Here is a 72,089-nt window from a genome sequence, read left to right as displayed (position 1 = left end):
CCAATTTAGCCATATCCATAAGACAATCTCCAATCATATCGATCACAACACCTTGACATGTCAAAGCCTTTGGGATACCATTGGGCAAGCATTGTCCTGATAGAATCATCAATCCGCCCGAGACAAGCTCTTCCGCCCTTGCCTCAAGAAAACCTCCTATGTCTTTTTTGAACTGGATCTTGTAAGCCTTAGTCACTTCATCAACTAAATTATTACACTGAATATAGCTCTTATTCAATGCCGGAGATTTCTTGTCACAAACATGTTTGGGAACTGTAGAAAGCCAGTGGAGTGTATAAGAAGTGTGACCGATATGGAGGCTATTTTTTGGTAATACTCTACCATGAAAGGAGCCTGGAACTCCGACGGATAAGTATTCTCGTCTGGAAAAGAGAGGTTGAGTTCTAAAAAGTGTGTTAAAATCATTGTTGGGTTGATCATTGAAGGATACTTGGAACTCGAGAGGAGCACCAATATGTGTTTCTTTTTTTAGATGTTTTTGTTTTACCGTATCTATGATATTTTGGACAACATCGAACGTGTTAGGTCCAATGGAACAACCAAAATCCGCAATTCTCAAGATATTTGCATCAGAATTACGGTTCAGGAGTTCAAGATCGAGTTTTTCTAAGATTGCTTCCCTTGTCCTTTCTTTAGCGCCATCTATCGCCACTTTCTGTATCACAAGTGATATATATTATCTTAGCAAATGTGATCTCATTAATGCTTTAAAAATCACATTATATATAGAAAAAGAAAGTTAGTATATCATTGTTACATACTTGATAAGAGGAATTGTGGAGGTAACTGTGAGGACCATCACCACCGTTCATTGGAAATGATTGAGGAAATGTTGGCATTTTTCTATGTTTTTCAACGACTTCCACAAATTTCATCTCTCCGTATGTTGGTCGTCTTAATTTAAATTAACACGTAAAAAAAAAGAAGATGTACATTATAAATACGCATGCTTATATACGAAAAAAAAAGAAAAAAAAAAGATATATATAAAGATTGAAAATTTAATATTCAAAGAAAACTCGAACTAAAAGTACAAATAAAGAAAATCACCTTATGGTAGTCCGATCACCTTGAAAACCCACAATGCTGGCCACTGGTGAAGCTATAGCAATAGCTGATGCATGACCCCAAAAAGCACTCAACATGGTTTCTTAGAGAGAAAAAAGTTTGTATTTTCTAACGAAGTGATTATTATTTTTAAGTTTTATGAATTGGAAGGAGAAGTTTATAAGGACCAGAGAGGAGTGTGGGGGATAAAAAATGGGGCCAAACTTAATAACCAACGTTAAATCTTGTAGTTTATTTTTTCTGGATTAAATAAAACATGGGTACACACGCATTCTATAACATGATCAGGCTTAATTAGTGTTATTTTTTGGCTGGAACAATATGTTTTTCATTTATTTTTCTCTGTAAATTTTGGAATTTTGCTATTATTTTTTCCAGAATCTGTTTGGGTTACATAATCTTAGAATAGTGGGCTAGTAGTAGTAATTTGGTTATCCTCGATATTGGTGTTAATATCGTCCGTAAAGATTTGGTAAATAGCTTAGCTGTGTATATTAGGAGAATACCCTAATTTTTGGTTATTTGAACCGGTTTTAAAAGTTTTTTGGTCCGCTTTTACAAGGTGTGTTACTTGGACTTTTCGCTATCAAAGTTTCTATTCGTTTTAGCAGTCGTTGGCGACTACGGTTAGCGAATGTTCGTTTGACAGTCGTTGATGACTATGAAGTCGTTTCTCACTTTTGTCACTTGATGATATAACAAAACACTTCTCCTTTTGACGACGCGAGGAACCAATTAATTTTTATAAAAGCCCCAACGTAACAAGCTATATATAAAGAATTTCTCAATCCATTGCTGATCATAGCTGAGACACATCGAGCTTGCTATTAACATTTTTTGGTTTATTTTCCTTCACACCCAATTAGGTTGATAGTTTTAATAAAAAATACTTTCCTGTTTCATACTCTTTTCACAATCCTTTTAGTTGGTTATTGTTTCATTACCATAATCCTTATTTGTGTGCGTGGAACTCTATCGATTCTTTGTAATCGTTAATTCTTTTTGGTAAACCGTAGTGTGGATTGTCTATTTCAAAAAGGTATTTTTTCAGTATTTTAATAAAACAAACCTAATATATTTTTGTAGACCCTTGGTGTCAACAAAAAAAAAAAAAAAAAATTTGTAGAAGATAGACCCGTTAAATTTTGTATGCATGAGCTTTCACATTATTAAACATGCAATCAAGGGTCCATACATAATTCTTCGGCCATACGTAAACTATAAATAGAGTACTAATTTTTTTTTTTTTTCGTCTAGAATTTTTCTTTTATATTATACGATTGTGAAATACAAGGGTGGAATACGATTTTGAAACACAAAGCCGGCGGAAAACAAAGATATCCCCGGAAACTACGCCCAAACGAGGGAGACTAAATAAAGTACTAATTAATATAGTTTTTATTAAATGTATATGTCATTTATTGAGTCTAGATTCATTGTGAACTGGTATAGTACAAACTAGTATGATTGATTTTTCTCTGGTTTCAGGCTTTGGTTTTGTATTGTCTTTCTTGGGTAAATATATGTTTGTCTCAATTAACCCTTTTTTTTTTGGTCTCAGTTAAACTTACACTTGTTTTTTTCTTCCAAATTATTATGGCGACAATTATTGCTCCACACTTTTTATTTTTCATTGGACGACGATTTATTGCTCCAGTTATGGACAAAACTTGTGACAATTTGATAATTGATCAATGGGGTCCAAATTTTTTTTTTTTTTATATAAATGTAAAATTATACTATTCATCATAAAAAGAGGGAAACTTTTCTGGTTTTAACGTGAAAAATAATTGTTGAGGATTGACAAAAATTCATGGATCTAAAGGATTAAGAAATCTGACTTAAGTAGTGATATTAGTTGAATTAACTGCTGCGTAGGCTATTGGTCGAGTCAAATAGAAACAAAGAATAAGATGAAATGGAGGAAATTATGTTTTTGTATTGAATTGTTTTGTTACAGAGACTCACATACGCATAGAAGATTTGGGTCTAACATCGAACCAATCATACGAGGTTCATCCAAATGGTTCAAGAAAGATTTTTTTTCGCATTTACCGTTTGTTATCTTATTACAAATATAATCAAACTATCAAATGACTCGGAAACAAACTATCTTATCTTATATTTCTTTCCCATGATCTGGGAGCGAACTCCTTGGCAAAGAGATTTTTGCTTCCGTATCTTCAGTTCAATTTTGCTGTGAACAAGAAAAATAAAATGAAAAGCCAACCAATCCACCATGATATGATGAAATCACGCAACATTTATGTCCCTACCACTAAACCTATCATGCCATATATTATTTAATAATTGTAGTCAGTGCCGGCTCTCCCTATGTGCGGAGAGTGCTCATGCACATGGTCCAAAATTTTTTAATAAAAAATTATTTGTGTGCGTGGAACTCTATCGATTCTTTGTAATCGTTAATTCTTTTTGGTAAACCGTAGTGTGGATTGTCTATTTCAAAAAGGTATTTTTTCAGTATTTTAATAAAACAAACCTAATATATTTTTGTAGACCCTTGGTCTCAAAAATAATAATAATAATAATATAGACGATAGACCCGTTAAATTTTGTATGCATGAGCTTTCACATTATTAAACATGCAATCAAGGGTCCATATATAATTCTTCGGCCATATGTAAACTATAAATAGAGTACTAATTAATATAGTTTTTATTCAATGGATGGTTGAATTTATAATCCTGACACTAGTATTTAATTTATCAAACATATAAAAGTTTTATAACAAAAGAAATAAAATTATGCACACTATGTTAATACAGTATATGTCATTTATTGAGTCTAGATTCATTGTGAACTAGTATGATTGATTTTTCTCGTTTTAGGCTTTGGTTTTGTATTGTCTTTATTGGGTAAAGATATGTTTGTCTCAATTAACCCTTTTTTTGTTTGGTCTCAGTTAACCTTACACTTGTTTTTTTCTTCCAAATTATTATGGCGACAATTATTGCTCCACACTTTTTATTTTTCATTGGACGACAATTTATTGCTCCAGTTATGGACAAAACTTGTGACAATTTGATAATTTATCAATGGGGTCCAAATTTTTTTTTTTTTATAAATGTAAAATTATACTATTCATCATAAAAAGAGGGAAACTTTTTTGGTTTTAACGTTAAAAATAGTTGTCGAGGATTGTAGTATATGTATGTGATGAAATCACAAAAAAAGCCAACCAATCCACCATGATATGATGAAATCACGCAACATTTATGTCCCTACCACTAAACCTATCATGCCATATATTATTTAATAATTGTAGTAACAATCAATCAATCAACCGTACCAAATGAATAAAGAGATTATTGTTTATTTTGCCATTTTTCATAGAAATCTTTTGAAATTGTCATTTTTACTAAAATCTTATGGATATACTATTTTCTAACACTTAAAAATATATGTATTTCAGATTTTTTTGGTAAAAATATGTAGTTTATACAAAATACTAAACTCTAAGAACAACCACAACCGACTAAACCCAAACATAACGAATAAAACGCATGTTAAATCATATTTCCGTAGCCTGAAAATGAGCAAAATCCATAAACTATTCAAAATGGCAAAATCCACAAATGCCATCCAAAAAAATGGCAAATCCATAATTGATTCATGAATAAATTCTCAACAGTTGTATTTTTTGGGTTTTCTACCAAAAAAAATCTTTCATATGACTAAAACTTTTTGTAAGTTTTACCGTTAACTTATAAAAATATACGTCAATTCACGAATTCAAATTTAACTCGCAATATAGCATGCGGTTATTTCTATCAAGCCTGTTAGGTTATGATAAATTTTACATCAACGAAGACTATGTGACAAGAAGTCTAAATCTATTCTTCGGATATAAAAGGCAAGCTCTAGCTAGTGTATATGATTGTAAGACCTTTTCAAAAATATATAAGCATTAGAATGCATGTTAAATTTGTTTCTGTAGGTTTGACCTATTTTTTTTTTCAAGTTGAAGATAAGCTGGTAATAGTCATTTGGAAGGTTTTTTGTAGAAGTTCTTCGAATATGATATCTCATTCTCACCAAGCCAAAAAGTTAAACCTTCTACTTTTATGACTTTTGGCGTTACGCTAATGTAAGAATCACGTGTTGTGGTCCAACCATTCTATAATTTAGCCAACTATTTTCAAGCATCTTTGTCCCCGCAGACAGTAGCGGACCCAGCCAAAAGTTTTACCCAGTGCAAAAAAATATACTTGTGGGGAATTGAACCCTCAACCTCATGGTTATAGGGTATATCTTATAACCACTGAACCAATTGCATCAATATATCTAATGCAAAATCACAACAATTTATATATTACCCGGTGCAACTGCACCCCTTTCCACCAATGTGGGTCCGCCCCTGCCCGCAGATCAATTATAGCTGATTCCTAACTCATGGTAAAAAAATGTATTTACGCATGTAGCTAAAGATATCACTACCAAAAACATGGGATTTAACGTCTGTTATAAGTCTAACGTCGGTTAATGACTGACTTGAATTCTGTCGCCCTTTCGAGCATTTAGGGAAGCTTCCAAATCTTCTCCCAAAGCGATCATCAGAGCTGCAATGAAGATTCAATGATACATATGTTTTAGATTGTATTTTACACAGTGATATTTGTATGTTCTTTTACTGTCAAATATTTTTTATAGTAGAACTAGATCTTTTGATGGACAAGACTATTCAATTTCTCTCCACTTCTAACTCCGAAGCAGCCCCGGCTCAATATATTTGAGAGCCTTAGGACAAAAAAAATTTTTTTGGCCTATTATTATATACAAAGAGAAAATTTACTTAATTTTAAAAAATTTTGCGGAGTTTTTATAGTAAAAATTGTTATTTTAAAAATTTTGGGCCTTTTTATACATTTTCTTATAAATAATTAGGCCTCTTAAAATATAATTCTCATATTAATAATATTTTTAAAAAATATTTGGGCCTTTTTTATATATAAAATTTTTTTATAAAAAAAAAAGCTCCGGGCCGTCGCACCTCCGCCCTACCCATCTGAGCCGGGGCTGCTCCGAAGTATATGCAAGATTCGAGATTAAACACTCGACTCTCCCCTGTCATTTTTCTGGCTTATTTTGTGTAAAATGGTTCATTTGTTAGGTAAATTGTTCTAACATTATGTTGATTTACTTTAACAAAAAAAACATTATGTTGATTTTCCTTACCTCCCGTAAAATTGTTCATGTATTAGGTAAAAAAATCTTTCTTTGCGTTTATTTTTTGTATGTTTCAGAAAGATCTGCTTTTTCTTACAATGATTGCTTCGAACTTTTTACGTTTTTGGACGTCAATCATTGCTCCAAAATTTGTGACAATTTTATACTATCTCCTTTTCTTTTTTGATAATAAGAAATAACATAATTTATGTGGTTTTTCTTGTCCTATATTAGAACATCATATTGTATATGGCCTACATCATATATATATATATATATATATATATATATATATATATATATATATATATATATATATATATATGTGAAAATTGGCCATCTCTCTATTCTTCCACCAAATCAGCATATGAAAAGATGATAATTGCATTTAGTTTCACTTAGAAAAAAAATCTTAACGATTCCAATTTGTAACTACTTTTGAAGAAAAAGAATGAGTAGGAATGTTGTGTTCCTCTTTGTTTCTCAATTTTTTTTACCATTTGTAAATAATTTTCGTTTCATTTTCAGACATGTGGGTTCTATAATTTTCCTCTTCATTCATCAAAAACAAAAAAGAATGATAGAACAAAATTGTTAAAAGGAACAAAGAAGCACAAAATTATAAAATTTGTTATTAATTATTAAATAATTTTAAAATATCTTTTATGATATTATTTACATTTCCATATTGAAATATTTTCGGTATTTTTATTATATATTTTTATATATAACACTTTTATCAAAAAATTTAATTTAAATGAATGATACGAATTTATTTAAAATAAGTATTTATACTTAAATAAATAAATAAATGCTTTCAAGTAAAGTTTTTATTAATAAATATTAAATTTATACTATATTTTATTTTAAATTTATATAAAACATTAATTGTAAATGAAATTTATAAACTAAATAAAATAAATAACTTTTTCAATTATTATTATTTTAAATATTTATTCAAATTTTTGGCTACCATTTATCGTTCAATTTTCGTGTTCCCTTTGGCTCTCGTTTTAGTCATTTTTTTTCTTTTTGTTCATTTTCATTCATTTTCTTTCATATTCTTATTGTTCTTTTTGTTGTCACTAATCGGAGTTAACATCAATAAATCCATTTCTCCTGCAATCTAAGGGTTTCACAATTATGGCTTCAAATTTTAATTTAGCTTTACCTCTTCCTCTTCTCGTCCGTTAAACGTTCACTTACTAAAAAATCCATTATTGATTCCCCTGTGTCAAATCAACAAGAGCATAGCAATGTCATAGAAAAAAACTGGCTCGAGGACAAGACAAAATACTTTGAACAATTGAAGCTTGAGGTGAAGTGTAAGAAAGTGCAAAAATAAAAAAATTCAAAACTAACACGCACGATCTTTAATTCTACTTTTTGTTTTCTATGATTTTCTATGATTTATTTTATTTGGGAAGAAACGAACTAAAAAATGAATATGTTTTTAGCAAAAGTTCGAGCTAAGAAAAATGAAAATGTTGAATCGAACAAACCCAAGAAGTCTACTTCTTTCTTTCTTTTCCCCAAAAAACAAGATCGACACAACAATTGGACGAACTACATAAAGTTTGAAATCATTATTTGTGGTAAACCTATAAGTATATTAACACAATTCGATTGAAAGATAAAAAAAATCAATTAATATAGGAAAAATATTATTTAAATCATCAGTTGTCTATTTTTGTTGATTTAAAGCATGAATTCTGCATATAGTGATTGAAATGCTCAATTTTATGTTGACTTTTCATTTAATCTCGAATTTTCGTTGATAAAAAGCCAATTGAGGCACAAAAGATAAAATCGAATGAAGAAATCTTGAGAAACTAAGATTAAATCGGGATTTGAGAAGAAATCGAGAGGATTAGAGAAGAAATTGAGAAATTTTTAATTTTGAAGTTCTAATTTTGATAACAATTTTCTTCTTTCGATTCCGATTTTGTAGCTCAATTGTCTTTGTCAACGAGAATATCGTGATTAAATTGAAAGTCAACATAAATTGAGCATTTTAATCACCAAGTACATAGTTCATGCTTTAAATCAACTAAAATGAATAACTGATGATTTAAATGATATTTTTTCCAATTAATATATATCAACTAGCTCAATAAATTATCACATAATCCCGTGTATCGCGCGGGTATTCATGTAGTCTTATATTATAAAGTAAGATTATCACTAAACACAAGTTACCACAAGCTGACATATGACGTCTCTCCTTGTGATTTCTTATGGACCCAAATTTATTGTATTCATGAACAAATAAAATAAATTTTGATTAAATCTAAAAAAGATTAGAAATAAATTAAAATATAGGAAATTAAAAAAAATTTGATTAAAATAATTAGAAAAATATAGGAAACAACAACATTAAAATGACACATTTATTTTCCTGATTTTCTGAAAACAACAACATTTGACACATATTTTTTCTAGATTTTCAGATAAACTAATTAAAATTATATAAGATATTTTTTTTAAGTGACATGCGGCATATTTTCCTATGATTATTTTCTCTTTCTTTATTTTACTAACATTATCATTACTAACTGTAGTATCATTTTAATAAATTATTTTTAAATTAATTTACCAAAATTAATTTATTGTCAATTGTTTACTTTAGAATAAGGATAATAGATGATGATAGGGAAAATACAACAACATACAATCATGTATATCAAAGTAGGGTTTTTTACACAGTCGGGAAACCTTAGGAAAAGCAAGCGCTAAACCTAGATTGAAACACAAGTTCACAAGCGATGAACTTGAAAGATAAAACTCTGGAATCCACCAGAAACTCTAGAATCCACTAGAAAAGAGAAAGCTTTATGCTTCTTAAGAAAGTAATTATGAGATTGTTTCTTACAAAAACCTAGGATCTCTTTATATAGATAAATCCCAATTAGAGGAAAAGAAATAAGCTTGAAATAAGGAAATAAAGAAAAGTAAAACCCTATGAAAAAGAAGGAAAACCAATAGAAATTGCCAAAATATTAAATAGGTAATAAATCTAAATTAATTAGAATCCTAACGATTAAGCTCCTGCATCAGACTCCTCCACTTCCAAAGAACTCGACCTCGAGTTATATTATGGATAAAGAATTTCATCTACCTTATCCCGCATAGGAGGGAAGTCATGTAGATATCCATCTGAACTGAGCTCCTTAAAATCAATTAGAATCTCATGCACTTCCTCTAAGATTGTTTTCTTCTCTTTAACAACATTTATCAATCCAATACTGTTATGAAAAACTCATATGGATTTCTCTTGCTATGAATCATAACTAAGACGCTTGAAATCTTTCTCCCTAGATTCTTTTCTTTGTAGTGCTCTCCATGAGCATCTACAATCAACTCTTTGAAGTTCTTTTGGATCACTAGAGCCCCTTCTAGAATTATTGTCTCTTTCAATTCAGAAGTTTCACAGAATAATGGAATATTAGTCTTCATCTGATAGTCATGATTGCTTTGTTGATTATCTCTATCAACTATCTCGTCTTTCTTGAATTCTTCATCAGCATCCATGCGTGAATCATGATTATTGTGTAGATTTCTTTGTCCACTCTCTTCCTCCATGTATTCTTCTTCATCAGAGATCAATTTCTCTTCAATCACAACACGATGGTTTCCTCCTTGTGGAACCTGAATTGATTCCTCTCTTGCTTTTTGTTGAATATTGATCCTATTGATTAACGTCGTTAATTGATCTCCAATATCAGTTCCACTTCGTGAAGCCCTAATTAGTTTTTCTCCTCTGCCTCTTTGTTGATTTGCGTTGTTGTTGGTCTTGTTAACCTGATTTGTCAATTCCTTTATCTCCTTGATTAAAGCAGTCAGGGACGTGGTAATAGCCGACGTAAAACCCTGAAAATCTGCTTTGGTCACCGGTTGATCTCCCATGGCTGATCAAGTTTCGAAAAAGAGACAGGAGAAAGCCTGCTCTGATACCACCTGACGCAGTCGGAAAACCTTAGGAAAAGCAAGCGCTAAACCTAGATTGAAACACAAGTTCACAAGCGATGAACTTGAAAGATAAAACTCTGGAATCCACTAGAAAAGAGAAAGCTTTATGCTTCTTAAGAAAGTAATTATGAGATTATTTCTTACAAAAATCTAGGATCTCTTTATATAGATAAATCCCAATTAGAGGAAAAGAAATAAGCTTGAAATAAGGAAATAAAGAAAAGTAAAACCCTATGAAAAATAAGGAAAACCAATAGAAATTGCCAAAATATTAAATAGGAAATAAATCTAAATTAATTAGAATCCTAACGATTAAGCTCCTGCATCAGTTTTGCTCTTCTCCTATTACACGACTTGACATGTTTTTTGAAAAACAATATTTATAAATACTTCATTTTAACTACTCAACAAAAAAAAACCATATTGAATTGATTTTTATTTAATTTTAAGAATAGAAACATAAGATTATTATGCTTCTTTTCTTAATAAAAAAATTATGTTTCTAATTTGGTATGTTTAGTTGAGTAGTAACATACGACTGTAGTAATCAAAGAAAAACTGAAAGAAAAAACAGTACTATCAGTAAGTGTGCTATCACATCTCTGTTCTATCATCTCTTTTCTAACATTTATTTCCATGTTAAGTAAAATATCAAACCAAAAGTAGTAAGCTAATAATTATTTGGGGCTGATTTTTCAATTGGATGGTAATTACAACTTGAATAATGAAGTAGATTATTCAACTTGAATATTGGAATGATATTTTTCTTTTGGCTTATAATTCTAATTGTTGTTTTTTTTTTTTCGTGGCTGCGATAAAAACAAAAAAAAATTCGGAAATGGAGGAAAAGCCGGAGAGAAGGAGAAGGGTAGTGTTGGTTCCAGTTGCAACTTGCGAGAGCCCTATATTTAAAGGGTTTTTCCATTACAGTTGCTCAGACAAAGTTCAATTACTTAAACCCTTCAAAAGACTTAGCTAATTTTCACTTCATCACCATCCCAGAGAGCTTACCAGCCTCGGATTTGAAGAATCTAGGGCCAGTTTGGTTTCTTATTAAACTCAACAAAGAGTGTGAGATTAGCTTCAAGAAGTGTTTGGGTCAGTTGTTGTTGCAACAACAAGAAGAGATCGCATGTGTCATCTACGACGAGTTCATGTACTTTGCTGAAGTTGCAGCCAAAGAGTTTAACCTTCCCAAAGTTATTTTCAGTACCGAAAATGCAACGGCTTTTGCTTCTCGCTCTGCCATGTGCAAACTCTATGCAAAAGATGGCTTGGCTCCTCTCAAAGGTATCTGTGTATTCTTTTTAAAAAGTGTTTGTTTTGGTTTCTTCTTAAGTGTGAAATTTTCTTACCAATGTTATTAAACTTTGTTTTTGTTAATATAAATGCAAATGCCAAAAATATAACATTAGAGGAAATTCTTTCTTTGTGACTATCGTTGTATATGTTGATGATAGGAATATTATCAGGATACATGAACTAGCTTTATAAGTTATAACTATATTATTTAATATTGAGAAAAAAATGGTTTCATTTCTAAACTTGAAATTTTAACATGTTGATGGAAGGCCAACGCATAAATTAATTTAAACGTTTGAAACAATTGTCGCCATAATTTTGCTTTGGCAGAAGGATGTGGAAGTGAGGAGGAGCTAGTGCCAGAGTTGCATCCCTTAAGGTACAAAGACCTACCAACTTCAGCATTTGCACCAGTAGAAGCCTCAGTGGAAGTGTTTAAAAATTCATGTGAGAAAGGGACAGCTTCCTCTATGATAATCAACACAGTTCGGTGTCTAGAGATTTCATCTTTGGAGAGGCTTCAACAAGAACTCAAAATTCCAATATATCCTGTAGGACCTCTTCACATGGTTTCTTCAGCTCCTCCTACGAGTCTACTAGAAGAGAATCAGAGTTGCATAGATTGGCTGACCAAACAAAAGCCAAGCTCAGTGATATACATAAGCTTGGGAAGCTTTACTTTGATGGAAACTAAAGAAGTGTTGGAAATGGCTTTTGGGTTGGTTAGTAGTAACCAATACTTCTTGTGGGCGATCCGACCTGGCTCCATAGTTGGTTCTGAATTATCTAATGAGGAATTATTTAGTACTATTGAAATACCGGATCGAGGCTACATTGTGAAATGGGCTCCGCAGAAACAAGTGCTTGCACATCCTGCGATTCGAGCGTTTTGGAGTCATTGTGGATGGAACTCGACCCTAGAGAGTATGGGGGAAGGGATTCCGATGATTTGTAGGCCTTTTACTACTGATCAAAAGGTAAATGCGAGGTACGTGGAGTGTGTCTGGAGAGTTGGGGTTCACGTGGAGGGTGAGCTAGAGAGAGGAATGGTGGAGAGAGCTGTGAGACGGTTAATGGTGGATCAAGAAGGAGAAGAGATGAAGATAAGAGCCCTCAGTTTGAAAGAGAAACTGAGAGCCTCTGTTTTGCCTGGAGGTTCTTCACATAATTCACTAAATGACTTCATCAAGACATTGTGAACTTAATTTAGTATCTACTCATTTCAGTACTCTACGTATCTACGCTTTGCTTTTGCAAATTAATGGGGTAAGAATCATGGTGAATAATGTATATGTTCTGGACAAAAGAAAAGCTTTGAGCATTGTTTCAAGAGATTCATATTAATAAAAATAAAATAGTTGAATTTGTTATAAGACAAGATATATACTTCATAATAAAATTTGTCGAAAAAAAAGTTTGTAAAAGGTTATTAAAATTCTTTTGCTAAAGAAACACTTCAACAAAGAAATGAGTTTCTAAAATATGAACCATTCGTTTGTTTAAACTAGTACATATTTACGATGAGTTCTCAAATTTTCATTAAAAAGAGTGCTATATTTATTTTTAAGAAAAATGGTACCCAAACTTCCTCTTGGTTCGCGTGCTTAGGGGTCGATATTTTAGATATTCTAGCCCTCACTATGTCAAACCATCCAATATCCCTTCCTATGGTTGGTGCAGCATGCTAGCGGCGGCTAGACCACTCTTTTTATCTAAGCTGAAAAAAAACATTGGATCATGTGTCGAAGGCTTGGAAGATAGACAAACTCCATGATCTTATCTCACCAAAAGACATGCCCCACATCCTCGGGTTATATCCGAGTTTTTCATTTTCGAAAAATTCTTTTATTTCTTCCCACACCAAATCTGGAAATTATATTGTCCGGTCGGAATATTTGGCTGCGCAAACAAGCCGACGAAGAGATTGTGACCTCTTTTTCAAGGACCTAATGTTACAGCACTTCAAGCACAATCATGAAAAATCTAACCTCAAGAAAAACTTAAACATTTCTTCTGACAATCTGCCACGGGCTGTCTAGCAACGTGCAAACGACTAGATGATCGTCATCTAGATACTGATCGGCTGCGTCCCAGGTGTGGGATGTACGAGGAGACTATCAACCATGTCTTATTCGAGTGTCCTCATGCTTTTCAGGTATGGTCTTTATCTTAAATTACGTGTGTTCAGAATGTATTTCCAATTCTCCTTCTCTGTTTGGGAATCTAGTTCATCTATTTCGGAGAGTGAAGGAATTAGAAGTCAGTGAAAAGAAGATCCAGATTTTTTCTTAGACCAAGTGGTTTATCTGGACGACCCGTAATATTAAGGTCTTTGAGAACATGGATACTCACCCTACAAACACGTTACAACATGCAGCGATGGAAGCAGAATCTTTTCGTTTAGTGAGAGCCCGCGAGACAATCCTAGACCCCCTTTCGTTACGTAAACCTGCTGCTCCAACCCCTTCTACAATAGACTATATAGTCTGCCAGGTTGATATGGCTCTTTGGTATATACTTTCACTCTTTGTTGTATTGGTTGGAATGTTGTCTCGAATCGTCACTTATTTCACCTTGGTTTGAAGATCTTTCGCCGTTGTTTATCCCCCTTCATGCTGAGTTTGAGTCTCTTCTTTGGGCAATGAGATCACTTATTTCACTATATTTGTTTGATGTTGCTTTTGTGTTAGATTGCAATGAGTTAACTCAGTTACTAGACATTCTCGATGAGTGGCCAGCCTTTACGTCAGAAGTAGAAGATTTTAGCGCTTTGGAACTTTCTGTTACCTCTTTTACTTTGTCTTTTATTTCACAATATAACAACACCCATGTTGACTGCCTTGCGAAAAAGGCACGATCATATAGTTCTTTACTCATGTAAGCCCCTTTACACCAGAAGGGTTTTCCCTTGAAAGAAATCGCCCGTTTATAACTTGAATGGATGAATTTATTTGCTATAAAAAAAAATAGGTCCTAAGTTATTAATTTTGCAATAACTATAATCTTTGTTTCATATATGATATTTTCGATTGAGAAGTGACTGTCAAAAATTTTATATAAGAATGAATACTCTTTCTGTTTCAAAATATAGTATGTTTAAGTTAAAAGTACATATTTTTTTTAAAAAAAAAACAAAACTATCATTTAATTTTTAACTTAAAAAATTTCAACTAGTAATATAAAAGACTGGAGAATACAAATGGTCATAAAACATCAAATGTATTTAAAAGTTGCATAAAAATTTGTAAAACATCTTATATTTTGAAACAATAAAAAATCTCTAAAACATCCTATATTTTAAAACAAAGGGAGTATTTCTTTTCTTCTTCTTTCTTCTTTGTATTCATTTATTTTTCAATGTTGCGTGCAATTGCATTACTTATCAATGTATGACACACGTTTTAAATCTAAATAAAATTATCATTTTAATAGTATTTGTGAATATTTTGGAAATCAATGGTAATTCATGCGAAGACTATGTTTGCAGCTCTCAAAAACAACTATGGATACTCAAACTCATGTGGCATGGACTACTGAATATCAATGTAAAGGAGTCACGTGGTAAATTGGTGATGACAATTTTTTGTTGTATCTTGAGTCATATTTCCTTCTTGTGGGTTAAAAATCTTAGATCGAGTTTTGGTTTAGTTTTAATTTTAGTCCCGGCTTATGATGCTGAGATTGACGGAACACTTTAGCAACTAACGACACAGATTTACCATTTGATAGTCAAATTTGATGGGGTTATATATATATTTGTCAAGTTTCAACTTTGATGGACTTTTGGAAGTAATTGCAAGTTTGCGTGGGATTGTATCCCATTAGTCCAAAATAACACTGATGAGTGTTACTGAGCCTTTCCAAATTAAAATTCCAACTACGACATTTCAAAGTAATATCGAGTTCGAGTCACTCTGTCACCACAGTGGTATTGAGCCTCTCCAAATTAAAATATCTCCATACGGTTAGGGGCAAGCGGTGTATACTAACTCGTAAGTCCAAGGCGGAAGTAGAGTTTTTTCTGAATATGAGGCCACTTTGCAGTGGGAACTATCACTATAAAAAATTTACTCTAACAGTTTTCGTTTACCAAAAAATAAAATAAAAAAAACCATACTTATGTTTCTCTTTCTCCACCGGTTGATTCACACCCTGAAAGTGTTCATGAGGAACACTCGTTGTTACTTCAGTTAATTATTGAAGACAACATTTATATTCCATTAGCGGTTGCTGATGTAGCAATTTAGAAACTGTTAGATTAACTCAAAACAAGAAAAAAACCTAAGATTTCACCAAATGTAAAAAGAAGTAGCATTGTTCAGTCCGCTTTTCTAAAATCGAATTGGGGAGAACATAAACTCTAAATCTCAAAACTTGGAAACACCATAGTTGGGTTTTGGTTTACTGAAGAACAAATCATGTTAATAATATATTATTGCTCTGTTTTAGGAAGTTTCTATAATTACCTAACCCTAGAGTCTCTCCCCTTCCTCTTGTATAAATTCTGCATTGTAAAGTTTTTTGAGAAATATAGAAATCATATTCTCTACAAATCCAGAGCCGGCGCTATAATTTTTGGGGCTACAAGCCCACATATTTTTTTTGGGCATGTAAAAATTTTTTTTTGAAAAAAAAAACAACAAACGAGTTAAAAGGAAGGAAGTATCAGTCGAACCCGTGATGCTAGGTATTAAATGGGATTAAATCTCTCAGCTATTACCACCTAAACTAATAAAGTTTTCGTAAATTGGAGCCGAGTTACAACTATATATTCTCTAGCCACAAGCAGATGCTTCACATGCTTGTGGCTAGGACAACTGTACAAATCACACTATAATTTTTTACAATTGGTATAGTTGAACAATGTCGATACTTAGTGTCACTTTCAAAATATGTCTGCCACATCGAGTAATAATGCTTTGCTTGTTGTTTGATCTCATTAAATATCTCAACTATATCATTGTTGTTTCTTTCAATTTTCTTTATTCTTTTTTTTTTGTTTGAATGAAATGTTAAATTAATTTCAAAAACAACTTTGAAACTGAACCAATCAAGATCTTGATTGGAATTAGAATTGGAGTGCCTTAGTATTATTTTTTTTGCTAACCATGTAATTTTCTTTATTCTTATTTTGCTATAATTTATATCATTATTCCTTTCATTTTTGTTTATTCTTAAGCTGCTAATATATATATATATATATATATATATATATATATAATCATTCTCATTATTTGAATCAAAATTAGATGAACTCAAACTGCAATTACATATTGTGAATCGTCTTTGTTTGTGTGTTTATCAAAGAAAAGAGAAATATACGGTTGGATGATTGGATCTTGTTTGGGAAAAGATTTATTGTTATCCCGATTATATAACATAAACGACAAGTGAAAAGAAGGATATTACTCTCTTGGTTACAAACTAATTTGGGTAATCTACTCTCTCCATTCTTTTAGAAGTAATGTTTTAAGCTTCTAATGTTGTTCTTATATAGATGATGTTTTCAATTTTAATACAAAATTAATTAAAAATAAACAAAAAATTAAATAATTTTTTAATCTATGTGCATTCTCCTAAAACATTACTTATAGAATTTAGGGAGTAATAGATTCCCAAAAACGAAAAAAAAAAAATAGATTCTCACATTAGCTATTTAAAATGAATCTATTAAAATCACGACAATTTGTGTGACCATGGGAAACTTAAAATAACGGTAATGGACAGGACAACACGTGTTTATAAGGATAATGAATGTAGACATAAATAACAATAATATTCATTCAATTATTTTACCAAAAAATAAAGAAGATCTATTGAATTATTGAAAGGGACAGAAAGACACGTGAAATGGACCATTTCCACACTTTTCGGAAACTTTAAGTACATTAATTAATAGTATAGTGGTACCACAAAATTATTGATCACGTGAAATAGACCATATCCAGACTCTTCTTAATTAAACTTTAAATATATCTATACTATTATTTTAGTAGTCACTTTTGAGTCGGATGAGTAAAATTGTTCTTATATATATACTTTGGATACCCAACCCGTTTACAAATTTTGGTCATAAAAATTTGTTAGATCGGATTATATTTAATCCAACTCATACATCGCATATTTCATATTTAATAATTTAGATATTTAGAAAATTTGATTTGATTGAGATTCTTGGTAATTAAACTTTTAAGTACATTAATAATTAATAGTATAGTGGCACCACAAAATTATTGATCACGTGAAATGGACCATTTCCATACTCTTCGTAAACTTTAAGTATATTAATAGTACAGTGGCACCACAATATTAGTCAATACTGTATTTCGCTTTTTCTTCTTAAAAATATATATTCAAGATAATAATATTTCACATTCGAAATAACAAATGATTTTGACTAATATATATATAGAAGATAGATAAACTATTCTACTTATAGCCAATTAGTTTTGAATTGAAAATCAATAGTTTAATATGATATCAGAACCCGATCCATACATGTCCAATCTAATCCACCATCAGTCCAACTTAATAATTGATCCGCCGATCCATGTTCGAGCATACCAAAAATAATGGCTAGAGCCATCATTTTGAGGGGACGTATTAAGGAATAATATCTCAAATTGGAAAAGACAAATGATATTGACTAGTGAATAAAAAAGATATATGGACCACTCCACTCCTTGCCAATTGGTTTTGAGTTGAAAGCCCATATTCTAATATGGTATCAGAGTCCAATTCATACATGTCCAATTCAATCTACCATCGATCCAACCCAATTGTTAGTCTGCCGATCCATGCCCGAATATACCGAGATCAATGGCTAGAGCCATCATCTCAAGATGGCGTATTAGAGATAATAATACTCCACATTGGAAAAGACAAAAGATCTTGACTAATATATAAGATTTATGGGCCACTCAACTCATTGCCAATTGGTTGTAAGTTGGAAGCCCATATTCTAATAAAAAATTTCCGACAAATACATCATGTAACGCTAAAACTTTTATGTCGCTTTGATTATCACTATTTTTCATTTTTCGATGTGATTATAATGGGTATTATTTTTTAATCAATTACGAAAAATAGACTTTTCTATGGTGCCATTTGTTGATTTTGTCATTTTTAACAATTTGTTGATTTGTAATTTATCTCTCATGCAAGAAGACGATTTTAACCTTCTTTTTGTTGCAAAGTAAAAAAAATGGAATTAATATTTAAATAAAAAAATTTGTTCACCACCATCATCATTCTTCACGATCCCATCTCAATCGATCTAATCCATTCAAATGGACACGCTACGGAACAATCATCTCTAATTCACAGATTCAGAGCATGCCTAACCCCACTCTATTTTTTTTCTTCTCTAAACTCTATTATAGACCACGATTCTCTCAAACCCTAATCTATATTCCACTTTAAAATAGAGTTAAAGAGAGGATTGCTCTATATTTAGATCAGCTCTAATTTTCTTTACAGTAACTCTATTTTAAAATAGGATATAGAGTAGTGATACATTGGAGAGAAAACATTCTCTATTTTAGAGTTATTCTATTTTAGCGTAAAACATAGAGATTTACATTGGAGATGGTCTCATGTCTTGTGAGTGACTTCGACAATGTGATTCACACTTCTCATGAGCTTCTGCTTCTCCTACTTTGTTAGTTTAACCTCCTTTTTTTCTAAATTCACAGAATTTTTCTTCGTTTTCTGTTATTATGGACAAAAAAACTTGATTTCGTTTTGAAATGAAATGCTTGCATTAGCTTGACTTCGACCATGTTCTTATGGGCATTTGTCGTTGAATCTTACTTTTCTGTCTTGGTCGATGAATACAGCTCTTATTTTACATTCGTTTCTAGAAATTGATTGATCGTTAGAAGACTTCTTGCATAATGGCCCCATTTTTTCCGGAAATAACCGAGTTAGATGACTTCTTTTATAAGCACACACAACATGTTCGATGAAAATTCCAAGGAGAAGAGTAGGGAACTACATTCACTAACCCTCTTTTTCACTTCTTCTTTTTTAGTTTGTTTCTATATATTTTGTGATGTTATGTTTTGTTTCCACGGCTTACATTACTCAGTGTTATTATAATTCTTGGTTTGGGTTCCCCTCAATAGCGGTGATTAGGGTTTAGTATTCCCTCTTTTAGGCCATGTTTATATGTTGGTTGGTGTGTTATAGTTGGTGTGTGTTTAATCATCTTTGGTTTGAGTTTTCGGGTAACGGTTATTAGGGTTTAGTAGTATTCCTTCTTCTTGTCCGTGTTTATGTGTTTGTTGTTGTGTTATAGCCTGTTGGTTTAAGCTTGAGAAGCAAACCGACAATTACTTGAACCGCAAGGCAACGGTTTAATGAAGTGATAAGATTAGATCTTTTAGGAGTTATCTATAAGATTCAATGTAATCCTAGTCGAGCTATGATTAGGGTTTGAGACTTTACTATATAAGCATATATCGGGTTGTGATATATCTTGTGAGAATTGAGAGAGATTAAGGAAAACTTTAGTTTGAGTTAGTTCTAAAGTTAATAAAGAAAAGTGTTTTCTTAACTCCTTGTTCATACTATTCAATTCTAGATTTGGTATCAGAGAATTTTAGCTTTGTTTCTCGAATTTAAGCAAGAACGAAGATCATACGAGACATGAGTGAATTGGCTACGACGGGGAACAAGCCGAAGGAAGGAGGGTCATCATCCATAAAATGTCCAATGCTAAATAGTTCTAACTATACTGTTTGGACTATGAGGATGAAGGCTGCTCTCCGAGTGCATAAGGCGTGGGAGACAATCGATCCTGGTTCTACTGATATAGATAAAAACGATATGGCCCGTGCTCTATTGTTCCAATCTATACCAAAGTCCATGATTTTACAAGTTGGAGAACACGAAACCGCAAAAGGTGTCTGGGATGCCATCAAAGCTAGAAACCTTGGTGCTGACCAAGTGAAAGAAGCAAGGTTACAGACGCTTATGAATGAGTTTGATAGGTTGAAGATGAAGGAAAGTGACACCATCGACGACTTTGCGGGGAGAATCTCTGAAATTTCTACAAAAGCAGCATCCTTAGGAGAAAATATTGAAGAGACAAAGGTTGTTAAGAAGTTTCTCAAGAGCTTACCTAGGAAGAAATACATCCATATAATCGCAGCCCTAGAGCAAGTCCTTGATCTCAAAACAACAACCTTTGAAGATATTGTAGGAAGACTTAAAACATACGAAGACAGAGTATATGATGAAGAAGAAGATTCACAGGAAGACCAAGGCAAACTCATGTATGTTAGCTCGGAGTCACAAGATGGAGGTAGAGGAAGAGGCCGCGGTCGTTTTGGAAGAGGCCGAGGAAGATTTGGATATCAACAAAGAGAGTATGTTCAAAGAGACAAGTCCAAAGTGACTTGTTACCGATGTGACAAAACAAGGAACTATACCTCTAATTGTCCGGATAGACTTTTAAAGTTGATCAAGCTTCAAGAAACACAAGAGAAAGAGGAAGATGATACTCAAGATGCAGAATCCCTTATGATGCACGAGGTAGTGTACTTGAATGAGAACAACGTGATGCCAAAAGTGTTTGAAACATGTTCTGAGAAAACTTGGTATCTCGACAATGGGGCGAGCAATCACATGATGGGACAGCGAGCTTGGTTCTACAAGATGAATGAGATGGTCACGGGAAGAGTAAGGTTTGGAGACGATTCGTGCATTGACATAAAGGGAAAGGGCTCAATTCTCTTCTTGACAAAAACTGGTGAAAGAAAGATCCTAGAAGATGTGTACTATATACCAGATCTCAAAAGTAATATCATAAGTCTAGGACAAGCCACTGAGTCAGGATGTGACGTTAGACTGAAAGAAGATTACCTCACTCTACATGACCGAGATGGAAATTTGTTAGTGAGAGCTACACGATCAAGAAACCGCTTGTACAAGGTAATCTTAGAGGTTGAAGAAAAAAACTGCTTGCAGCTTATAACATCAAGCGACTCAAACAAATGGCACGCCTGACTTGGACATATTAATCTTGAGACACTTAAAACAATGGTTGCAAAAGAGATGGTTAAAGGAATATCGGCTGCTCCCAAAGAAAAAGAAACATGCTCATCTTGCTTACTTGGAAAACAAACAAGGAAAACGTTTCCAAAAGCAACTTTGTATCGGGCATCACATATTCTTGAGTTGGTGCATGGTGACCTTTGTGGTCCTATATCACCCTCTACGGCTGCTAAGAAAATATATGTTTTTGTGTTGATAGATGATCATTCTCGCTACATGTGGTCCATTTTGTTAAAGGAGAAAGGAGAGGCATTTGAGAAATTCAAGAACTTCAAGAAGAAAGTTGAGCAAGAGAGTGGTGCAAAAATCAAAACACTTAGAACAGACAGAGGAGGAGAATTTTTGTCTCATGATTTTCAAGAGTTTTGTGAAAGGGAAGGCATCAATAGGCACTTAACCACACCATACAGCCCTCAACAGAATGGAGTGGTTGAAAGAAGAAATAGGACTTTGCTTGAGATGACTAGGAGCATTTTGAAACATATGAACTTACCTAATTATCTGTGGGGAGAAGCTGTCAGACATTCAACCTATTTAATAAACAGAGTGGGAACTAGAGCCTTAGCTTACCAAACTCCATATGAAGCATTCAAGAAAAAGAAGCCAAACTTAGAGCATGTGAGAGTATTTGGATGTGTTAGCTATGCAAAAGTTGATGGACCGCATTTAAGAAAACTTGATGATAGATCAAGAGTGTTGGTACACCTTGGGACAGAGCCCGGTTCAAAGGCGTACAGACTTCTTGATCCAACCACTCGTAAAATCACAGTAAGCAGAGATGTCGTCTTCGATGAACCCAGAGTTGGAAGTGGAAAGACTCCGAGAAATCCAGTCAAGAAACAGGAACCTTTACTCTCAATTTTGGAGAGTTTGGTAATCATGGAATTGATAATAATGGAGTTAATCAAGAGACAGAGGAAAACAGAGATGTTGAGAATGGATCCGATAGAGAAGATGAAGAAGGTACTGATGAATCCGAGACTGATAATGTTGAAACAGAGCAGCCACAACCTCCACCGTTGTTAAGAAGATCAGGGAGACAGGTTACAAAGCCAACCTATTTAAGTGATTATGTGTTACTTGCCGAAATAGAAGGAGAACAGCTCCTACTTATGATAAATGAAGAACCATGGGATTTCAAAGAGGCAAATAAATCACAAGAATGGAAAAATGCATGTGAAGAGGAGATCATGTCTATAACAAAGAACAAAAGGTGGAGTCTTGTTGATCTCCGTGTTGGAAGTAAACCCATTGTTCTTAAATGGGTTTTTAAGCTAAAACGAAACTCAGACGGGAGCATAAATAAACACAAGGCAAGATTAGTGGCAAAAGGATACGTGCAAAAACATGGAGTAGATTTCGATGAAGTTTTTGCCCCTGTAGCTCGAATTGAATCAATCCGTCTTATCATTGCTTTAGCAGCCTCAAACGGATTGGAAATACACCACTTAGACGTAAAAACCGCGTTTCTTCACGGAGAACTGAAAGAAGATGTTTATGTTACTCAACCAGAGGGTTTTGTAACCAAAGGAAGAGAGGAAAAGGTTTATAAACTACACAAAGCTCTTTATGGATTGTGGCAAGCACCTCGGGCTTGGAACACTAAACTCAACTGAATATTGAGGGATTTAAATTTTGAAAAATGTTCCAAAGAGCCGTCGCTTTACTGAAAACAAGAAAAGGAGACTCTTCTTATTGTAGCAGTATATGTTGATGACTTGTTAGTCACGGGATCCAGCTTAGATTTGATAAATACTTTCAAAAGGGAGATGTCGGGAAAGTTTGAAATGAGTGATTTGGGGAAGCTTACCTACTATCTTGGTATTGAGGTCTTCCAAGGAGAAGGTGAAATCGTGTTGAAACAAGAAAGATATGCAAGAAAAATTCTGGAAGAAGCTGGGTTGAGTGAATGTAATGCAGTTCAAACACCAATGATAGCAGGTTTAGAGCTTTCTAAAGCATAAGGAGAGAAGCAGGTCAATGAACAAGATTACAGAAGAAACATCGGGTGCTTTAGGTATCTACTACATACACGGCCTGACCTCTCATTTAGTGTTGGAATTTTAAGCAGATACTTACAAGAGCCAAGAGAGTCACACGGGACGGCTTTGAGACAAGTTCTGAGATACATTCGAGGAACTCTTGAACACGGTCTCTGCTTTAAGCAAGGAACAGAGTTGGGACTAATTGGTTACAGTGATAGCAGTCATAGTGTGGATATCGACGATGGAAAGAGTACCGCAGGTCATGTGTTTACCTTAATGAATCTCCGATCACATGGTTCTCTCAAAAACAACAAGTTGTGGCACTATCCTCTTGTGAAGCTGAGTTCATGGCGGCAACGGAGGCAGCTAAGCAAGCGATTTGGCTCCAAGAATTGTTTGCCGAGATCATTGGTACAATGTGTAAAAAAGTAACCATACGAGCTGATAATAAGTCAGCAATTACACTTACCAAGAACACAATGTTTCACGGAAGAAGTAAACACATTCACTGGAAGTACCATTTTATACGAGAGTGCGTTGAAAATGGGCAAATTGAAGTTGAGCATGTCCCGGGTGAAGAACAGAAGGTGGACATACTGACAAAGGCTTTGGGGAGAAACAAGTTTAAGGAGATGAGAGATCTCATTGGTGTTCAAGACATGAAGAAGCTTGAGCTCAAGCTTAAGGGGGAGATTGTTGGTTTAAGGTTGAAAAGCAAACCGACAATTGAACCGCAAGGCAACGGTTTAATGAAGTGATAAGATTAGATCTTTTAGGAGTTATCTATAAGATTCAATGTAATCCTAGTCGAGCTATGATTAGGGTTTGAGACTTTACTATATAAGAATATATCGGGTTGTGATATAGCTTGTGAGAATTGAGAGAGATTAAGGAAAACTTTAGTTTGAGTTAGTTCTAAAGTTAATAAAGAAAAGTGTTTTCTTAACTCCTTGTTCATACTATTCAATTCTAGATAGCCGTTGTGTTCTTGTAACCTGCTCCCATTGGTTGATGTTTTCCGGTGGTGTTTATAGGCAGGGTTTGAATGTGACACATTAGCTCCTGCTGAAGAAAGGGAACGTGACAATGCACATGCTTTAGAAAAGGAACGTGAGTTGCTTTATCCCGATGCTTGCGGTGGTGGATGTGAGGGATGGATGTACATAATTTTGTGGATATGTGAAGGATAAAATTATATTTTTTTTGAACCAAAAGTGGTAAATCCAGAAACTCATATAGAAAATGGTAGATCCACAACATTTGAGCTAACAAATGGGATTTTGGATAATAATCCTTTTCTTTTTTTATTCTTTTTTAAAAGAAACAATACTTTGTTCTTCATTATTTTCTCTTATAAGTTGATACCAAAAAACTTTTATAGCTATTGAAAATATATTTATTTATTTTATGCATTTCAATTTTATATAAAAAAATTTTGGTGAGCTTTCAATTTTATATAAATGAAGAGACTATTTATTTACTTAAAAACTTATTTTAACTAGCTCAAGAGGTTCTTATAAAGAAATCAGCTTATTATACGAAAACATTCAATTATAAAAATTATATATACAAGAATAATAATATGTATTTAAAAATCTTATATCATTTTGTTTATCATTACTTTTCCTCAATAAATGATTTGATTATAATGTGTCTTTTTCCTCCAACCTTCCCCAAAAGGCCATGGTCGATTTTAAAGTAAGGTGTAATTTTGGATTGAAAATTATAGTTTTGTGTAATTCTTTAAAGATATTTAAACTATGTGGTTGGACGTAGAATCCAACTTTTGGGTGGGACTGGAAATTGATCACTCATATTTTTTTCCCCAAATTGGCAAATTGGTAATAATATGAAATTTGTTATAAACCATATGGATGGACTCCATAACCGGCCCATGGTCCATTAGGGTTTTATCTTATTCTATGTATCCTGCTATTATCATTGTATATATATCTCTTATTCTATTAATGAGAGGACACAGTTCACAACACGTTATCAGCACGATAGCCTTTCACCCTAAAAATTAAAAATTCCGAAACCCTAAATCCCTCTCACAAAAACCAAAACCAAAACCCTAGCCGTCTCTGCAAACAAAATTCTAAACTCTATCGAGATAAGTTTTCTGTTCATATTTGTTTCTGCACGAATTTTGCACGGATTATCTGTTATCAATCCTGTCTGTATTTCTGCACGAACTTTGCACAGATGATCTGTTATCTATTCTGTCTGTAGTTTTGCACGAATTTTGCACGGATTATATGTTATCAATTTTGTCTGTATTTCTGCACGAATTTTGCACAGATTATCTGTTGTTAATTCTGTCTGTAGTTTTGCACGAATTTTGCACGGATTATATGTTATCAATTTTATCTGTATTTCTGCACGAATTTTGCATAGATTATCTGTTGTCAATTATGTATGTAGATTTGCACAAATTTTGCATGGATTATTTATTATCAATCCTGTCTATATTTTGTACGATTTATGCACGGATTATATGTTATTGATTCTGAACTGTTTTATGCAGTATATTACAGAAACCCTATTTTTTTTTCTTTTTACTAATGTAATAGCCATGTTTCCATGAGCAAAATTTTGAGTTTCTCAGGAATCAGGATTATATATATTGAGATTTTGTAGGAGGTCCCAACCAGCTAAGAGACTTAACTGTTTCCAATCTCCGTATTAGATCTCGGGTCTCTCTTTCTTATCCAATTAAGATAAGTGCTATTTATTATGCTTTATATACATAATCCAATTAAAGTTTGATAAGATAAAATTTGCATGAAAATTGGCACATGTGATTTGATTTATGATTGGAGAATTAATTGAGAAGTTAGTGAATGGAAAGATGTTTAATAGCATGATAGATTGAATGTTGTAATATAAACCCTAGGTTAAACCGAAAGTAAACCGAAACCCTAAATCCTAGGTTAAACCGGTTTAATAAATCCTAAGTCACGGTTTAAGATCAAGTTTCCCATATAAGGAAAGTTTCCAGAAATAGAAAGTTTCCATAAATATAAAATCTCCATAAATAGAAAGTTTCCATATAAGGAAAGTTTCCAGAAATAGAAAGTTTCGTAAAATAGCAAGTTTCCCAAAATAAAAGGTTCCCTAAAGTAGCAAGTTTCCCAAAATGGAAAGTTACCAAAATAGGAAACCCCTTCATAAGGAAATATTCCAAAACCCTAAAGTACACGTTTGTTTAGGATTTCTTTCTATATGAGAAATAGAAAGTTTCCATAAATGGAAAGTTCCATATAAGGAAAGATTCCATAAATAGAAAGTTCCATACATAAAACCGATACCCTAGAAAAAACCCTAGTACTATAAATCGCGGATGCTAAAACCCTAAAACTTAACCGCGAAATCATAATATCCTAATCTAGTATGATCCGATTGTTTGGTTGTTTTTTTGTTGCATACTAGATCAATCTTCTAGGGTTGATTTCATCCATATATATATAACATGATTGTGTAGAAAACACTTGCTGAAGACAAGCATGGCTCGGTCTTAAATACCGCATGACTTGGTCTAACCGATTACATGAGTTCTCATTTAACTCTATATGTTATAGATGTCAGAAATCAACTATTATGAATACACGGCACTCAATGCCTCTCGTGACAATTATTTACAATGGGCTTTGGACACTGAGATTATTCTAAAGGAAAAAGGGGCTTGGTGAATCTATTGTGGAAGGAAACAATGTCACCAGAAGAGAAAGATAAAAGGCGATTACTAACATTCGCCATCACCTCAATGAGAGTCTCAAAATCAGTACCTCACTATTAAGAATCCTCTGGACCTCAGGACAGAGTTGAAAAAAAAAAAAACGGTGCTATTACCCAAAAGCCCGATTCGATCGAAAGAATCTCATATTCCAAGAATTCAAATCCATGAATGAGTATAACTCAGCACTATTTAAAATAGTGTCAATACTGAGATTCCGTGGTGAGGAAATTACTGAGAATGACTTGCTAAAGAAAGCATTCTCGACCTTTCACACAAACAATATATTGCCTCAGCAACAATATCGTGAAAAAAAAAAAAAAAAAAGGTTTTTACCACATATGCAAGTCTAAACTCTTGTTTTGCTACTTGCCGAGCAAAACAATGAGTTATGAATAATGAAATGAGACCTCCTGGTCCTACCCCATTATCAGAAGCCCATTGGGCTGAAGAGCCTAAAGAGACTAAAGAGTCTAACCACGTCCAAAGAGATAAGTATCATGGCAATTATAATTTATATGATCAAGGAAACCATTCATATGGTTAAGGCTGAAGAGCCTAAAGAGACTAAAGAGTCTAACCACGTCCAAAGAGATAAGTATCATGGCAATTATAATTTATATGATCAAGGAAACCATTCATATGGTTAAGGCCGCCGACCCGACTTTGGTCGTAATCGAGTTAGAGGCCGTGGTATACCCAAACCACAACACTCAAATAAACTTGTTTGCCATTGATGAGGAATGGGGAAACCATTGGACTAAGACGTGCATGACTCCTAAGCATCTCATTGATCTCTATAAAGAGAGTTTGAAAAGAATCTAGAAGCTCATTTCATCACAATGGTGAAGAAGATTTTGACCATGAGATAGATGACTATGAGACTTCGGAATGCCAACGAAATATCCAAAGACATGGTTGATTAGCCAAATTGCGGTTATAGCTAAATTTAGTGAAGGCTAAGGGCAGGCCCATGGCAGGCCCATATTCCCAAGGGCACGCATCCTCAGATGCTTCATATTCACCCAGCTCAAAGGGGCCTTGTTGAGTTTCAAAGAAAAGTGTTTGAATGGTTTCACATTGAAACTAAGGGTGAAGGGAACAAAGGATTCCCATATATTACTAAGAGCACCCAAGACCATGAGAAGGTCTTAGAGACTATACCCGCGTCATAGATCCATACTATGCCAAGGTCAATATGATAAAGGCTAATAAAGTAAACAAATAAGGGTTTACTGAGAAATTCACTAATGGCATGACCGGCTTGGCCAGCTCGGTTCGAATATGATGCGTAAATTAATTCAAAGTTCTAAAGGGCACACCCTTAAAGAAAACCGAGTTTTCCCTAAGCACCACACGTGCATAGCCTGTTCACAAGGGAAGCTTATCACTCGACCTTCACCAGTCAAAGTGTCTAAAGAGACCTTACATTTTCTAGAACAACTTCAAGGAGACATATGTGGTCCGATCCATCCACCTTGTGGAACATTTCGGTACTTCATGGTTTTAATCGATGCATCGACCCGCTGGTCGCATGTTTGCCTATTGTCTTCTAGGAACCAAGCGTTTGTTAGGTTATTGGCCCAAATGATCAGATTGCGAGCCCATTTTCCAGATTTTCCTCTTAAGACCATACGTTTAGATAATGCTGGTGAATTCACTTCCCAAGCATTTAATGACTATTGTATGGCCATGGGGGTAAGTGTGGAACATCATGTGGCACATGTCCATACACAGAACGGATTAGCTGAATCCCTCATTAAACGAAATCAACTAATTGCTCGACCATTACTCATGAGGTCGCAGCTTCCGGTCTCAGCTTGGGGACATGCAGTTTTACACGCTGTTGAATTAATACGCATTCGGCCATTTAGTGAACATAGATATTCCCCATCCCAATTGCTAACGGGTCATGAGCCAGACGTTTCCCATCTAAAGACATTTCGGTGTGTCACCTATTTACCCATAGCACCACCACAGAGAGCAAATGATGGGACCTCAAAAGGGGATGGGAATATACGTTAAAAATGATTCTCCCACCATCATTAAGTATCTCGAGCCAAAGGCCACATACAAGGATTGTCATCTCAATGAATCCGTTTTCCCAACACTGGGTGGAGAGACTAACAAGCTGGTCAAAGAACTTACATGGAATCAAACATCCTTCACATGGCAAGATCCTCAGACTCCATCAGAGATCCAAAAGACTATATATCTGCAAAAGCTAGCTAAAACAGTTGCCAAGATTCCTATAATGACCCAAAGAGAGTAACAAAATCGTACATACCAGCTTGTAATGCACCAGTACGTATTGATGTTCACAAGGAAAACAATCAAGTTGCTATAACACGTAAGAAACGTGGTAGACCTAAAAGGTTCCAAAGACAAGAACCCTCGGAAATCAAAAAAAGGAGCAAGGGAAACCGAGAAGGTTCAAGAAACCATAGACATGGCCAGCTAATAGACATAACCCCAAGGTACCAATCAATGAGGTTTGGGACGCCAAACCTCAAGGTCCTGAAGGTGTAAAGAGATCTCTATAAACTATATCATGTCTAGAATACAATGGAACCGAAAAAATGTCGACATAAATGATAATATATTTGCGCACAACGTAGCAACTGAAATGAATGAGGATCAGGAGCCCACGTCTATACTAGAGTGCACTCAAAGACCTGATTGATTAAAATGGTACAAGACCATAAAACGTGGAGCTAAGAATCATTAAGAAGAAGAATGTGTTTGGTCCAATACAAAGGACACCATTCAATGTAAAGCCAGTGGGACAAATGAGTCTTTGTGATTGTGTGAAATAAACATAGTGAAAGCGTAATATATCAGACACGGCTTGTCGCACAAGGATTCACACAAAGACCAGAAATAGAGGAGATATTCTCCCCTGTGGTGGATGCTAAGACATTTAAATCTTTGCTAAGTCTGGCTATATAAAAGAGAAAGATTTGCGGCTAATGGATGTAATGCCTGCATATTTATATAAGTCCACTGGATAATATATGAGATTACCAGAGGGTATTGAGCTCAAAGATAAGAAAGATTCTCGAGAACAGCACTGCATAAGGCTGGACAAATCCTTATATGGACTGAAACAAAGCGGACATATGTGGTATAACCGGTTAAGTGAATATCTCATCAGAGAAGGCTATAAAAACGATCCGATCAGTCCATGTATTTTTATCAAGAAGTTTGCAAACAAAGGATTTGTAATCATAGCAGTGTATATGAATGATTTAAACCTCTGGATAATCGCCCAAACAGTTGAGTATATCTAAAGAAAGAATCTCAAATGAAAGACCTAGGCAATAATTAAGTTCTGTTTGGGATTACAACCTGAGTACGTGAATAATAGAATCCTTGTGCATCAAATAGCATACACTGAAAGAGTACTCAAGGAAATTTAATAAGGACCAGGCCCGCCCATTGACCAGGCCCAATGGTGGTGAGAAGCCTCAAATTGGATAGTGATCCATTCAGTCCGGAAATACCATACCTCAGTGCCATAGGAGTTCTAATGAATTTGGCTAGACACACTAGACCAAACATTTGTTTTGCCGTGAGTCTCCTGTCTAAATTTAGTTCATGATCAACCCAAAGGCACTGGAAAGGTTTAAAGGAAGGTTTGGTTAAATTTTAAAGTTTATTCTTCCTGCGTTGTTTACTTGGGTTTATTCTATACTGATCTAACCAAAGAAGATCCAGTTTGCTTTGGTTTAGTTTGATTTGCTGATGCAGGTTATTCATAAGATCAGATTATGGCATGGTCAATGAATAGGAACTACGTGTGGCTTGATCCCTTCCAAGGGTACGTAGGCAGCCTTCCTTAAGGCGCAGCTACTACTACTACTACTACTACTAATACTACTACTACTACTACTACTACTACATCAAAGACCATCATATTTAAAGACAACGCAGCCTGTATTGCTCAACTCAAGGACGGCTACACTAAGAGAGACCAGACGAAGCACATTTTGCCAAAGCTCTTATTCACTCATGAATTATAGAAGGACGGTCAGGTCAAAGTTCAACAGATCCGGTCAAGTGAGAATTCAGCCGACCTATTCACCAAATCATTGCCGACTTCAACGTTCCGGAAGCTCATTCATCAGATCGGGATGCGCGGACTTAAGGATCTACAGTGATGCTCAAATCAGGGGGAGTAATGCGTGTTGTACTCTTTTTCCTTCACCATGGTTTTGTCCCACTGGGTTTTCGTGGTAAGGTTTTAATGAGGCAACATTCCCCAGCGCATTATAGAGATCCCGGTTTAGTATCGGGCACGGTTATGTCTTCCAAGGGGGAGTGTTATAAACCATATGGATGGACTCCATAACCGGCCCATGGCCCATTAGGGTTTTACCTTATTCTATGTATCCTGCTATTATCATTGTATATATATCCCTTATTCTATTAATGAGAGGACACAGTTCACAACAAAATTTCATTATGTCGTAGAATTGTGTCGTATCATTTACACGATTTGGGTATTTCTTAATGCGATCAATATTGGGCTTGGGTCTTGATCCATTGTAATATTTACTTTTTTTTATCACGTGATTTAATTTGTATGGTTTTTTGTTTTTTGGTGGGATTTAATTTGTATGGTTTTGTGGCTACTGCTTACAGACTTTTATTACTAAAAATAATTTATGTCTATTAAAAAAAAAAGGTAAACAAATATGAACAAACTAGAGCTTGTTCAATTTCATCATCTTGCATTTACTTCCAGACAATTCATCTAAATATTGTTCGTTTTCATTTTGGATATTCATTTGGATAGAGCATTTTAATGAATTTTTGTTGATTTGCAAAATTTTTATAAATATTTATTTATTTCCATAAGATAAGTTTCATAAGAAAATGTCAAAAAAACTTATACTTTGATATAACCATACATTCATATAATCATATTATTAATCTTTATTTTAGCTATATTAATTTAATTATTGCTCTAATATATATTTACAATTAAATAATTTTAAAATATTATTTTAACATATAAAAACTAATTTTTATGGTTTTACGGAAAAACATGATTTGGAAAATATATAATTTTAGCGGAAAATTCAATTTTGTGGTTTTGGTGAGAAAACATGATTTTGCAGTGTTGACAGGAAAACATGATTTGGCAGAAAAAATTCGTTCAACAATTCTACGATTTTAAAGTTTTGGTGGGAAAGCTCAATTCCAAAATTTTCAATCAAATATTGTGCACTTTTTAATGGAAAAAAACGCAATTCCGTATTTCATGATTTTCACGGAAAATGATAATGCGTGATTTCACAATTTTTAGAGATTTTTTTAAGTGCAAATATGTGATTTTTAGAATATAAAATGAGAAATATATATGAATGTTTTGTTATCTAGGTTTGGTCTGGTGAATGGAAAATGCTATTATGACCAATCTTAAATACACATCATGACCAAAATTTTTGTTGAAACGAATCCGAAGAAAACACCATTCTCTTAATCCAAAACAAACACCATTCAATAGTACATAATGTCTTGATCATAAATCTAAAATGAAAAAACCATTATCTTAATCATAAATCTAAAACTAGAACCAAAACCAAGACATTCAACAAACACAACAAAAACAGTGATGTGATCAATGGTTCATCCGATTAGTTTATTGAATCCAATCATGATCATACACCCTATCACTACGACAATCATCATCTTCTTAGTGCTTTTTTTGGCTTTAGACAAAGCATCTTTCACCTTTCAAATATCTCCTTCTCTATCTTCAGTTGGACCTTCTCACAAACCATCTTCTCAAACTCCAAACTCTTTGTTTTATGCTCTTTCAGCTCTTGCTCAAGTTCACCATTCTTTTCTTTCAATGTCTCTATCTCATTGAACAAGGCTTCATCAACCCATTTGAACGTGTGTTCATCGTTCCTAAGCTATAAATTAACAGTCATTGATCGATATAAAAAAAGATGCAATTCAAAATAGTTGAAACAGAGGCATGAAATTACCTTATGTTTTGCAGCAAAACCATAACGATAGTATCTCCGACAAGGATTGGGATCGGATTTCAGAATTAGTGCCACAATATCTTCCCTGCACCAACATCTCTTTTGTACCGCAACGACTCTGCCTCTTCCACAAGGACCGTAGATCCCGTCGAACTCATTGATATATTGCTCCTCTTGCAACTCGAATTCTAGGTTTCAAATCGAAATATGGGAATTTAGGATTCTTGAGTTGGGTATTTCGAAATTTGGAGATTTAGAATTTTGGGGTTTAAACACATATTGGGTCGAGTTTTAATAAGGAATCGGGTTTCTACTGGTTAAGTTACGACCAATATATAGTTTGGTCTCATATATATGCACCAAACCGACGAAACCCAGACTCGGGGACATTTAGGTATTGAACTTTCAATTCGGGGGAAATAGGAGTAGAACTTCCATTTCAAGGATATTAGGACCGGGGTTAAATTTTGGGCTCTATCTGTTATGATGTGATATTTCTCATTAGGAAATGGACCATTTTTCCATAAAACTGCTTTATGTCTCTATAAGGAAAAAATGAACCGACACACCCTAATTAAGGGCTTTATTGGTTCTCTCGCAACAACCATCAAACTTAGCGTTTGCGGACACTTGTGGTTGATTCCTTTTTATACCACTCTTAACCGTTTTAAATCGTTACATTTGAAAATCTCTTTTCCGCAACAAGTGATGGCGGTTGCAAGCGGTAGGTGGCTTAAAAAATCACGTGAAGAACAAATAAATGAAGCCCTACATATATTCTTGTTAGTGTTTAAACACTTATCTTTGAATGTGAATCATTTTTTAGGTTTTTCAAAATTTATTTATATTTAAATAATTATTTAGTACTATTTAATGGTTTTCATTGTTAATCATATTCAATTTTAAATATCTTATCATAATAATATAATTTTTTTTTGTTTTCATATATATCTTTTTTTATATTTATTTTATATTTATTTTGGTAATTTTTTGCTTAACTATTGTCGCATTTGTTGGTCAACTAGTCATAAAACTCTCGCAAACACAACCGTTAAACCAGTCGTTCAAAATGCTTAATAACGTTTAGAACCGCAACCATCTGCTTCTGAAAAATTACTCTACCCGCAACAATATTTACTTACATTCGCACTTTGTTTTGTTGATGATATAATATTGATGGAAATTTTTTTTTTTTTTTTTGAGAATTAACATTAATATATATATATATATATAAACTTTTGCGGGAATGAACTTTCAAAATACAAAACTTTTGGGTGGTCTTGAGCAGTCCCGAGAGGTTTGAAACGATTTTTTAATCAAGACTGAAGTTTGGCTAGAGACTTTTGTTGCTAAAAGAATCAAGAAACATCACTTAGCTATATAATGTATGGTCAATCATTTTAATTAAACATCAAAATCATACATTAAGTTTTTTGATTATTTTTTTCTATAATTAGTATCAAGTATCTGAGAACAGATATTGCCCATTTTTATTATGTTTTTAGATAAGGTTTTATGCAATATTGGTGTTTAATTTTTTTTTAGTTATAGTATTTGGAGTTTTTATAGGTTTCTGAACAAACATTTATGAATATTTAGCTATAACTCTTTATTTTAAAAATGAAAGGAAAAACAAACATAAAATGGAGAAATTGAATCGGACTGAAATAGGTGAAACGAGATCGTTTTGGTGGCTGAGAGTTCTGGCCATCGACAGAAGTAGTAGAGCTATTGGAGAAACATGAGGATGAAGATCTCGAAGGAAGATGAAGATTCCAACAGGACTGGGAGAACAATTTTTTTCTTTTCTCTTTTTTTTTTTTACTTATTTTTAGTTAAATATTTTGCAATTTTATTAATTTTGAATTTTATCTCAAATAAATCATCTTAAATATTTTTTGAATCGGTCAAACCGAAAAACGTCGTTTATTAGATAGGAACATTACTAGAATGAATGGTTATGGTGTTGCGCACATGTTTTATGTTATAATTGGTGATATCACCGTAAATTAGCAATTGTTCGTGTAGTTTAAGACATTAAATTAGTCTGCATGTGTGACTATGCCGTGATCTATACTTCATGAAACTAGTTACCATTTTCCCTATTATGAACTTTGTTTGTTTTGTGTTGAATCTGATGAGTCTCGAGTTCACCTATATATTGCATGTGCTTACACATACACAATATGGGTAGATGGTATAAGCAACTTATTCGAGACTCGTGTTGATTAGTTGTGAATGATTCATTATTCTCTTCCACCTCACCACTCACAATTTTTATACCATTACCTTTTATTTCCTTCCAAACAACAATGTATCATGTTTGGAAGGAGCGCAATAGGAGGCAGATTTCACTACCTTCTCGTCATCTAATCCATACGATTTATAAGTTCCCTTTAATATCAAGGTTCGCTGAAACTTGGACCTATCCTCCAAGTTTCGTGGTCATGGTGCTAATTTGACTTCATAATGTTTTCTTAATTATCTTTCAAATTTCATTTATGCTTTATTCTTTTCCCAATGGCAAAAAAATGTTTAATTTGAACGGCAATCTGGCAATTTGATACCATAAGTTGTGGTGTTCAGATCAAAACCAAAACATGCTCTTATATTAAATGATAAGAGTAAAGAAAAATCAGATAAGAATTTTTAGGCAAATGCAATCTGCCTTTTTGTTTTATTTTTAAATAGAGAAAATGGAACAATTGTCCCTACAAACTTGGAAACAAATTGATAAACAAGGAACAAAGCTCCACGATGATTATTTGCAAAATACCAAATTAAAAAAGAAAATTTAGTCTTGATATCGTAGGTTCGATTTCTTTCACTTACTGTCTCATCAACGGTCGGTTACTTCCTAGTCAACGAAACAAAGAATTGAACCGTTGGTATGTTGCGCAAAGTATCGTAACGTTGGGCTAGATTATATGTATACTTGTCGAACAAACGATCCATGACGGTGTCTCCAAAATGAGCAGCAAGCATTGGTTCAGTGATGGATCTTATGATGTTGGTCCTCTTTTTAATGACTTCAAATCGATCGAGATCATCATCCTTCACTTCAGTAAGGCCAGTTTTGTATGAAAAGAGAAGTCCAAATATTGTCTTAAAATTGTTGATCTCGAAAGAGCCCTCGTTTTCGATAACTTTCCTAACTTCGCTTTCATCAGGATTGTAGAATGGCAAGTTGAAAGATTCCATTTCTGATTCCTTCACAACCCCCTGCACTCAAAACATTCCTCCCAAACCTTATTATAACAAATTTAATGAATAAAAACGTATTATAACTATGATTAGTTAGGTCTACATCAAACAAGTATAAAATAGGAAACAAAGATGAGCTTATTATAGTGAGTACCTCAGAGACTAAATCGACGAGGGAATCAGATATAACAGACCAATTTTGGAAGCAATCTTTGGATAAAGGGTCAACTGCTTTTCTACCCACCAAAGTGAGAGCCATACGCCCATTAGGCATTGTCTCTTCTGCACGCATTCTTAGAAACAAAGAGAAATCGTCCTTGAACTGATTTAGATAACTCTTGTACACACTTGGAGGACAAGGACTTCTAAGATAAATGTTCTTCTTGTTTTCCACAATCCCATCAGGAACCTTAGAAAGCCAGTGGAGACAAAGAGATGAATGAAAAAAATGAAGAGACTTGCTAGGGAAGAGTCTTGAGTAGAATGAGCCTGGGACTCCTGAGATGAAGCACTTTTCTTTAACATTCATCTTCAGCTTCTTATGGAAGGCAGGGATTAATTTGAAAGTAGTGTTGAAGTCGTTGTCTGGAAGATCGTTCAGACAACAAACGATCTCTGGTGGGTTTTTACTCTTTTGTTGATATGTTGCTATGATCGTGTTGACAATTTCGGACATGACCACTAATGTGTTTTCCCCCGATGAACATCCCAAATCGGCCACTTTGATGCAACTAGGAAAATCCATTTTCACTATCATTTCTTTTACGTTTTCTACCACCACCGGTTTTGCATTAGAAGCAACACTTTTCTAAGAATTAAAAAACTTAAGTTTAGTTATATACTACTATTAAAAACCTTAAACCAACAAAGGAAATAAGCAACCAAAAAAGCATGTATATCAAAATTGTTGTTCAAATTTTCTTAAAAATGATAGAGAATTGCTTACCTGCCCCTCGGAATTATTTGCATAACTGTGCTCTCCATCTCCACCCTTCATGCTAAGAACACCCATTAGAGAATCCCTAATTAGTGAGACCTAGAGGAAGACATCTGATATATGGAAATCTTGTGTGTTTTTTTGGCAAGATGAAGAATGGTTAGATTTGGATTGGTCTGGAATCATTTATAATGTTTCAAATTTAAATTTGTCCATATTTAATGTGTGTGTTTTTCCATATTTGTTTTTGTATCCTTTGTTTTTTTTGGTCGGAAGAGGGGTTTTTTAAAAAAGAATAAAAAATTTACATCAAAACATGTCGTAGGAACGCAGTCCCATTCACATCATCAACCAAAACCGGATTGATAACATCCAAACATGAATCAAATAAATACAAACCTACACCTAACGTGAACGCATATAAATAATGAATATTTTTGTATCTTGTCGAAAATGAAAAAAGTTTATTTGTCCCCATCAACTAATGAATTTTCACTATAACAAAATAAATTTGAAAAAATATAAATAATTTACTTTAACATATAAAAAAATTAAAACATAAGTAATAGGAAATGTTTTGAAGCATTTTCCCCTAGAATATTTTCACAGCATATATAACAGTTAGTAAAACCATAATATCGATAATAAAACAAATTTATCTTCAATCGATTAGAGAGGTGTTGTTAGGTGTGGTCATAGTTTTACCGGACCCGATTTCGAATTTCTCAAAAGATATTTTTCCATGTTCGTGGGATCGGAGTTCAGTAGTTCCGAACTGTTCACAAAATCTGTATTATTCACAATCAGTCACTGGAACAATAAATGAATTGAAAGAAAACTACCATACAATAATAATGATGCTAGGACTTACCACAAAATATCTTTTAAAACACCAGTCAGAAATGTATGTGGATATGAATTTGGAGAGACACTAATGTTTCTTTTATTTAGACCGTTGGAGTGGTTGAGATATGGGACATACGTAGTAACTCGGTCATTAGAGATTTTTTTTACAAAAAAAAAAAATAAGCATTTTATGACATATCTGCCACCAATTAAGTTGTTAAGACAGAATAAGTTTTTTTTTTTTTTTTTTTGCTAAAGAGAAAACAAGGTAAGACACTTAGTTATAGGGAAAAATGTCGTTTAATTGCTGAACTTTAAAAAAATAGCCGTTTAATACGTGAACTTCTCATGTGGCCAGTTTAAACACGAACTTAACGTTGACCGACCATTTTAACTAAATGTCTTCGTTGACTACGCCAAAACGACACACCGTTAACAGTCACTAACTGAGCCGATAACGGCTGTTCGCACCCGTTAACAGGTCTCCGTTAGTCCCGAAAACGATGTCGTTTTAGCCAGAAGCAAAGTTCCTAAATCCCCAAAATCGATTTTGAAATCCCTAATTTCTCAAAATCCCCAAATTAAGAACCCTAATCCCAGAAATCCGAAATCTTCAAATTGTCTTCCCTAATGGTATTAGTTAGGAAGAATGGCGTCATAGTGCGTGTTGGATCTCCTATACGAGGCGAAGCAGAGTGTGTTGTGGGTGCTGGAGTTGAAGCTCGAGGTGAATCGGAGATGGTTGTCGGAGACGGAGTTAAAGCTCCACCGGCGGAAGACATTTCAGAGACAGGTGGTGGAAACAAAGCTCGTGGTCGAGGCAGGCGTTGAAAACGAAGAAAACTCAGGGTCTTAGAGGACGATGAAGATCCTGAAAAGGAACCAGTCCCGTCCCTGACATTGAAGATGATTGTGCGGTGTATGGTGATGAAGACTGCGATGCTGTTGATGACGCAGTAGGCGGTGATGTTAGTGAAGGTAATGATGATAATGCTGGAGTTGAAGCTCCAAACGAATCAGATATGGTTGTCGGAGACTGCGATGTAGCAGGTGGTGAAAGTAATGATGATAATGGTGGTGTTGATGCAACAAGTGGTGGAGATAGCGATGATGATGCAGCAGCTGTTGAAGAAGATGTTAACTTCAACATTGCAAAAGATTTCCCAGAGGCTGTTAGAGGAGATGAAGCTGGTAGTGACTCGGATAGTGGAGATGATATATGGGACAAAGACAAGATTCCAGATCCTTTGTCATCTGATGACGAAGATGAAGACAGAGTTAGAGAAGAGGAAGCTGGTAGAGGTGCTGATGATCCAGAGGTTTTGCTAGAATTAGAGAAAACTTACAACTCTCCTGAAGACTTCAAGCTTGCACTTTTGATGTACTCTTTAAAGACAAGGTATGACATTAAGCTCTTTAGGTCTGAAGCTATGGTTCTTGCTGCGAAGTGTTGTTATGTAGATGATGAAGGTGTTGCATGTCCATGGAGAGTTTATTGTGCATATGAGAAGAGGAAGCATAAGATGCAAATAAAAAGATATATCAATGAGCATGTATGTGTAAGGTCAGGATATTCGAAGATGTTGAAGAGGTCCTCCATTGCTTTGTTGTTTGAGGAAATGCTGAGAGTGAATCCAAAGCTTACCAAGTTTGAGATGGCTGCTGAGATTATGAGGGAATACAAGTTGGAAGTGACTCTAGACCAGTGTGCTAAGGCCAAGACTAAAGTGCTGAAAGCTAGACATGCAAGCCATGATGCTCATTTTGCAAGAATTTGGGATTATCAAGCAGAGGTGTTAAAGCAGAATCCAGGGACAGAGTTTGAGATAGATACTATTGCAGGGGCAGCCATTGGTCAGAAGCAAAGGTTTTATCGTCTTTACATTTGTTTTCAAGCTCAAAAAGAATCATGGAAAATGACTTGTATACCTGTGATAGGAATAGATGGAGCATTTCTAAAATGGGATATAAAAGGTCACCTTCTAGCTGCAGTTGGCAGAGATGGTGATAATAGGATAGTTCCTATTGCTTGGGCAATTGTGGAGATAGAAAACGATGATAACTGGGACTTCTTTTTGAGAAAACTAGCTGGAAGTTTGGGGCTGTGTCAAATGCAAAATCTAGCAGTCATTTCAGATAAACAATCGGTGAGTTTTTATCCAAGTTTGTATTATGTTCTGTGATTTCTTTATGTTCTTTTATTTAAGGTTTGTAAGCTATGTCTTATTGCAGGGTCTTGTCAAAGTTATCCACTCCATACTTCCACAAGCTGAGCATCGTCAATGTTCAAAATACATCATGGATAATTGGAAGAGAGACAGCCATGATATAGAGCTTCATCGTCTATTTTGGAAGATAACACGCAGCTACACTGTAGAGGAGTTCAATAATCACCAGGAGGAGCTTAAGTTGTACAATCGCCAGGCTTATGAATCTCTGCAACGTACTAGTCCTGTGACATGGTCCAGAGCATTCTTCAGAATAGGTACCTGTTGCAATGACAACCTAAATAATCTAAGTGAGTCTTTCAATAGGACTATTAGACAGGCCAGGAGGAAGCCAATTCTGGATTTGCTAGAGGACATCAGGAGGCAATGTATGGTCAGAACTGCAAAGAGGTTTCTTATTGCTGACAAGTTGAAGACAAGGTTCACAAAGAGAGCTCATGAAGAGATTGAGAAGATAATAGCTGGGGTTGGTAATTGCGAGAGATATATGGCCAGCGAAAATTTGCATGAGATATATGTGAATGGTGTTGGCTACTTTGTTGATATGGAGTTGAAAACTTGTGGTTGCAGGAAATGGGAGATGGTTGGGATCCCTTGTGTTCATGCGGCTTGTGTGATAATAGGTAGAAAAGAAAAAGTTGAAGACTATGTAAGTGATTATTACACTAAGGTAAGATGGCGAGAAACTTATAGGAAGGGTATAAGGCCTGTCCAGGGAATGCCATTGTGGCCTAGAACAAATAGGCTAGCTGTCTTGCCACCACCATGGAGAAAAGGCAACTCAGGGAGGCCAAGTAACTATGCTAGGAGGAAAGGAAGAAATGAAACTGCCTCTGTCTCTTCTAAAAGTAAGAACAAGATGTCCCGGAAAAAGAGAATCATGACATGCTCTAACTGCCTGCAAGAAGGACACAACAAGCAGGGTTGCAAAAATGCAACTGTCTTGAATAATCAACCAAAGAGACCAAGAGGTCATCCCAGGAAAAATCAGGTTAGTGACTCTTATGCTTTTTTTGTGTTTGACAGCTCACTTAAATCATGTCTTCTAATCTCATACATTTGACTTAGGAACCACATTTGCTTGGATCACAATCTTATCAAGGATCACAATCTTATCAAGGATCACAACCTCTACAAGGATCACAAGATCAGCAAGTACACGGATCAAAGGTTCATCTTGGATCAGAAGGACAAAGGGTAACAGGTCATGGAGCACAAGGATCTATGGCATCAAGTGGAGCATCACAAAGAGAACAACCTGATAGAAGACATGGATCTGCACAAGCACAAGTAGCAGCACAACCCCAAGCACAAGCACAAGGACTTGGTGGATTGGCATCATGGTTTGAGTGTTCCACTTAAGCTTAGTCTCAGTTTTTTTTTTCTTGTATGAACTTAAGCTTAGTCAGGGTATATTTTTGTTGGCTGACATAAGCTTAGTCTCGGCTTTCTTTTTGTTGTTTGAACTTGTCTTTATGACATGATCTTCCACTCGGCTTTCTTTTTTGTTGTTTGAACTTGTCTTTATGACATGATCTTCCACTCGGCTTTCTTTTTGTGTCTATGACATCATTGTTGTAATGTATGAATGGTTCTATCAATGGTTCTCTCTTAACTTCTCATTTTCAGAAATACCATTTCATTGCAAAAGATACAAACTCATACAAGACACGACACAAACAAGACACAACACAAAACTAAAACAAGAGAAGGCACAAACGAGAGAAACATGAACCAAGACCAAAGACAAAGACCCAAACCAAATAAGACACTAATGCACACCTAGTAACCAAGAACTAACTTATGTCTTTTGTCTCCAACACCAAACAGTAGGATAACAAAGACAATGACAGCAACACAAAGGCTCACTAAACACACTTTGATCATCGTTTTCCATTTCTTTATTTCCCTTTTGCTCCACATTCCTTCTTCCTTCAATTCTTTGATCATGACCTTTAACTCTTCAATCTCGACAGCAACTTCCGATTTGGCATTCTCTATTTGGCTGTCAATGATGGAGAATTTTGGAAGAGCATCAACAACCTCCTCGTATACACCATCTTCGACCCATTTAAACAAATGATCATGTGCATTTACAAACAAATTATGAACAATTTTCGAAACACAAGAAGATATAAAATCAAATCTACTTACATCTTGTTTGGTTGGACAACGGAAGAAAGGTCTTCCAGGGTTCTGCTTTGTCGCCGATGTATAGATGACGACGTCTAACCCGCAATGGCATTTCGAAGGAAACCCACGGAAGCCACATCCACCGTCTTTAACACAAGAATTCCCAGAACTGCAACTCATTTCTTGAGCTCACTCTCGAGAATTCGATGAAGATTGAGATTGAAAGCTCAAAGAAATTGAAATTGGGAACGATGAAGTGAGAGATTGAAAGCTCAAAGAATTGAAATTTAGGGATCTGAGGTTTATGAAAGGGGATAAAATCGATTTCGATTTGGGGTTTGGTTTAAGAGTAAAACGACGACGTTTTCGGGACTAACGGAGACCTGTTTACGGGTGCTAACAGCCGTTATCGGCTCAGTTAGTGACTGCTAACGGTGTGGCGTTTTGGCGTAGTCAACGAAGAAATTTAGTTAAAATGGCCGGTCAACGTTAAGTTCGTGTTTGAACTGGCCACATGAGAAGTTCACGTATTAAACGGCCATTTTTTTAAAGTTCAGCAATTAAACGACATTTTTCCCCTTAGTTATATGCATATGATATCTTAATACTTGTATCTAATATAAATGAATGAAAGATTAGGGTTAAACAGAATCATAGAAAAAAATATGTCAGGAAACTAATATAATAGAACGGGGTAAAATAGTGGAGAATATTCTAAATTTCTTGTTTTTATCTGGTTAATCGCGTATATAGGAAGACTAACCGTCTAACGGATATGTTAGCAAACTATGCGTTTTCGTTATATTTAGGGTTTCATTTATTTGATTATTGTCCTGATGTAGTCCAAGGGATTATGTTGGAGGATTCTACTGGGATGAAAATCTCTCACAACAAGCCTGTGAACCATGGAGGATCGGAGTCACAGCTGATTTGCTGAAAACCCACCCATATCATGGCGTGAAATCTTCTTTCCATGTCGCACCAGTGTTGCAAACGATATGGTGGGTCGAAAGAGATGAAGTTTTGGTTCGGATCGGCAGTGGAAGGGAGGGGGATTTCTCGATTTGAGCAGTTTGCCATTCTTTAGCTCTTAGGAACATGGTTTAGACGTATATTCACAAAATACTGTCCTATATATCCATTTGAGCTGATCTTGTCTGAAAACTTAAATCATTGTTTTTTTGACTAATAGTACTGTCAAACGTCAAGAACAAATATATAAAAATCTAGAAGGAATGAATGAATTTCACGTTACCATTGAAGATTCTTTGAAGACGAGCAACTTATGCTACTTTGTGGGAAAAATTTAATCTGGTTTGCCATTTTATAATTTAAGTGTCACTGTAAATTTGATATCTCTAAATTAATAAAATTACAGACGAAATGCTACAACTAAGAGATAATAATACAATTGGTACAAATGAGATATTATACGACAAACAATACAAATGATATAACTCAGAGATAATAATAAGATATAAATAGGTACAACTTGTACAAATTATATTATTGAGAGATAATATATAGTACATAGGAACAACTGGTACAAATGATAGTACTGAAGAAACTTGTAATTATAAACCCTAGCGTCATCACACTATTTCGTCTCTTCTTGCTTTGTTCACTATCGTCGTCGCCGATTCTCCGCCGTCAACCCTTTCGTCGAAGTTTGTGGACCGTCTTCTCTCACCCGACAATTGTGCATTACAAATGACGAAAGTGTCTTTAGTACTGCAGAAGAAGAAACCAATTTTTGAGAGATCTAGATCGGGATTGTTGTTGTATCTCTCATTTATGAATCTCAGCATAAGCTATGTTGATAGAGACAAAGACAAGATCAATGATCGATGAGAAGCATAGATGGACAATAGTTTAATTATTTATCCATTATTTATAATTCTTCTCAAATTTAGTTTAGAGTAAGGGTTTTTTTTACTTTTGTAATAGATTTTTATTTAAAAGAACATGTAAAATAAAATAATAATATGAGAGTGGCATATACTATTAATTTTTGAGAGAAAGTGGTATTAGAGGCATTGTTCCAGAATTTTTGTCCCTAGTAGCTTAGACTATCCATATAAGATTCTATCTCCTATTTTCTTTAGGGATCTCATGATCTTTGATTGTATATGGGGAAACAACCCGAAAAATACCCCATTTATTTTTTATTTGCACGTTTAATACTTTACTTTTTTGTATGTTGGAAGAAAAATGCTTCATTTAATTATTTTCGGTTGAAAAATACTTTATCTTTAAATATTGGTAGATTCAAACCTCTTATTTAACTGTCGTTAACGGAAGTTATGGTATCGGTAAATGACGTTAAATTATAACCGGAAAATAGCCAAAAATATCCAATCTATTTATTTTGGAATTTTAATACCCCAACTTTTTGGTTGGAAGAAAATACCTCATTTAAAATATCACAGAATCGTTTAACGTTAAATGTTAACCATGTCTATATAAATAGATATATATATATCTATATATATATATATACATAATTTTTATTCAAAATTTTACAAATATATTAACTAGGTGTCATCAGCGTAGTCTCGATTGATTTATCTGATTATATTTATTTGAATATAAATAGAGAGATATAGGAAGTAGTCATAAGAGGTTAATATTACGTTTGATTTTAGTTCGGACATATTTTCTTACAAAACTAAAAATAATTTAAACTAGACAACTCATTAGCAAAAGACCAACCATGACCTAAGACAAAAACCAAGAATGCAAATTAACGAATTGAACTAGATTTGTTTTTTCTGAGATAAGTATTCTCTCCGTTTTAATTTAAGTGTGGTTAAACTTTTTTTTTTTAAATTTAGAAAAAATCAATTATCCACCCTTACTAGATTCTACAACTGACAATTCCTTCTGACCCTTACTAGATTCACGACAGACTACACTTCCTTCTTCGTAATCTTAATGAATACCTTCAATGATCCACGACCTGGCGACACTTCCTTCTCTGCGTAGAATCCTGGCGAACGGCTATAATTGTACATCGCTGGAGATCTTTTGCACACTTGTCTCCATTAATCTGCAAATTTGTTAATAAATCGCAATACCTGGGACTCGAACCCCAGACCTTTTGGTGTAGAAGCATTAATCAACCCTTGGTCAACCAATGGGCCAAGGGAGCTTCCACGATCAATTTCTGTTGGATAATTTGACTCTATAACCAACAAAAATTTATAAATTAAGAAAGTAGCACTAAAAAAAAAAGAAGGTGATATTCTTTATAATTTATGTAATAAAGACAGATTTAGTCCCTCTCAATCTCTCTCTCCCTTCTCTCTCTCCACGTCTCTCTCTTATCTCTCTCCCTCTGTTCTTCTCTCCTTCTCTCTCTCTCTCCACGTCCCTCTCTTCTTTCTCTCTCCCCCTCTCTTCTTTCTCTCTCTCCCCCTCTCTTCTTCCCTCTCTCTCTCTCTTCACGCACCTCTTTTCTCTCTCTCTTCACGCCTTCATTTTCTTCGTGAGACTGAAAGGACTTTATTGTCTTGTCAGACACCACATGTGCTACTCACGTAATATCCAAGATTTTGGTGTTATAAATTTAATAACTGGTTCAAAATTGGCTACTTTTGCAAATCACCCATTTCTGTTTTATCTCTTAGTAATACACTTTGAAAAAAAAAAAAAAAAACAATAAATTGGTCAATACCTTACAATAGTGAAGATAAAACTGGGTTATCAACGTATCATAAATCTGTTTTGAATATCGAAAGCATCACTTATTATAAAACAAATCATAATTTTTAAAATGACACTTAAACTGAAACGGATAAAGCATATGATTACCTGATAAAATAGGTTGGACATTGTTGTCTTGTTGATGACAATGGAGAGCGGAAGTTTTTTAACATCAATACCGAAATCTTTGTCTCCCACAAGACACTGTCATTTTCTCTGGTTACTTCAATACTCCATACGTTTTATAATATAAGTCGTTTTATAATACGTTTTACACTTTTTGTTATAAACCATATGGATGGACTCCATAACCGGCCCATGGCCCATTAGGGTTTTACCTTATTCTCTGTATCCTGCTATTATCCTTGTATATATATCCATTATACTATTAATGAAAGACACAGTTCACAACACGTTATCAGCACGATAGCCTTTCACCCTAAAAATTAAAAATTCCGAAACCCTAAATCTCTCTCACAAAAACCAAAACCAAAACCCTAGCCGTCTCTGCAAACAAAATTCTAAACTCTATCGAGATAAGTTTTCTGTTCATATTTGTTTCTGCACGAATTTTGCACGGATTATCTGTTATCAATCCTGTCTGTATTTCTGCACGAACTTTGCACAGATGATCTGTTATCTATTCTGTCTGTAGTTTTGCACGAATTTTGCACGTATTTCAGATATGACCCAAGAGTCTTCTTTTACCTATCGTAGTCACCTTGATTTCTACTAGTTTCCTGTCTTTAATTGTTCTTAAAGCCTCAGAAGAATTAGGCCAATTCACCTATTGTCCATGATCTAATTCCTCAAACTACTAAAACTGGTGTTGAATTGATGGATCTATTATTATATAGGCAAAGTTCCTTAACCAACCTCACCAAAAGAGTTTATTGAAATTTTCAAATATAACTCGGTACGACTTTCTGTTTCAATGAAAACTAAAGGTGAACAGAATAGTAATTAAAGTTTCGCTTGCCAGTGAGTTATTTTTGCTACGAGTGGTTAGAATCATAAAGTTCTGATCGCTGGTGAGTTATTTGCTACTAATGGTGATAATAGAGATCATGTAGATGTCTTGAAACATTATAGATGAACCATCTATTGCATTTTCGTCATGAGCGTTAACTTTCTTGGTAATCATCGAAACAATCACATACTCCCATATTTGGAGAACTTGGACAAAACTATCCATAGCATAAGATGGATGACGCAGATTATTCCTATAATTAAACAAACAAATATGTATATTTTTCGTAGATCCACAAGAATTTTTTTTTTGACATTTCATGCAGAACAAGAATTATTTAATCTAAAAAGATTTGGCCTATTTTAATAATTTTACTAAACTTTTTGGCCTATTGTATATTGGACGATATTTAGTAGAATATATCGATAAACTACCATTTGCATGTCTTACATTTCATTGTAACAATTTACAGATACTTGGTTTGGTAAGGGAAATATACGTTTGATAATAGTATTTTTTTGTCCTGAATAAGGGAAAACTACGTTTTGTTTTTAATGAATTTTTGTTAGTCACTTAATTTTCCAATTTTCTATTGTTAGATAATGCAATTACTCTATCATTCTTTTCTTAAAAAACATTTCATATTTCTTGATTTTTTCTTTCTTTTAAAAAGAAAATAAGGAAATAAGTTATATTATATTTGTGTCATTTTCTTGTAGCTGGAAAGAAAGCAACCGGAAAAAAAAAAAAAAAAACAGAGGAAAGAGAAATTTGGAAATGGAGGAAAAGCAAGAGAGGAGGAGAAGGATAGTGTTGATTCCAGCTCCAGCACAAGGACACATATCTCCAATGATGCAACTCGCGAGAGCCCTTCACTTAAAGGGTTTCTCCATTACAGTTGCTCAGACCAAGTTCAATTACTTGAAGCCTTCAAAAGACTTAGCTGATTTTCAGTTCATCACCATCCCAGAGAGCTTACCAGCCTCGGATCTGAAGGATCTAGGGCCAGTTTGGTTTCTCATTAAACTCAACAAAGAGTGTGAGGTTAGCTTCAAGAAGTGTTTGGGTCAATTTTTGGCGCAACAACAAGAAGAGATCGCATGTGTCATCTACGACGAGTTCATGTACTTTGCTGAAGCTGCAGCCAAAGAGTTTAACCTTCCCAAAATTATTTTCAGTACCGAAAATGCAACGGCTTTTGCTTGTCGCTATGCCATGTGCAAACTCTATGCAAAAGATGGCTTGGCTCCCCTCAAAGGTATCTCTGTCTATACGTTGAAATTGATTTAGTTTTGCAAATTACATGTTAAAATATGGTATTTGTACGAAGGGAAAATAGTTGTTTGCTTTTTGCCATTTGCGTTTACAATTTGGGAATCTGTTCTAGTAAACTGAAATTTTTGTTTTGTGAGATGTGAAATTTTATTACAAAATTTTTTTAGTTTTAACAATATTTATTTTTATTTAAAAAAGAGAAAAATACATTCTTTTTTTTTTGTTAAAGAAATACATTCGTTTCTTAAAAAACTAAAATGGAATCACCCACAATTTTGCTTTTAATTTTCACAGAAGGATGTGGGCGAGAAGAGGAGCTAGTGCCAGAGTTGCATCCCCTTAGATACAAAGACCTACCGACTTCAGCATTTGCACCAGTAGAAGCCTCAGTGGAAGTGTTTAAAAGTTCATGTGATATAGGCACAGCTTCCTCTATGATAATCAACACAGTGAGTTGTCTAGAGATTTCATCCTTGGACTGGCTTCAACAAGAACTTAAAATTCCGATATATCCTATAGGCCCTCTTCATATGATGGCTTCAGCTCCTCCTACAAGTCTAATAGAAGAGGATGAGAGCTGCATAGATTGGCTGAACAAACAAAAGCCGAGCTCGGTGATTTACATAAGTTTGGGAAGCTTTACTTTGATGGAAACTAAAGAAGTGTTGGAAATGGCTTCGGGGTTGGTTAGTAGTAACCAACACTTCTTGTGGGTGATTAGACCCGGGTCCATCCTTGGTTCTGAATTTTCTAATGAGGAGTTATTTAGTAAGATGGAAATATCTGATCGAGGCTACATTGTGAAATGGGCTCCACAAAAGCAAGTTCTTGCACATTCTGCGGTTGGAGCATTTTGGAGTCATTGTGGATGGAACTCGACTCTAGAGAGCATGGGTGAAGGAGTTCCGATGATTTGTAGGCCTTTTACTACTGACCAAAAGGTAAATGCGAGGTACGTGGAGTGTGTCTGGAGAGTTGGGGTTCAAGTGGAGGGTGAACTAAAGAAAGGAGTAGTCGAGAGAGCTGCGAAAAGGTTAATGGTGGATGAAGAAGGAGAGGAGATGAAGATGAGAGCTCTCAGTTTGAAAGAGAAACTCAAATGCTCTGTACTACCTGAAGGTTCTTCACACGATTCACTGGATGACTTAATCAAGACTCTATGAACATTTACAAATAAAATTTGTATATTTAGTCATTTCACTTCTAGACATATCTATGGTTTGGTTTTGCATAATTTAAGTTTAAATTATAAATAAAAGTGATGAACTTTTCATAATTAATGTAGGGAAAAATGTCAAAAAAATCATGAACTTTCAAATTTGGGACGATTTAATCTTGGACTACGATGAAGACATTTAAATCATAAAATTTTTGTTGACTTTACAATTAATTAGCGAAGTTTGTTTGACTCGCCATTTTAGACACATCGATTTCATTTTCTAACCCTAGAATCTCAATCTCTCTCTCTCTCGCTTCCCTCTGTTGAAATTCCGACTGATGATGGCTAAAACTCATGGGGGGAAGAGAAGAATTCTGGTTCGTCGGTCACGGCAACTGAGTCAAGCAGCAGCCGCAGAAAATGTCGGACCAAATCCTACAAAAGATGAGCCGATTTGTTGATTGCAGATTAACCATTGTTGATTGTTGATTGCAGATTAACCCTAGCTGATCATACATGCTGACTCATGCTCTAAGAATATATTTGATTTTATTCGATTTGATTCGACTTATTTTATATTTTTATATGTACTATAATAAAACGAAGAACGTGATGGATTAGTTGAAACAAAACTGAATCTTATTTGAAAGCAGAATTATTCTGTATAGTCCAATCACTGATTATATATTATATCAATTAATACTACCCGTTTATTGAAATGAAAGAAGTACTTGTAATATTAGTTTAAACAAACCTAATTTTTCCGACAACATTTTTGATATCTATACTAATAATTGGGAATCTCTAACTATTAAATAACTTTATGAAGTGTAAAATATTATAAAAGATGTCATTAGTTGTAAGTGTTTTTAAATAAATTCATTAAAAGTATAATAGTAATCACAAAATTAATATATTTAAATCAAAATAGTAAAATTCTGATGACAAAAAAAAAGTAAAATTCTTTTAAGTAATTACTCCCTCCGTTTCGTTTTAGTTGTCGTTTAAGATTTTCTCATACAAATTAAGAAAAGCATTAAATTTTCTGTTTTACCCTTTATTAATATATCTTATAAATTTTTTCATTGGCCAAAACATTAAAACAATTGGGATAATACTGGAATTTTTACCAAACATTTGCATTGAAAACTTAAAACGACAACTATTACGAAACAAAATTTAAGTCCTAAAACGACAAGTAAAACGAAATGGAGGGAGTATAAGTTTCCAAAAAATTAAACTCACTTTTTCTCTCTTATTAGTTATGAACGAAAATTTGAAATTAATTTCTAAAAAATTGTTAACCAATGAGAATTGAAAAACTAAGATTTGATATCCAACTAAGATTTTATCTAAACCAATCCTAATAGACTATTTTATATCAAAAATAAAAATAATATCATTTTAATTCAAAATTAAAAACAATATCGTCTAAAAAGTTTTATCAATGGAAGATTTTAAGATTGAATTTGGAATTTCTTAAAAACATTAAATACAAATATCTTAAGATTCAGTTTTGTTATAGTATTTTCACAAATTTTGAAATATAAAGCGAAATTTATTTCACAATTTCGATTTTAGATATTAACAAATATTTATATTTACTATAAAATAAACTCAAATAATAATAAATTTAAAGTAATTATCATTATGGTCTTCGTTTACAGAAACTTTCAAAAATATCTAAAACAATAGATTGTACATATTAATTTCGAAAATTTTATGTTTTATTTTCTCTTTTTAACCGGATCTTCCTTAAATAAATCCATAATATATTGCACACAATTTTCGAAATAATGTAAACTAATTATAGATTTTGCATTTCAAAACAAATTATGCATGAGATCCTTTTTATAGATGTATCTCAAATTTTTATTTTTAGTCCAAAAATTGAATTAATTTATGATAAAAGAATGAAAAGAAGAATATTCAAAATTTGGCTAATAAAAGAAACACTAATAAATTTGTTAAAATATATTTGTAACTTTAACATCATACATATTAATCATACATATAAAGAAACAAGAATTTGGAACATGATTTTAAGGGAATGAAATGAGAATAGGAATTACGAGACGGGATGGAAGGGAAACATAAATTAAAAATCAAACTAAATACCCAACTGGTATGAGTTCTGTTATGACCACTATATAAAATAAATTTGTTTACACACATAATCATCTACATATACATTTTTATAGGGTTTTTTTTTTTGCATTAATTCATTTGGATCCGTGTTTTATCCGGATTTAAATCTATCCGGATCTTGGATAAGAAATTTTAAGAATGTTGTCTTTAAACCATATTGAAATATTGACTCTAATTACTTCTAGAATTCCATAATTAAGCTACCAATTCGCACTTAACATATTCCTAAACTATTTCCATATTCAAATATCTCCGGATGCTAATAATACCTAATTGATTCTACTTTTATTTACACAATCAAAACAAATAACTTCTCACATACCTTATCATGTCTATTGTTCCTCCATTTTCGTCAATGCAATCTTTAACAATACAATTTTCTGCTTCTATCAATTTAAAGGACTTCCAAATATGTGTTTCCCTCTACTAATTGAATTTATTTTCCCGCCTATCCTCTGTTCTTATCATTTCAGAGAATCTTTAAGGGATCCTCTCCTTTCAACAGATTTATGATAACCACAACCGATTAATTGCTAACCATTAATCTAGATTCCATAATTATAACAATGCAGAGATTTTATGCCGATTTGGAAGAGATTGTGATACCAATATGCTTTGTAATCAAGTTTTCTTTAACCTAATCTATGACCCTATATATAGTTCCATATCTAACTTCTCATTATCATCAGCACTCACAACCTCTAATCTAAACATTTTCTCTAAACATAATCGAGCAAACAATGGCTGCGGCAACATTTGCTTACCTCAAAGATGTCAGGCCATACACCACACATTGGAGAGTCCAAGTGAAGGTACTTCACTCCTGGCGGCAGTACACAGCCAACACTGGTGAAACTCTAGAGTTGGTGTTATCTGATATTGAGGTAATTCAGTTGCATATTAATTGTGAATTAGTTTGATTCCTTTCTATAAACTACTTTCAATTCTACCTATTATTCACCATCAATAAATACATTTTAAACAGACCTTAAGGAAAAAGTTGTTGTCTCAATCATCGATTTCAGAAAAGCACTAACCTTTAGATTGCTCAGATTATGAATTGAACAATCGATTGAGTTGTCTCATGTACTCCATTGCTTGATTACGCACTCGGTTGATAGCAGTCACTTACATGCATCCACTAAATTATCCATATTCTGTTCAGTTGCAACATGGAGATTGTTCTCGCCGGAGGCTTTGATCTTCTAAAATCCAATCGGAATTTGAGAGACCTTATTTGCAATCCCAAATAATAATCGACATCTATCCATACTGCCAAGATTTATTCAAAGTTTACAAGATGGCAGAGGATGGTGAATTGAAGTTCTTTGACAGTCGGAATTGTTTTTTCCGTTATGGCACCGAGAGACTCTAATCCGTTAACGGTACCAATTTTTTCCCTTTTTTTTTCCTATCAAATAGAAAATATTACTTTTAATAACTTTATACAAACTTCATTAAACTAAAAATCTTTCTAACTATTACTAATGTCATAAAATAAATCCAAAACACTTTATCTTCTAAATATACACACATTTATAACTTATATTTCCTTTGCACTAAATATAAATTCATAAATACTATAAATTTTATTTTTTTTAAAATCAATATATTCAAATGAAATGAAACACAATATCGTATGTGTGTAATTTTATAAAATTGGAAATGGCATAATTTGAGTACAAGTGAGTGATGTATTGGAAATTTTTTAAAATCTATTTTTACTAAAATGAAATTGAAATTGACTAATTCTACCATTTATAGATATATACAACTCTCAATATCAATATATACATTTTAATTAATAAAAAAAATTCGTATATGTCAAAGAAAATATTTAAATTAATAATTAAAAAAATTTCAAATAATATTGAGGCCCGCGGTGTACCGCGAATTAACATCTAGTGTACGTACGTTTTCAGTTACACATATTCTATTTATGACGGATATGAGACCGTAATATTTTTATTTCACGTATACGAGATAGGTTTTCTGTTCCAAAATAGTTACACCTAGCTAATATAAATGAAATAAATCAAATTAAAACTGAATCCATATCCTATTTAACACATGTAATCAAACTGTTAAAAATGTTTTAATTAGTTTAGAAAATAAAAACGTAACATCACTTAACTTTTGTAACTAAATTATAACTTAATTTTATCTTAAATATAATTTCATACGTACGTGTAGCTCCAGATCTTAAAATATAACTATGCACTAACGCAACTGAATTTCGTTCATTACTCGAACTTTCTATTATCTATACTTTTACGAAGGTCACTAACACAACAAAATATTTATATTTTGAAAATCTATATAACAATTTCTATAAAAATATCTCTGCACGTACGTGTGGATCCAGATCTAATACACTAAAATATATATATCATAAAACAACAAAATAATCTATATTGAATTAAAATTTGTTAGATAAAACAACAAAATAATCTAGTAGTTAATAAATGATACTCCCTCCGTTTCAGTTTAGTTGTCGTTTTAGGATTTAAATTTTGTTTATAATAGTTGTCGTTTTAGGTTTTCAATGCAAATGTTTGGTGAAAATTCTAGTTTTATCCCTACTGTTTTAATGTTTTGGCCAATGAATATTTTTATAAAATATATTAATAAAGGGTAAAACAGAAAATTTAATGCTTTTTTTAATTTGTGTGAAAAAACAAAAACGACAACTAAAACGAAACGGATGGAGTAATAAATTATAGCAAAATACTGCTCTTTGAGTATATTTATTTAATAGATTTTTATATTTATTGAAAACAACAAAGTAGGTGGTGGATTCATATAAACAAAAATGATTTTTTTCTTCATTCGATAAAGTCAAATCAGTCATATTAATAATCAACACTATGAGTAGATTTATCTAATATTTTTATATTTAAGTGAAATCAAACAATGATGTATTAGTGTAAACAAAACTGAATTTTCTCAAATGAAATTTTAATTCAGAAGAGTAAAACAATAACTTCGTTTTTTGTTAGTTTTGAATTTAACTAATCAGTTATTTTGAAATCAAAATGTGTTGATAAGTGACATGTGTGGATAAAAGTGTGAAAACAGTGATATAGGTTTTCATCCTCATATTTTGTTAATAAAAAGATATTTAATTTAAGTCGAACCACTCCTTTAACGTTGGGTGTTGATGTAGTTGGTAATGGTGTCAGTTTTTGAGTATTTCAAAGCACTTGAATATTATAAGGTTTTCAAGAAAACTCTAAGAAAATAACTGGCAAAATCTTTTTCTGAGTGATCGAAGAAACTCTCTTATGGCCTCGGGAGTGGTTGCAGATTCATCTTAACACATGTTCTAAGAACTTGATTTGATTCGATTCGATTACACGTATTTTATATTTTTTATATTTACTAAAAATTCTAAAATATAAGGAAGAACGTGATGGATTAGTTGAAACAAAAATTGTCTTCTTTGAAAGATTCCTATAATTTATATAATATACCAATTAATGTAACACATTCAATAGATTTATTGAATATTTTAAAATTTATTGAAATAAAAAGATACGTGATTGATTTTTGAACAAAACTATTTTTTCTGACAGCATTTTTCCTCGAATAGATTGAATCAATGGTTATAAATTACAGCAAAAATACAACTTTTTGGGTATTTATTTAATAGATTTGTATATTTATTGAAAACAAAAAAGCATGTGATGGATTAACTTAACCAAAATTGATCAATCAATATCAATAATCAACATTATGTCAACTCTGGCTTCGAGCGCGTGATTAAGTCTACAAAGTTTTTTCTACATCGATTTAAATTTTATTTTTCAGCATAGTTTTTTACCTAAAGAAAAAGTAAAAGCATAGTTTGCTAACCCGTCCGCAAGGCGGTTACTCGGTTAACCTTTCTATAAGTGTGTAAAATCCGGACTATCCAGTTCCTAGATAAAAAGCGTGGGGGAGGAGAAAAAGAAATATGACATTTAATAAATGTTCAACAGTTGAATTGACTTTTACTCGTCAACTGATAGGACGAAGTGACGGTTATTAAATGCGACCGACTTTAATTTGGATCTATAACAAAAACGTATGGCTGAAAATTAAAACTTTTAAACCACTAACTTAATTGCGTAGATATCTATTAATAAATTTAGCACAAAATAGTTAGAGTTATAATTCTATGAAAGTGTATGGAAATTTAACTAAATTTATAGATAACTATTAACTGACATGTTTATCCAAACATTGTTGTAGATCTTTATTTGTATCGTGAAAAGTTATCTCTTCCGGCGAATAAATTTACTATATAATTCTCTGATACGGCAGTGTCAATAGTAATGACGACGTTGTTTTCTTGCTCGGTTTGAATGAATTAGAACAGAGTTGAGAGACAAAGAGAGAGAGAAATGAACATAAGAAAAAAATAGACATCCAAAAATCAGAAATTAAAATGAAAACAAAACATGAGGTAAGTAGAGTTAGTTTGGGGATAAAAATGGGCAAAAATTACTGTTGTCTTAGGCATGTGACCATAATACCAAAAAAAATATTTTAATTACTTGGATCTATGGTCTCCTAGCTAATTAACTCTTGTAAGTTTTATCAATGCAGGATTTTAAGATTGAATTTGAAATTTCTTAAAAAAAATAAAAACAAATATTTTAAGATTCAGTTTTGTTATATTATTTTCGCAAATTTTGAGATATAAAACGAAATTTATTTCACAATTTCTAAAAATGATTTTAGATATTAACAAATATTTATATTTACTATGAAATAAACTCAAATAATAATAAATTTAAAATAATTATCATTATGGTATTCGTTTAGAGCAAGTTTCAGAGAAATTTTTTTTTTTTTTTTTTTTTGATCAAAGTTTCGGAAATATCTAAAAAATAGATTGTACGTATTAATTTCAAAAATTTTGTGTTTTATTTTTTTTATTTTTAACCGGATCTTCTTTAAATAAATCCATAATATATTGCATACAGTTTTCAAAATAATGTAAACTAATTATAAATTTTGCATTCAAAACAAATTATGCACGAGATCCTTTTTATAGATGTATCTCAAATTTTTATTTTTAGTCCAAAATTTGAATTAATTTATGATTAAGAATGAAAAGAAGAATATTCAAAATTTGGCTAATAAAAGAAACACTAATAAATTTGTTAAAATATATTTGTAACTTTAACATCATACATATTAATCCGCAAAACTCACAGTATATATTATATAGTACTTAAGGTAAAGAAACAAGAATTTGGAACATGATTTTAAGGGAATGAAATGAGAATAGGAATTGCGAGACGGTATGGAAGAGAAACATAAATTAAAAATCAAACTAAATACCCAACTGATATGAGTTTGGGTTATGACCACTATATAAAATAAATTTGCTTACACACATAATCATGTACGTACGTTTTCAGTTACAAATATTCTATTTATGATGGATACGGGACTGTAATATTTTTATTTCACGTATACGAGATGGGTTATAGGACGAAGAATTAATGATAGATACAGGACCGGATAGGTTTTCCATTCCTAAATAGTTACGCCTAACTAATATACATGAAATAACCCAAACTAAAACCAAATTCATATCATATTTAACACATGTAATCAAATTGTTAAAAATATTTTAATTAATTTAGAAAATAAAAATGTAACATCACTTAACTGTTGTAACTAAATTATATCTTAGTTTTATCTTAAATATAATTTTGTACGTACGTGTAGATCCGGATCTTAAAATATAACTATGCACTAACGCAACTGAATTTCGTTCATTACTCTAACTTTATATTATGTATAATTTTACGAATTTCTCTAACACAACAAAATATTTTATATTTTGAATATCTATATAACAATTTCTATAAAAATATCTCTACACATACGTGTGGATCCAAATCTAATACACTAAAATATATATATATCATAAAACAAAAAAATAATCTATATTGAATTAAAATTTGTTAGAAATTTTGTTAAAATATGAAACCTTGCACGTACGAGATCAGGATCTAGTAGTCAATAAATGATTATAAATTACAGTAATAATACAGCTCTTTGAGTATATTTATTTAATACATTTTTATATTTATTGAAAACAACAAAGTAGGTGATGGATTCTTATAAACAAAAATATTTCTTTTTTCGTCATTCGATAAAGTCAAATCAGTCAATATTAATAAGCAACACTATGAGTAGATTTATCTAATATTTTTATATTTAAGTGAAATCAAACAATGGTGTATTAGTGTAAACAAAACTGAATTTTCTCAAAAGAAATTTTAATTCAAAAGAGTAAAACAATAACTTGGTTTTTTTGTTAGTTTTGAATTTAACTAATTAGTTATTTTGAAAACAAAATGTGTTGATAAAAGTGACGATATATGTGTGGATAAAAGTGTGAAAACAGTGATATCGGTTTTTATCCTCATATTTCGTTAATAAAATGATATTTAATTTAAGTCGAACCAACTCCTTTAACGCTGGTGGTTGATATAGTTGGTAATGGTGTCAGTTTTTAAGTATTGCAATGGACTTGAATATTACTTCCTCTGTTTCATATTATATGATGTTTTAGTTTTTTTTTTTTTCATAATATATGATGTTTTGAAAAAATAATTCAAGTTTCTATGCAAAACGTTAAATTAAACAGCTTTTTAATAATTTATATTCTACTGTTAATTATATCATTGGTCAAATTAATTCTAATAGATATTCATTTATATTTTTAATGTGAAAAACTCAAAATTAATTACTTTTTTTAATTTTGTGCTTTTATTTAAAACTTTTAATATTGTGAAAGAGAGAGAGTATAAGTTTTTCTGGAAAACCCTAAGAAAATAACCGGCAAAATCTTTTTATGAGAGCCAGAAGAAACTCTCTTAGTGCCTCGTAAGTGTTGACACTTGACATGTGATACATGTTAAGAATTTGATTTGATTCGATTCGATTACGCGTATTTTATATTTTTTATATTTACTAAAAAGTCTAAAATAAAAGGAAGAACGTGATGGATTAGTTGAAACAAAAACTGTCTTCTTTGAAAGCATCTTTATTCAGTATAGTCTAGTCAGTGATTATATAATATACCAATTAATGTAACTCATTCAATAGATTTATTGAATATTTTAAAATTTACTGAAATAAAAAGATACGTGATTGATTATTTTGAACAAAACTATATTTTCTGACAGCATTTTTCCTCGATAGAGTGAATCAATGGTTATAAATTACAGCAAAAATACAACTTTTTGGGTAGATTTATTTAATAGATTTGTATATTTATTGAAAACAAAAAAGCATGAGATGGATTAACTTAACCAAAATTGATCAATCAATATCAATAATCAACATTATGTCAACTCTCACTTCAAGCGCGTGATTAAGTCTACAAATGTTTTTCTACATCGATTTAAATTTTATTTTTCAGCCGTATTTTTGCAAAGAACGATGCCCTAGTTGTGAAAATGTATAGTTTTTTTTTAGTATATAATTTAACATTAGATTTAAAAAAAAAAATCAACATTATGATTAGATGATCTAATATTTTATATTTTTTTTTTAACGTGAGACAAACGTAATATAGCTCTTATACATATATTGTAAATGTATTCACGATCACATACATTTGATTTTTAAAAATCTAAAGGTAGAATTGAACTCTTCGTCTCGAAGGCTTCGATTTGATATATTACTTATCAAATTTTTTAAAACTTGACAATAGCAAAAAAAAAGGTATATTGCATATTATTTTTGAATTCATATGATTATTCTGCATTTTTCGGAGGTAGGGGTAAAGTTGTAAAAATGGACGATTTTGAGGTTTTTTTTTGCACAAAACCCTTTATTATACTCATAGTGGGCCGATATTTTTATGGTGTTACGTTTGTCTCACGTTAATATAGTACAAAAAAATGAAGAGAGACAAGGTGAACTTAAGATAAGCACTAGTTAGCGTGTAAGAAAAGAGTGACTAAATTTTGGTTCATGAATTTATTTTGTTTTAATATCATTTTTTTTATAAGAATTTGTTTTAATATCATGCAAATATTTAAGCTTGCTATGATAAGAATTTGTTTTAAACTGCAACTACAAGAAATTAAGTACAAAACTACACGAAAGTTTTGATATCCATAAAAAGAAATATTAAAACCACACAGTCACACTTATGAGATCACATTTTAAATTGGCTTTGTTGACCAACTTTTTTAGGCGAATTTTTCTCTCTTTTTTTTTTTCTTAAACAAAGAGGAAGGAACAAATGTTCTTACAAACAAAAGAACGTGAACTACTTTGCCCATAAACAAGGAACAAGGCACTTAAAAGAGAAATTTTAAGGAAGTGACTTATTCTTAATATCGTGGTTTTTGTTTCTTCACTTACTATCTCCTTATAGGTTTGTTACTTCCTTGTCAAGGAAACGAAGAACTGAACAGTTGGTTTGTTGCGCAAAGTATCGTAACGCTGGGAAAGATGGTATGTATACCTCTCAAACAGACGATCCATAATGGCGTCTCCAAAATGAGCAGCAAGCATTGGTTCAGTAATGGATCTTATGATGCTTGTCCTCTTTCTAATGACTTCAAATTGGCATGATTGGTCCAAATTATTATCATCATCTTTCACTTCGGTACGACCAGTTTTGTATGAAAAGAGAAGACCAAAGATTGTCTCGAAATTATTGATTTCGAAAGAGCCCTCGCTTTCGATAACTTCCCTCACCTCACTTTCGTCAGGATTGTAGAATGGCAAGTTAAAAGAAGCTACATCTGATTCCTTCACAATACCCTGCACTCAAAACACATTTCAAAAATCATATAACAACACTTTTTTAATCATGCAGTATACACACAAATTTATGATTTCAAAATATACGGTTCTAAAAATCCCCGCCTAGTCCGATTACTCCCCACTTAATCGCTAGGGTCACCCTCTACGCCTCGATTAATGACTAATCCCTTAAAAAAATCAGTCACCCGATTACTCTCCGCCTAATCCGAATAATTCCAGCATAATCCGATTATTTTCCGCCTATTCTTACATATCCTAATTATTTTGTGATTGCAAGTATATAACAACTCTTTTTTTTGTTATTTAAACATTTGAATTGGAAGTTTGTGATGTTTTACAATAATTTATGCTCAAAATTTTAATAAAAGTCATAATTTTTAATGAAAAATCATAAAAATTTGCCTTAAATATATATTTATGTGTTTACTACAATTTTGAAAATAATATTATATTAATATATTTTTAAAATATTAAAATAACTCTAAAACTAATCCCCGATTAATTTAGTTCGATTAATCGCTAGGCCCATACCGAACGCCCGACTAGCACCTAGCGATTTTTCAAACAAACTTCAAAGTATATACATTTCAACTATATTCCCTCCCTGTATTTCAATATATATATAAACTAAAAATTTGAATATGTGAATTTATGTCCATACTTTATTGCTTGCTCGTTAAAGAATAGAAAACAAAGAAGAGTTATCACAATGAATACCTCAGAAACCAAGTCGAGGAGGGAATCAGATATCGACGACCAATTTTGGAAACAATCTTGAGATAAAGGATCCAAAGCTTTTCTGCCCACAAAAGTAAGAGCCATACGTCCATTTGACACAGTCTCATCCGCACGCATTCTTAGAAATAACGAAAAGTCATGCTTGAACTGACTCAAATAACTCTTGTACACATTTGGAAGGCATGGACTTCTAAGGTACACGTTCTTCTTGTTATCTTCAAGACCCTTAGGAACTTTGGAAAGCCAATGGAGACAAAGAGATGAATGAACAAAATGGAGAGATTTGCTTGGGAATAGTCTTGAGTAGAATGAGCCTGGGACTCCTGAGATGAAGCATTTTCCTTTAACATCCATCTTCAGCAACTTGTGGAAGGCAGGGACCAACTTGAAAGTAGTGTTGAAATCGTTGTCTGGGAGATCGTTCAGACAACAATTGATCTCTGGTAAGTTTTTGCCTTTTTGTTGGTATGATGTTATGATCGTGTCGACGATTTCGGACATGACCAATAACGTGTTTTCCCCGGAAGAACATCCTAAGTCAGCCACTTTTACACAACCAGGAAAATTCATTTTCACTATCATTTCTTTCACGGTTTCTACCACCACCGGTTTTGCATCAGAAGCAAGACGTTTCTAAGAAGCCAAAATGCCAAAAAAGAGAGACAAAAACGCACATATTAATCAGAAAGTTGTTATTCTTTTTTTTTTGGGCAAATAAGTTGTTATTCAATCTAATAATATTCAAAATAAGTCGTACAAATTGTCGAGGCAAAACGTACCTGCCCCTCGGAGTTATTGGCATAACTGTGTTCTCCATCTCCCCCTTTCATGCTAAGAACCCCCATGTTAAAGTCCCTATAATACATAACAATTTGATTTGAGTAGATTAAACACAAAAGGGATGCAAGAAAAAACAGGACCTTGTGGGAGACAATGATAGATGGACAAACCTTTGAATTGTATCTTTGCACGATGAATTGTGATATTTGATCTATGATTGTCTAGAACCATATATATAGACCGCATAATTCATCTTGCAAGAAATTGCATGTGTGTGAGAGAGAGTGTGAGTGTGGGCTTTTCCATGAATAAATTTTATTTTATTTTTGTTTTTTTTTTCTCACCTTCCCAAATTTATTAATGTTATAACTCAGAAAACGAATATTAATTGTACGTGAGAGTATTTGCAATACGTGGCAAGAAAGATTGCGAAAATTAAGAACTATATATTAATGGATTTTCTTGTCCAAAAATCCAAAATGAAAGAACAAGTATTGAATATTTTTATCCTTGTAATTAAATATTGCAACATGCATGATTCATTTATGTAATTTATGGGTGTGATTGGTAACAAAAAACTGTACAAACTTTTTAGCTGTTAGCTACAGCTGTAAGATTTACCGGAATAGTGCAAAGCTGTATGAAAGAGCTGTACAAGAAAGCTGTATAAAAAAAGCTGAGAATAAAACTGTTTGTAACGCTTTTGATAAAAATTTTGTGATCGGTAACTTTCAAAGATGTATGTTTAGTACAGCTTTGTAAAGCTGTTACCAATCAAACCCTATTATTTTATCTTTAGGCATCTTTTTTTTTTTTTTGGTCAAATCTTTAGGCATCTAGATAATTTATTAATTTGTAATTTATTAGTTTAGAACTCTAGATAACAAAAAACATTTAATCGATATATTGTTGTAGCAATCTACAAATTCTTTTATCTCCAACAATCCTAATATGTTCACTTTCTGGGAGAACGGTTTTTTTCAATCTCAACTATTTGCTGGTGGATTTTTCCAACCCAAACTATAATTTCTAGTCGATTTTAGTCGATTTCAATCCAAACCCAAAAATAATTAAAAAGCGAAACCTGAACTAATGCAAATAAGCCGATTTCAACACGACGTGAAACGGTGTTAGTTCGAAAGCTAACAATTTTCAAGGTTATTTGATTTTATTTTCAGGGTTTGCTGATCAATGATGTAGGGAGAATTACCCAAGGTTGAGTAATTTTTAAATTTCGAACTAACACCGTTTCGCGTCGTGTTGAAATCGGCTCATTTGCATTAGTTCAGGTTTCGATTTTGAATTATTTTTAGATTTGGGTTGAAATCGATTAGAGGTCATAGTTTGGGTTGGAAAACTCTGCGAGCAAATAGTTGAGGTTGAAAAATGCCATTTTCCAGTTCACTCCCTATCCAAATTAAATCACCATGCTAATTTATACTTCATAAAAATCATCTTTGTCTAAGACATATACAAATTAATAGAATCGGGTAAAATCATACATTGGCCCTCACAATGTTAATAATTTGTTTTCTGTTGATTTTGTAGATGATACCTTTGGAAAAATTTTGTCAACTACATAGACAAACTAACAAAATTCTGACGGGATTCATACATTACACTATTGGTGACAATGCTCAGTGACTGTGGAATGGTGCAATGATTATGGTGAGGAACTTCACGGCAAGTAGCTATACATCGCTCTCCTCTTCTATGATCGCCTCTCCATATCCACCTTAGTAAGGTTAGGTAAATGGACTATGAGGATTTTGTTTCTTTATATATAGGGCTTTTGCAAAAATGCCACTTTTTCAATGCTACTTTTCAAAAATACCCATCTTTAAAACCTTATAAAAAATGCTCTTAAAAATATAAGATTTACCCAAATATGTATGTAATATTATTAAAACATACACAAACTATATTTGTATGTATCTAAAATCTTATAAATACTTTATAAATACCTTATAAATGCATTTTAAATACTTTTAAAATATCTTGTAAAACCTTTGAAAAACATTAAAAATCCTTTAAAATAACTTGTAAAACCTTTAAAAACACCTTATAAAACTTTATAAATACTTGGATCGAGTCTTCAAGTAGTAGTCACAATCCATAAGTACCTTATAAACCTAATAAAACTTTATAAAAATTTCAGATTTAAAAAGGGGCATTTTTTAAAATGGACATCTGAAAAGGGTATTTTTGAAAAAGAGCACACCAAAAGAGGTATTTTTAACAATTTCCCTTATATATATGGGCATTAAGAAGAGAGCATCTTAGCTAGGAGCCGCCGCTGCCATTGACATTGAATTGTTACCAACGGTACATTAAAAAAAATGATAATTAAATTTAAACCATTTTTAAAAATTAAATTTGAAAAGGTTTTTATTATATGATTTTTCCCGATTTTTATTAGTTTGTGTATTAAACTAAAAAATTCTTACATATTATCAAAAGTGAGCGGTTTATTAATATTATGACTACTGATTATTCTATAAAATTGTGGGGATGTGCTTTTAGTCAAGTGGTTAAGTCCATTTGACTCCTCCTTCCCCACCGGAGTTCGATTCCACTAATTCGCGTTACCCCGCGTAGTAGGGATTGATTATGGATCGGATCTTGTCGATCCAAAGATGTAAAAAAAAAAAAAAAATTGTGATCATTTAATGTCTTTGTTTTTTAAATCATTTAGTATCTTACTTATTGTTGTATAAATCAATAAAAATATTAAATAAAAACTCTTTTGTTCAAATTGGTCAATTGAGTTGGTGGGAATAAAAAAATCTTAATGAATTATAAATTTGTAAGTGTGCAGCGAGTTGTATATTTTTTATTGAGTAGATTACAAGAAATGATAACATAAAATCAAGAAAATGGTAGATGTGACGTATTGCCACTAATGACATTTTTTATAGGAAATTTGGTAAATTCTATCATTTTCAACTAAAGCATTTCTATTTCTACCATATTTAATAAAAATTTTTCCATTTTTACCACATTCATGTTGTTTTGTGGTATAAAAAGACGGTTTTACCCTCAGTTGATGTAGCAGATTTGTGTCAATTGAAATGCAACATCTAGGGACAAGTATCTGGGGATCAAAACTGAAGGGACGAATTAAAAATCGGTGAATGACTCTAATAAAGCTATATGGAGAACAATAATCAAAGAAATATAAACATCAAACAAAACGAAAAGATCGAAATTAGAATTTGGGAGAACTAAAATCGAAGGACAATAAATTTAAATCGAGGGACAAAACCAGTTAACATGCAAAACTAAGATGAAATTGTGGATTCGATTATTTACCAGTTGTTCCCAAATTTTACATACAGTTATCCCTGAAATTTGAACAAACAATAGAAAGGGCAATTTAGTCTTAACACATACCTATGTGGTATAAGTGAAAAATGGAAAGAAAAAATGGTAGACACGAAAATAATTTGGAAATGATGGTACTAGTGTTAGTTTTCTCTTTTTATATAGATTTTGCATTTAACTATTACGAGAGTGATAATTTGTTTTCGTTGCAAATTGTCTCGTTATGTAGATTTCCAAGTATATAGAATCTGTTTATTATTCATTCATAAGAGTCTAGTTTATTATATGGAGCTTTAAATTATCACATCAATTGAGGGGAAAAAAAAATTCTCATATTAACTTCTAATTTATCATATACACTCAGTATATAATATTGTGTAAACATCTAATTTTTATCACCTGGACCTCTAAATTATCAAAACATATACGCTATCATTTATCTTAGAGTGCGCTAAAAAAAACTAAATCTTAAATCCAAACATCGACGATTCATAAACTAATCCATTAAGCAATAACATCGTCTATGTCTTCACTCTTCAGGGCATACCTTCCTATTGGCTCGTTGAAAAGCTCCGATTCCACTTCGAGGTGAAACTAGACTCTCCTAGCTTTCCACAGCCACCGAGATCTCTTGATTTGGTAATCGCGATGATCTCGAACGGACGCCATACTTCTGAGGCACATAAACTGTCTTGAAACGGGATTTGATCGTCTTTTACTCCTTTTTGCCTGGAAACACATTATTCATTCTTGAAGCATAAATACTTGAAATCATCCTTGAAATCTCCAATATCTCCTGTTTTCTCCATGGAAAACCTAAATAAAACATAGTAAAAGTGGGCTAAAATACGATGTTATCAGTAGGAAGAGGGGAGACAATGTCTCCCCCAATTATTCATACTAAAAGAAATTGCAATCGTACATTTTGTGGTCTCTTAGACCCACTAACATCCTCTATCATAATAGAATTCACACAATCCGGCGGCGAGTCGAACATATGAAAACCTAATGGTAGAGAAAACACATAATTTGCTAATCCATCCGTAAGACAATTACCCTTCCTATACACATGATTGATACGGATTATCCAGTCCTTTGATAAGAAGCTATAGCTCAGCCGTGCTAGGAAGGAAAAGGGGTGAGGGGTGAGAATCACTTATGCATATTTTCAGGAACCTGACCATAATTTGAGAATTGACTTTCAGCTCTATTCGCGTAACTCGACGTTTCCACGCGATAAACAAACCGTAATAAACTCCCCATAATTTGGCCTTGCTCTTTATTAACTAAATTAAATTAACATTCATTTAAAAGTTAATAAAAAATCACGCTATATTTTTGATATTATGTATTTGACTTTTAGTTTTTTTTTACTGGACTATATATGTATATGATTTTAGGTATTAAAAAGTAAAAACTACGTAGGTTCTCACTTGTGATTCTCACTTTTCACACATTAAACATGTAAAATAAAAAAAAAAGGTTCTTTTTTGCCAAAAACAAAAAAAAAGGTTTTTCTACTTTTTTCTGGGCCCACAGTTTTTATCTTGGGTAATTTAGGTGAATAACCAAAAAAAAAAAAATTAGTTTTTTAGAAAGAAGGTAGAGAGAGATAGGAAGAGAAAGAGAATGAATAGGGGGGTTAGAAGTTAGTTTTTTAATTATAGTATTTTTGTTGGTTAGTTTTGCCAATTTCCCTTTTATCTTTGTTTCAATTTTTTTTTGTTTTGGAAGAAAACTTCCTCTTGTTTAATTTTGGATGGAAAAATAGAGATTCTTCCACTTTTTCTTATTTAACTAGAGCCACACTTCAAAAGTAAACACACATACAATATGTTGTTGTCCAAAAAAAAAAAAACACATATACCACATATATATATATATATATATATATATATATATATATATATATATATGTATTATTTGATTGATGAAGATATGGGTAACGTGAAACACGTTATCATGTGGATGATTAAACCACTACGTGATTAATGTTTTCACGTTAACATTAATGATTCTTTGAACCACTACGTGACGTCAAATTGGTCACCAAATTAGAGTCTCTCTCACCAAATTGGTCAACTGAGTAGGTGTAAATAAAAATGTTAATGAATTATAAGTGTGCAGCTCGTTGTATATTTTACTGAGTAAATGAGTTTATATATAAAAAAGAGCCTTAGCTTGTATACAAAAGGAAAAGAAATGCTGCCAAAAAAAAAGGAAAAACATATTAGAAAAGAAAAACAATGGGTAAGAATAAGATGGAAAGAAATGGCAATGAAATGATATATTTAGTTTACATTTTTTTCTAATTTTGATTTTCATGTTACGAGAGGGATAATCTTATTATATAAACTATGGTTTTTAAAGTTAGTAACTCATAATATCGTGACACGTGGTAAATCTATCGATCTTAGATTTTGACACGTGTAAAACATAATTTTCCTTTTTAAAATATAAAAAGATAAAATCAATATGACAAAAATGAGACATATCTAATTATATAAATAATATGATATATTTTCGTTACTCAAAGTTAGTAATTAATTTTATCATGAACCGTTATCAGTCAAAATTTTTATCATATGTCATGATTTAATTTAAAATATGATATTATTTATCTTAATTTTCTTTCTAATTAGAAATATGTGATGATTTAATTAAACTAATCCTCATATTATTTATTTGAGTTTATTTTTACAATTAGAAATATGAGAGATCATTTTATTCCATTTTGTAATATTTTTTTTACTTAACTGTATTTTTTGTTTGTCCTCAATTATGATTGTAGTATTGTTAGATTGTTTATTTCAATTTCTCTTTTCATATTTAAGTTATCAAAAATATATGATCGAATTTCTATTTTTTCTATTTTTAGTTTAATTGTGGTATCTTTAAATTATTTATTTTGGTTTCTACTTTCAGTTTGAATTATATAAGATTTATCATATATCATAGTTCTAATGATTTTATATAGCGATATTTGTCATGATTTAAATAGAAAATTTACGTTATTTATATCAATTTTATTTTCTAGTTAGAAATATGTGATGATTTTAAATAAAGTTTTATATTGTTTATTTGAAAATCTTGAATACGTAAGAACCATATATGCTTCTTCTTTGTTTTTGATATTTTAAATTATTTATTTGAATTAAATAAGATTCATATATCATCGTGCTTATACTTTTTTGACCTTAGTTTGTTACGAACCATACGATCTAGAGTTTTGACTTTGTGTTCTGGCGATTCGGGAAGTTCACCATGCTTTCATCTATTGCGCTCATGCCATATGGAGTGGGTGGCAGCTTGAAAAACATATCGAAGAATAAAACGGGTAAAAAAATTAAACCTAGAAACTAAAACAAGATTATTAATCCAGTTTTACAGTTAGGAATATGTAAGTCGAAGAAAATAGATTAGAGAGTTTCAAATAACAATCAAATCATCAAATCATTGAATCCCCTATTTAGAATCCTAAAACGTAATTAAAAGATTACTCACACATAATAAAAGGAACAAAGCAAATTAATGATGAAAGTTGCTTAAGGGCCTGACTGGTTTAAACGCAGCGGTTGCGGTTGCGGTTGCGGGAGTTTGCGGAAGCGGGCGGTTGCGGTTTCAAGCGTTACCAAGTGTTTTGAACGACTGGTTTAGCGTTTGAAAATGGATGCGTTTGCGGGAGTTTTATGACTGGTAAACCAGCGGGTGCGGTAGCAGTTAAATAGAAAAATGATCAAAAAAATAAAACATATTACAAAGAAAATAATTAAAAACATCAATATATTATTATGATAATATTAGAAAAATTGAACATGCTTAATAATTAAAACCATAAATAAAGTATTAAATAATTATTCAAAAATAATACATTTTGTAATAAGATAGTACTTTATGCTGGTTTAACTCCAAAAATCGTATCAAGTAATGGGACAAACTGTAAATAACGTTGAATTCAATCAAAAAGCAAGTGAGTTTCTATTCGAGAAAACAAATCGAAACATATATTCAATCAAAAAGCAAAGCAATACATAATGAAAAGAAAAACAATTCGATGAAAAATATTCAAAGAGTTACACATGAGGTGGTGAATGAATAAAATGATATATGATATTTACGTTTGGTTCTTGATTTTCATCAGTTTGGGTGTAAGACATTGAGAGAATAAGGTTTTAGAATATTGATTAGGGTTTCTGATGAGAACGTGATACAAAGATGAAAGATATATATAGGATTAATATATTTTATAATAATTATAAGTAAACGTTTGATTTTTTTTTTTCCAACCGCTACCGCCCGCAACCGCAAACGCTTGCGGGAAGGAGCTTTTGAAAATCAGCGATTTCGAGCGGTTTGAAGCGGTACAGAGCGATTTCTATGATTGGTACCAACCGCTAACAACCGCAACCGACCGTTAGGAGGGTTCTAGCGGGAGAACCAATCAAGCCCTTACAAAGGAGAAGGCTCTCAACAAAAACTTAGAAAAGAAAGCGTTAGGGGTATTTTACTCGTTATAGAAAATAGAAAGCATAAATAACCAAAAATGAAACAACATTAAGTTGCCAGAAGAGCGACTATAGTCGATCTCTTCGTCTGTTATCGTTCTTTCTCGACCCGGACAAGTCCATAAACGTCTATTTCCAGCATATCATACAAGACTCATGATACAACCAAAAAGACACAAAAACAAACTTTGATGCAACAAAAGGTTCAACATGAATACAAATCACGAGGTTAATGAACACTAAAAACACAAAATACCACTTCTTAAAATGTCTTTTTAGTTTAAGAGTTGCTCTGATCCTTCTCCTCCCCACTTTCTTATCCTACCCTCAGCCATTGCAGCCTACACAAGAAAACGTATCAGTAACATTATATTAGGACATATTAAAGACTCGATTTAGATATCACATCATTGCCTTTCATATTATTGACTCACCTCTGTGTCCCAATTTGTTCTGCAGATCATCAATGTTAAGACTATTGTCTGTACCACGGTTCCCGTCAACATTCCGCACCAAATTCCCTAAAACATCAAAGATTTTTGCATTATCGGTCTTTTAGTTCTTGGTTTTTTTCAATGGTTAGTTGAAAAGGAAGATACAAACTTTCATTACCATTACGCCAAAGTTAAGCTTGTATCCTAGTAACAGACCAAATGGGATTCCAAACACGTAATAGCAGACTATGTTAACGTACGCCACGGCTGCTTGCCATCCAGCTCCCACAGCCACCCCTGTATTTATTATCATATTTCCATCGGAATCACTAAGTTTCTTAGAGCATGTTTAGTATGAGTCTTTCATTGAGTCTCTCACAATTAAAGTTATTAAAGAATAATTTTTTTTAAAAACGAGGTGAGAATCGGTTCTTATTTGAGAGATTTTGAAAATCTCTTGAAAACCTCTTATGTGGGACACATGTCTCTTCATTAGTGGTTCAAATTTTATTATAATAAATCAAACCCACAATAGTTTAAAAAGTTATATCAATAGTTATTATGTTATTATTATTTTTTATCTTTTTTAGATAAATTATAAAATGAAGTTTTCTATCTAACATGCAAGTTTTATTATGCTTGAGTTTAAATATATACTAAAACTAGTTAAAATAATAATAATAATAATAATAATAATAAATTGATATTATCTTAGTTAATATGCAAATTTGAAGTTGCATACGTAAAAAAGGTCTGAGATTTAAAAAAGTAAATATATATTTCGATATTATTAAAATCATATATTATATAAACAAATGTAACTAATTAATGAACCATAAAGGTCTTTAAATTGTAATATAATATTATTTAGAAGATATTAATTAGAAAATTTCGAATTTTAAAATAAATATTAAGGTAATTTATATCACAAATATTACACTACGCTAAAAATATTATATTGATGGAAGACTTAATGAGTTTCTCACCAATAGCGGAAATTTTTTTTTAAAAAGTTCACATACTAAAATACACAAAATAATAATATTATATTGATGAGATACTCAATTACCAATGCACATGTTCTTATATAACAAAAAAAGTCTTCATATCAAATAAGATTATTTTAGCCAAAGACCAACCATGATCTATGAAGGAAACCGAGATTGTATCAGAGCCGGCTCTAAGGTTTCGGAGACCACAAGCAAAAAAAAATAGGCTGTACTTTTGCATATTTATTAAAATATATCTAACAGAAAAAAAACCAAAAAATAAAAAATAAAAGCTATAGTCAAGATTGGAACTGGGGTTTGTCACCGAGGAAGGAAAATCGGGACCACTACACTAAAAGAACATTTTGGAAAATGGAGGCCAAAAAATGTATATATTATTAGAGGCCGTAAGCAAATGCTTCATGAGCCTGTGTCATGGGCCGGCTCTGATCATAACGAATTGAACTAGATTAGTTTCTTTGAGATAAATATATAGATTGAGTACCTGATAAGACAGGTTGGACATTGTTGATGACAATGGAGAGTGTAAGAATTGGTGTAAGATCTTTAACAACAATGATGACTTCTTCGTCTCCCA

At 32.6% G+C, this 72,089-nt stretch overlaps 6 protein-coding genes and 1 long non-coding RNA gene across 7 annotated transcripts in view; 2 read left to right on the top strand and 5 right to left on the bottom strand.

The window, feature by feature from the left end:
• Nucleotides 1-1,220, bottom strand: part of LOC9306951 (probable S-adenosylmethionine-dependent methyltransferase At5g37970) — a 1,849-nt gene extending 629 nt beyond the window's left edge. Inside the window, exons 1-3 of the mRNA XM_002868769.2 lie at nt 1,072-1,220; nt 783-915; nt 2-676 (exon numbers count right to left, since the gene is read on the bottom strand). Of these exons, the coding sequence (XP_002868815.1) occupies nt 2-676; nt 783-915; nt 1,072-1,166 (903 nt within the window). The 5' untranslated portion in view covers nt 1,167-1,220. The remainder of the gene's footprint in view (nt 1; nt 677-782; nt 916-1,071) is intronic.
• A 9,863-nt stretch (nt 1,221-11,083) lies between these two features.
• Nucleotides 11,084-12,920, top strand: LOC9306950 (UDP-glycosyltransferase 76E9). Its single transcript, XM_002870834.2, is given in 3 exon segments — nt 11,084-11,127; nt 11,129-11,535; nt 11,878-12,920. Coding segments are annotated over 3 exon segments (1,320 nt in total). The 3' UTR covers nt 12,747-12,920.
• Nucleotides 12,921-32,793: 19,873 nt separating this feature from the next.
• Nucleotides 32,794-34,187, bottom strand: LOC110226760. Its single transcript, XR_002330681.1, has 2 exons — nt 33,327-34,187; nt 32,794-33,251 (listed from the first exon to the last, which is right to left on the bottom strand). It is a non-coding gene; the product is annotated as an uncharacterized LOC110226760 (long non-coding RNA).
• Nucleotides 34,188-35,915: 1,728 nt separating this feature from the next.
• Nucleotides 35,916-37,709, bottom strand: LOC9304886 (salicylate/benzoate carboxyl methyltransferase). Its single transcript, XM_021019840.1, has 3 exons — nt 37,477-37,709; nt 36,685-37,338; nt 35,916-36,548 (listed from the first exon to the last, which is right to left on the bottom strand). Exons 1-3 carry the CDS (start codon nt 37,540-37,542, stop codon nt 36,177-36,179), a joined length of 1,092 nt encoding a protein of 363 aa, XP_020875499.1. The 5' UTR covers nt 37,543-37,709; the 3' UTR covers nt 35,916-36,176.
• A 10,327-nt stretch (nt 37,710-48,036) lies between these two features.
• On the top strand, nt 48,037-49,901 carry LOC9304885 (UDP-glycosyltransferase 76E9). The gene is made up of 2 exons (XM_002870832.2): nt 48,037-48,607; nt 48,919-49,901. Exons 1-2 carry the CDS (start codon nt 48,127-48,129, stop codon nt 49,785-49,787), a joined length of 1,350 nt encoding a protein of 449 aa, XP_002870878.1. The 5' UTR covers nt 48,037-48,126; the 3' UTR covers nt 49,788-49,901.
• A 10,128-nt stretch (nt 49,902-60,029) lies between these two features.
• Nucleotides 60,030-62,574, bottom strand: LOC9304884 (salicylate/benzoate carboxyl methyltransferase). The gene is made up of 4 exons (XM_021016608.1): nt 62,410-62,574; nt 62,239-62,314; nt 61,439-62,092; nt 60,030-60,718 (listed from the first exon to the last, which is right to left on the bottom strand). The coding sequence occupies exons 2-4, from the start codon at nt 62,302-62,304 to the stop codon at nt 60,332-60,334; spliced, it is 1,107 nt and encodes a 368-aa protein (XP_020872267.1). The 5' UTR covers nt 62,305-62,314; nt 62,410-62,574; the 3' UTR covers nt 60,030-60,331.
• Nucleotides 62,575-70,117: 7,543 nt separating this feature from the next.
• The window catches only part of LOC9306948 (protein DETOXIFICATION 30), a 7,662-nt gene continuing 5,690 nt past the window's right edge, over nt 70,118-72,089 (bottom strand). The window contains exons 5-8 of the mRNA XM_021016660.1: nt 71,997-72,089; nt 70,681-70,799; nt 70,503-70,589; nt 70,118-70,409 (exon numbers count right to left, since the gene is read on the bottom strand). The exon at nt 71,997-72,089 is cut by the window's right edge and continues 146 nt beyond it. Coding sequence (XP_020872319.1) covers nt 70,344-70,409; nt 70,503-70,589; nt 70,681-70,799; nt 71,997-72,089 — 365 coding nt within the window. The 3' untranslated portion in view covers nt 70,118-70,343. The remainder of the gene's footprint in view (nt 70,410-70,502; nt 70,590-70,680; nt 70,800-71,996) is intronic.

Source organism: Arabidopsis lyrata, assembly GCF_000004255.2.
Source record: "Arabidopsis lyrata subsp. lyrata unplaced genomic scaffold ARALYscaffold_7, whole genome shotgun sequence".
NCBI lineage: Eukaryota > Viridiplantae > Streptophyta > Magnoliopsida > Brassicales > Brassicaceae > Arabidopsis > Arabidopsis lyrata.
This window is presented reverse-complemented; position numbering and strand designations above follow the sequence as displayed.

What these genes read in the sequence shown, in the direction of transcription:
- LOC9304886 (XM_021019840.1), bottom strand. Translation starts at nt 37,542, where the DNA reads ATGGGTGTTCTTAGCATGAAGGGTGGAGATGGAGAGCACAGTTATGCA. An exon ending in CAAATAATTCCGAGGGGCAG is followed by an intron (nt 37,339 to 37,476) that starts GTAAGCAATTCT and finishes TTTAATTCTTAG; the next exon opens with AAAAGTGTTGCTTCTAATGC. An exon ending in TCGTCGATTTAGTCTCTGAG is followed by an intron (nt 36,549 to 36,684) that starts GTACTCACTATA and finishes TTTTGAGTGCAG; the next exon opens with GGGGTTGTGAAGGAATCAGA.
- LOC9304885 (XM_002870832.2), top strand. Translation starts at nt 48,127, where the DNA reads ATGGAGGAAAAGCAAGAGAGGAGGAGAAGGATAGTGTTGATTCCAGCT. An exon ending in TGGCTTGGCTCCCCTCAAAG is followed by an intron (nt 48,608 to 48,918) that starts GTATCTCTGTCT and finishes TAATTTTCACAG; the next exon opens with AAGGATGTGGGCGAGAAGAG.
- LOC9304884 (XM_021016608.1), bottom strand. Translation starts at nt 62,304, where the DNA reads ATGGGGGTTCTTAGCATGAAAGGGGGAGATGGAGAACACAGTTATGCC. An exon ending in CCAATAACTCCGAGGGGCAG is followed by an intron (nt 62,093 to 62,238) that starts GTACGTTTTGCC and finishes TTGGCTTCTTAG; the next exon opens with AAACGTCTTGCTTCTGATGC. An exon ending in TCCTCGACTTGGTTTCTGAG is followed by an intron (nt 60,719 to 61,438) that starts GTATTCATTGTG and finishes TTTTGAGTGCAG; the next exon opens with GGTATTGTGAAGGAATCAGA.